This window comes from Cajanus cajan, chromosome 7 (assembly GCF_000230855.2).
Source record: "Cajanus cajan strain Asha chromosome 7, NIPB_CcT2T_4, whole genome shotgun sequence".
NCBI classification, from domain to species: Eukaryota; Viridiplantae; Streptophyta; class Magnoliopsida; order Fabales; family Fabaceae; genus Cajanus; species Cajanus cajan.
The window spans coordinates 15239488-15311576 of record NC_138523.1 but is presented as its reverse complement, the minus strand read 5'-3'; the positions used below and the strand labels follow the sequence as shown (position 1 = coordinate 15311576).

The window sequence follows — 72089 nt, the reverse complement described above, 5'->3', positions numbered from 1 at the left end:
CTGTCGGGATATGTTCTTTTGAGCCCAAGCTTCAGTGGCTCCTTGACTATCTAGTCGATGTGTGGTCAAGAGTCTCTAACCTCTGTTTGAGGACATCTCGGCCTTCCCTCTGTGAGTATTCACTATGAATTTTCCGTGTATCTTTTCAGTGTTATTTTAATGCCATAAGGGTCAAGAGAAAAGAAGGAAGGAATGTTATTATTATTATTTTTTTTTTCAAAAGGGTTATTAGAAGGGATTTTTTTCAAAAAGGGTTTTTTAGAAGAAGGGCTGGCCAAGGTAGGTTTTGGTGTTTAGGGTTACTAAAAAAAATGTATTTGTTGCAAGGAAGCTATCATTGTGTTTTAGCCTTTTTGGAAAGTGGAGTGATGACTTGGGGTCACGCTCTGATTGAATGATTCCCCTGAGTTGTCTTTCAGTTTTCAACTCAGGTTGCTGCTTTAACGTCCTAACTTTTGCCTAGGTCACTTGAGATATGTTCCCTAGCGGACATTTTTCTTTTGATGTTTTCTTTTGCCTAGGTTACCCATTTTTACTTGTGGGTTTCCTAGCAGATCTTGCCCTAACTCTTGCGCAGCCCCCTTAGTGGGTTTCCTACCGGGTCTTCATTTTTTGCAGCACTCATGAGGTATGGGATGTCTTTATTTTATCAAACCCTAGTCATGTTTGAATTCTGATTGTTCATTTGTTATCCTTTCCATGCTATTCTTGAGTAACATCTTTGTTGCAAATGCATTTTGTTTGTTAAGGGTTGATGGATGAGGCCTAGAATGGATATTTAGAGGGAGAAGAGAAACAAAAGAGTGTTATGGCATTTAAAATAGTACTTTCAATTTACACGTGCCCCTTTAACAAAGCTTGAAGGCCCGGGCATGCCCCGAGTTCGTGATTCGTACACAGAGAGATAGACAAAGGTTGCCCCCTAGAAAGTCATGGATGATTTGATAATTTCAAAAAGACTGTTCCACTTGATTGGACGTCGGTGTTTCGAATTGGGAGTGAAATCTTTATGAATTCTTGCGTTCGAAGGGAATACTCGAGCCACCTTTCGATTTTAACTCAGAGAGACATTTTTATATATCCCTAACTTTTGCATAGGACGTATCCTATCGGGATTTTAATTCTTTTTTCTTTTACCCTAATTTTTGCCTAGGACGCCCTTTACGGGTTTTCATCCTAGCGGGTTTCGTCGCGCAATGTCTTTATTTCTCAATTGGATTTTGTCTTGTGATTCCCTAGAAGCAAGGATTCGTCCATTCTTGAGCATTCCTCCTATCCCGACAATTGTCATTTCGTCATGGGAAAGTCTCGCTGTTTGAATCGTCGATTTGGGCGTGTGATGCCCCTAATTACTGATAAGTGTTTCCCGATTTGATGTATCAGGTTCGCATTTGATTACAGTAATTTCCATTATCCGGCTAACACGAACAAATTAGATTTCCCTTTTTATTCGTATTTATTATTTACAAGGAAGACATGTTATCTATATGAAACGTAAAATAGGATGCAAAGACATATGAGAAATTCAACGGATATCATTCTCATTGATTTTTGTTTAGAGAACATTCTTTGCATACTATTACATGTGTCTTCCATTTTTAATGAATGTATGCTAATGTACTATCCTAGGAGATGCATGATATTTATTTTTTGCCTAAATTTTATCATGTTTTTAACTAAGAGTTATGATGCGTGATTTTTTTGCTATATATATATATATATATATATTTTTTTTTTCAAATAAACTACCCTATATGATGCTTTAGAGTTAGGGTATACAGAAGGGAATTAAAATTTTTATCATATTTTTTTTTATTGATATCTACTTGTTTGTAATTCTTATCTATTTGAAATAAATAAACACAAATAAATGCAACACGCATATGCTCAAACAAATGTACACCCGCGAACAATCACGTTTAAATCCTTGGTCTGTGGTCCCTGCAAGAAAAGTGCATTGTATAGGACGGTTCTAATCTCACTGGTCTTAAGGCCCCCAAGGTGCCCCCATTATAGGGACCCAGTATCTCTGTCGCCGTCACCTGGCAAACTCTAAGGTCTGTCGCAGTATTTCAGGCTAGAGTAACCGGTTATCACCTTGAGTGTGATTTCCGACAAGGCTCGCAGGCTCCAAAGCCAAACTTGGGCCGGTCGTACGTCAACCACTCCCTATGTTTATTACCCTCATGCCCCCGGGTGTAGGGGGAACTGTTGTGTGCAAAGATTTGTGTACAATTTTATTCAAACAGGTGCAAAATTTAAATAAACAAACAAACAAATATTAAAGTCAAACAAATAAAACAAATAAAGTAAAGGGGAAAAATATTTAATTTATTATTTTTATTTTATTAACTTCATCAATTAAATGGGTTTGACCCTCTTTAAACGTCCCCAGTGGAGTCGCCATCTGTCGCAACCCGAAAATTTCCGATCTCGCGACTAATGGTTTAGACATCCTTTTAAAAGTCTCATTAATTAAAGAATGCCCGGATACCAGACTAATCCTTAATTAATGGTTTTGAAAATAGGTTCATGGAGTCGCCACCAATATTTTACTCAAAACATTGGAAAAAGAAAAAGGTTTTAAAGATCCAATAATGGCCTTGATAACTAGAATTGGGTTCGGGGGTCGGTTACGTGTAGGGAAGGTATTAAGCACCCCTACAGCGCCCTCAATCGGTACCCTATGATGAAGTTAATATGATAAGAATTAATAAATTAAATATTGAATCCCCTTTATTAATACTTATTTACATGCTTAAAATATAAATTAAGCGATTAACCCTAAAATATCTACATTATGACGTTTATTATAAATAAAAGATAAATATGAGAAATAAAAAATATAGAAAAAAGATTGATTGAAATACCTCTTAAACGAGCTCTATTGAATCTTCAAATATGGAGAAGGTGCTTTATGGCGACCTTTCACACTATAGTATGCCTCACAAATCTCAAGAAATACAATAGGAGGGAGAGAAAATATAGAGATGCGACACAAATCTCAAAAAATATAATAGAAGGGAGAGAGATAGAGAATTTTCGTGCTCAAAGGAGTCTTATTCGAAATTTCTCTAGCTGCCTCGAGAACTGTGCCCAAGACTTCAATTTATAGGGATCAGCAGTGGGCCAGAACGGCCTATTCCGGTTTCGGAACGGCCCGTTCTGGCCCAATTATTATGTGTAAATTTCGTACCCTGGAACGGCCCGTTCTGAAAACGGAACGGCCCGTTCCAGAGTAAAAAGTAACACAAATTTCCTTTTCCAGAACGGCCCGTTCCATATTTGCCTTGTTTGGAACGGCCCGTTCTGGAATTGGAACGGCCCGTTCCACCCAAAATATTTAGTTGATTTCAGTTACGTTGGAACGGCCCGTTCTTATATTGGAACGGCCCGTTCCGATTGTGGAATGGCCCGTTCCGATTGTGGAACGGCCCGTTCTGAGTTTTTGGAACGGCCCGTTCCAATTTTGGAACGGCCTATTCCGGGCTACTGAAACCACCTTATTTGGCCTTTAGGCCTTCTGATGTCTTGTCTTGTTGTTTGCCTACTTCGGAAGCCCCTTCCCTTCGTAATGGAGGTCCATTTCTTTGTTTGTGTGCCCCCCGGACGAAATTGGGTGTCTACAGCACTTAAAGAATCAAGTCTCAAAGGATAAATTAAGGCATCGTCTACGATCACTTAAATGCTCTCAACATGATAACATGATGAAAGAAGAAGAAGAAAAGCATGCAAAAGCAAAAGCATACGTGTTTCAGAAAAAGTACATCACTTTTCAGATAAGGACAACACTCTACAGCTACGCGACCAAAAAAGGAAAAAAAAAAAGGTTTCTAGGTCTCTGCTAAACTCAGACACAGCTGCTAACAAGGCAAAGAAGACTTCACGCAATTTCTATAACCAAGCAACATTTAATGCAAGATCTCAAGCATTAAATGAGAAGATCAAACTAGTCATGAACGACTACATCTACTTCAACAGACACTTGCAACGGGCAAAATTCTACAGGACAATATATATCACTACTTTAAACCTTGAAAGGTTGGATTTTTCATTTTTAACAAGAGTGATATACAACCCATGAAGCAACGAAACCAGAGATAAAGCGTATAGAGTCAAATGTACCATAGTGTATTCATCTCTATAAACTAAGGAGTTCCAAGTGCATCTTATGAACATGAACCTTAGTGAGTGTATTCAACTCATGTATCCTCTCTGTGAGAGTAAGCCAAACACTCAATCATTGTTAGACTAAGATTGCATATCTTAGTGAGTGTATAAACATATGTATCCTCTCTACGAGAGTAAACCAAACTAACTTAGTTATCATATGTAATGCCTGAAGAGGCTAGGGAAAGTGTAATGACCCGCCCTAGGCCGTCACATCAATAACCAATATGACAACTAAAAAAATATATAATAAAGAAAAAAGAGTAAAGGCCAGCTACACTAGAGTGTAAATATAAAATAACGTATAAATTGTTTTCATCATATAAAACATAATTTTATAAAAGAGTCATCATCAGTAGGGTTATAAAGTCATCCAAAAGATAATATATATATATACAATATCATAAAGACATCAAAATAAGACACCCTAGGTGTTGGTCAAGCTCTAAGTCTAGCCACTTCTCAAAGCAGCTACCAAAAGACTCCTTGTCATCCCAAGCCTCACACCTGATCTGCTTCCCCAACATAGTGAGATCATCACAGTCCACATCATCGAAATATAAGGGTTAGCACGTATAAATTTAATCATAGTATAATATAAATGAAATATCATCAAACTAGATATTCATTAACAATATTTATCCATACCAAAGAAATGACAATATTATTACATATCCATCTCCATGCCAATATAAACCAAATCCAAAATCCAATATATACATATCCATACTAATGCATACATAATCTATAATAATGAAGGATCCATAACCAATGTATACAATCCATACCATATGCATACATATTCCATATCCAAACAAACTTCACACTGCTATATAATCCCATGAAGTAGCCAACACATCCAAACCAAATGTTAGCCTCAACACATCCAAACTAAGTGTTGAATTTGTGAACATGTCACCTTCCCATGTCACACACCTAACCTCTCATGGAAAATATACAGTTAGATTACATCGTCATGTAACCCTGGTGATCTTGGCCACTTCATCCACCAGTATGACTCGGCCTTACCCTCATACCAATAGCAAATAGAATACTTAAAGGAGTACTTAAGAATCCACCTAACATCTGAAGTGGTTTATTATATAATCTTTGGAAAAGTTCCATATTGGAATCCTCAACATGGGACTCCCAAAATTCCATATTTTCCCAAAGATTATATCCAAATCTCACCAAGAGATCTCCCAATCCATACCATAACCTTACTCTTCTAAGTCCTATTAGCTTTCCAAACCAAACACACATAAGCACATTCCATAAGTACATGCAATCTTTTCCATAACCATGCCACATTCCATACCAAGTATAAAACATCAAAGATGACATGATTCAACATTTAAAAGTTTCATAAAAACTCAATTATAAAAGGTTTTCCTCAAATAGACCACACGCCCGGCGCAAGATTACGCCTGGTGCAAGATTACGCCCGACGCAAAACTCAAATAGAGACCTATAGAGGTCTCAATGCCCGGTGCATTATCCTACGCCCGGCGCAATTCCAGACAAAGACTCCCAATGAGTCTCCACGCTTTGCGTGCTTAGATCACGCCCGACGCCATATCAGCAACCAAAACACAAGGCCCAATTCTACTAGCACGCCCGGCGTGGTCCATCTAGAGATTTTTCACTTCAAATCGTGCCCAGCTCAACTAGCCTCGCGCCCGGCGTGATTTGACAATGGTGGTCCCTGATGAATGCATGCCCGGTGCCAAGAACTGCGCCTAGCACATGTACAACTAGAAACCCCCGAAAAACCTCAAAAATTCCTTCCCAACATGACCCCAATCCAAATTACATGAGTTCAAACCATTATAAAGCATAATCACTATCCAAAAATAACATAATAAGCGATAAAATCAAGTTTTAACCATTAATCCATGAAAATCATGGAGAAACCCAACCAAAACCCTTTCCACTCAATTCAACCTTAATCATGCATAAATCATGGAATCAATGTGATATTTCAAACATATACATACTAGATTAAGCCTTATAAGTACTACCCTTACCTTAGAAACTTCATAAATGCAAGATTTGAACAAAACCCTCAAATCCCAACTCAAACTTTAATCCCCCTTTTCAAGGCTTTAGGGGCTAAATATCTTGAAATTCTAGTTGTGAAGATTGATCCTGGCTTGATAACCTTCCCAAATGTGTCCTTAGCTTCCCTCCGGACCAGAGCTTCTCTCTCTACTTCCTTTCTCTAGAAACTGTCTCTATCTGACAAATGAAATCCTCTGATCCTAAGTCCCCATATTTAGCCATTTTTCAAAATTTCCAAATTTCACCCTTAGCACCTGTTCACCTCAAATATCTTATTCCTTGTAGTATTTCAACTTCCTAAGCTCTAAAACAACCTCAAATTCACTCAGAAAGACCAGATTTATCTTAAGTTCCTATCTTTCAATCTCCTACCAGTCCTATTCCTTTCTATACAATACTCATAACTCACCACCAAATGAAATGCAACATATATCAACACACAAACAAACATCATCTTCAGATATATATGCTTGGAATAATGATTTATATGCCATAATACTTCGCTTAACTAAGATGAGAAGGAAGGTGATCAGTCTTCTTCCCTCTTAGTACCAATTCAGTATAATGGTGTACACTGCATCATTCACCACATTCATGATACACATGCCTATATAAACACCTCAAAGCAACCATATCTCATCTCATACTACAAAATCACTTCTATGTCCAAACAACTAATCAAAATCACATAATTATACAACATGCACAAGGATAAGTACATTTCAAATCCACACTTCCAAAATCCAACCCAATCCATATAAACAACATACAGATACATACGCATATATACATATATATATATATATATATATATATATATATACACATAAAGTATATCTACCAAATAGCTCGATATTTCCATGGTGTTACAGAAAGAATACTTGTAAAGCTTGGAGAGGCTTGTCAAAGAATACTCACTGCAAGCTAGAAGTGGATGCTTAAAGAATACTAGTGCTAATGGTGAAGTTAGCGAGCCAGGAGTTGGTCGATAATACTCACTGAGAGCCAGAAGTGGCTGAGCAAAGAATACTAGCATCGACGAGTGAAGTTGACGAATCAGGAGTGGTTGAGAATACTTGGACCAGGTGATGGAATAACACTAAGGCCAAAAAGACCAAGAGGTTATATATTGAAGGAACCAAGAGGAATGGGTTAGTTTTGAAAAATCATAGGAGGAGTAAGCCTACTTTTGGGCCTTAGCTCCTAAGTTTTTATAGCATTTATTTTTGAAGAAATGCTTGAGAAGGGTACTCTAGGGTTGGCTCACTTCATGATGATGAAGGCCACTTCTAGGGTTGTTTCTCTCAAGGTGGAGATGGGAGGGAGGTGGCCGAATTAGCCAAGGGTGACTAAGGAAAGGTATAAAGGCACAAAAGGCTCTCTTTATATTCAATATCCAAAGTATTTACAAGGTGTGGTGCCTAAGGTATTTATAGGAGTGGGAGGCATCTAGGGTTGCATTTAGGGTGCCAAATGCACACCAAATGAAACCCAAATTAACCCTAGATGCAACTTGGTGGCCAAGGATGGAATCTTTGGGTTTAGTTAGGCTACATCTAGGTGCATGATAAGATCATGCAACATTTGCCCTCCACTTGGGCCTAAGCCTTTCTAAGTCCAAAAATAGGTCCAAACACCACCAAAAATGTGTCTAGCTCCCTAATTAAATACCTTAGCCCAAAATTAAAAACCTATGATCTAAAACACCCCATAATACAAGGGTAAAATGGGAAATACAAAAGAAAATAAATCCTATGACTAAGATACCCCAAAATACAAGGGTAAAATAGGAAATTAAAGACAATGGCAAAAATAGGAATAAAAATAAATGCTATAAAAACTTAGGAGCTAAGGCCCAAAAGTAGGCTTACTCCTCCTATGATTTTTCAACACTAACTCATTCCTCTTGGTTCCTTCAATATATCACCTCTTGGTCTTCTTGGCCTTAGTGTTATTCCATCACCAGGAGTGGTCATGACCTGGGTGGTCTAGAATACTCATTGCTAGCCTGAAGAGGCTAATTAAAGAATACTAGGACCAATGAGTGAAGTTGGCCGACCAGGAGTGGTCGTGACCTGGGTGGTCTGCAATACTCATTGTGAGCCTAAAGAGGCTGAATAAATAATACTTGTACTTCGTTGAACATCTAGTGGAACCCTTCATTTGAAGGAGACTAGACGTAGCTCAGTTTGAGCGAACCAGTATAAAAATACCTGCACTATTTTTATGTTTCAGATGCACTTTTATTTAGTTGATTTAATAAACTGAAAATTTCATCTAATGCTCATCGTCTATTAAAAACTATCTTTAGACGAAAACCACACTTGTTCAATGTGTTATCTTAAAGAACGGTTTTTGTTTAAGAAGCATTTTTCTTAAACAGACAATAAAATTCCAGACGCAAAAGTATTTAGTTGAATCAATCCAGGGCAGTCCCAGTTTAGCATTCACTAATATTATTTTACTGGACGAAAAAGAGCCTTCTTGCGAAGATGTTTTTAAAATTCCTTTGTTCACATACACACACATATTTAACCCCCTCTTCTATGTGTTTTTCATATAACTTCAACATCATCATCATCATTGTAATCATCACCTATAAAACCCGCATAGGACACAACAAAAACAATTGGAGAGTGAGAAATGTCTCAATCTGGCTACTTGTGTGAGATAGAGTCGAATAGCCGCACACAAACAACAACATAACATAAGTATACATATAACAGTTCAATACAATATCCATGACAATATATTATAACTTAAAGAAGTAATACAATAGCCATCAACATAGCCACAATACTCAAGATCACACAATTGTAATGGACACAAACTTCACTAGACTATATGCATGTGGTGTTAGAGAATCTCATAACACATGGCCCGAAGGCTAATACTCATGGTTCAAAGGTGAATACTCATAGCCCCAATGCAAGCACTCATGGCCTTGAAGACAAAATATCATGGCCTAAAGGTGAATATTCATGGGTCAAAGGTGATTACTCATGGTTTGAAGGCGAAATATCATTACTCATGGTCTGAAAGCAAAATTTCATGGCTCGAAGGTGAATACCTATGGCCCAAAGGCAAATTTTCATGATCATGATGCATGTTTCACATGCAAGACTCTATGCACAATCTCATCATATCATCATCACAAGTACATGTGACATAACTTTATCATAAGCTCAAGTCATTCACATAAAATATTATCATCGTTTGATTCTCATGTATACATATCATCATCATGTCAATCTCATGCATACACATCATCATTATGTTAATCTCATACCACACATTATCATCTCCTATCACATACATGGCTTAATCAAACATATAGTTCACAAGCACAAACATCTCAAACACACATAATAACCCACAACATAATAGTCTATCGCACCACATCTCAAATATATAGCTTTAGCTCTTAACACTTATCATATACATTATAATTAGTCTTTAAACTTTCATACAACAAGTCATAAGACTAAGTCCCTCTCAGTTTGCTCATGGTTTCTAATACTCATCATTATAACTTTCAAGTTGTCTATTCTTATTTAAGTTTTAGTGACATTATGGGGTCTAAATGCAATATCCAAAATTATACTTATGATATCAAGTAGATCTCTGTTAGTCAATTAGCCTCGTGTAACTTAAGAGGGGGGGGTGAATTAAGTTATCTAATTTTTCTTCTCTTTATAAGTTTTTCTAACTTCTTTCTTATAAAAGCAATATCATAAACAAATTGTATGTAATGATGCAAAAACTTCACAACAAAATTAAAAGTATAGGGAAAGAGAATTGCAAACTTGATTTTATACTGGTTCGGCCAACCTTGCCTACATCCAGTCCTCAAGTCTCCCACTTGAGATTTTTCACTATGCTTGTAACCTTTACAAGACTCAAATTCTCCAACACCTAGGAATTCCCTTTCCTCGTGTTGAGAATCACAGACCACCAAGGAGAACAACACTTTCTCCTTTACAAATCAATAGATGAGATGAATGAAGTAGAACAACTCTCTTTGAAGAGTGGATTTTAAACTTGTTGATCTAGTAGAACTCTTTAGATAATATTTGCAAATGATTTTGGCCAAGTGATTGTAAAGATAATTTTTCACAATTGAGTTCGTAACCTTTTTCTGAAAAATTATTGGTATTTATAAATGATTGTTTCATAGGTCATGATTTTTCATGAAGAGTTGTGTCTTTCTAAAATTTTTCATAAAATAGGCTCTGGTAATCGATTACAAGACTTGGTAATCGATTACAACAGTTTAATTTCAAAATGATTGGAACATTGTAAAATTTAAATTCAAATTTTGAAATTTTTATCTTTTGGTAATCGATTACAAGGATGGTAATTGATTACCAGAGCAAGTTTTAATAAAGCAAAATTTGAATATATGAGTTTCATCCTCTGGTAATCGATTACATGTAATGGTAATCGATTACCAGACTCTTAAAACAATAATTACCTCATTTAAAACTTAATATAGAAAACTTCTATTTTCAAAACCTTATTTATATATAAAAAATTATATTTGGGTTTGCTTTAAAATTCTTTATTTTAAATGGCCAAGAATCTTATGCAATATTTCTAAAGATTTCTTTTTACATATTAAGCTAGGTTGACAAGACTTATCTAAAACCCTTTGAGATTTTTGTTTCTTGATCACCTTTCTTTAACTTGACCTCTTGTTTTCTACAACTTCTTTGGCATCATCAAAATCCTTTACATACGTTCTTCCACATTCTTCCCCTTTTTGATGATGACAATATACTGTAGATGGAAAGAAACATAAAACAGTGTATATCGATCACTCCCCCTTAGTCTCCCCCTTAATAAATCGTTCTTTGATGTTAATTTTATTTTATAAAAAATTTTGAATTCAAATAGACAGTTGTAGTGATCAGATTAAATTGTTCAAATCAAAATATCCAATTTTTGATCAGGAATAAATTATCCCTTTTTCTTCTTTCCTTTCCTCTCCCCATTTGGCAACATCAAAAGGAATGAGACAATATATATAAAAAATAGAATAAGAGAAACAAACACCAGTCAGAACAAAAGTAAAATATGTCCCAATAGCAAAATAGTCAGAGTCAAGCGAGCAGAATTACCCTAGAACATTACTAATCAAAAGTTCATAAATTGACTAAAAATAACCCAAAACATAAGATAAGCTAAGAGAACAACTATCAGAAACAGAGTCAACTAGCTAGTCGGAAGGGCGACGAAGAGATTGTACTTCCTCCTCAAGACGAGTCATGCGAGTGTCAAGAGAATCAAAATGTTCACCAACATAAAACCGGAGATCTCTAATTTCATTGAGAACATCCGAGAGAAGTGCTGATGAAGGATCTTGAGGAGGTGGTGACGGAGTTCTATCATCAGTGTCAACTGCTTGAAAATCACGCTTCCTGACCCAGGTGTTTTCTAGTGTTTTCTTGTACCCAAAAGAAACAATTGAATTTGCCCCAATCTCAAAGACCCTTTTAACTGGAACCCATGTTTCATCTTCTAGAGGAACATTAAAATATTCCAAAATAGTAGTTATAAAATGTGGGTATGGAAGAGAAGCATTAACCCGCAAGGCCTTTTTCATTCGACTCCTAATCAGATGAGCCCAGCTAAATTCCCGGCCAGTGATTAGAGCCCATATCAAGATTAAGTCCTCCTCTAAAGCCTGTGCAAGGTTAGTCGTGCGGGGAAGCAGTACCCGAACAATTATATAATGCATGATGTGATAATCAAATTTAATTGATCCAGCCACTAATCATCCAGTCATGTCAGCATCATCCACACAAATCATACTTCGGGCATTGGGATGGGAATATTCTGGTTTCCATGTATCCGGAATTGTTCCCTCAAATAGAGTACCCTGTTCTGTCTCCTCTTCATGATAGAGTGGTTCAAATGAAGAGTACCTTGGGCTTAGAGAGCTCACTGGTCTTCAAGTTGTCCAACTTTTCTTGTATGCCCCTGGCCATAGCTCTAGTGACTGGGCCCTTGGCCCATAGTTTGTCATCCCCTCCCTTGTGAAAAGGATTTGTCCTCAAATCTGTAGGGTCAACCTCCTCATTATCATAAACAACCTCAAAAGGTGAGATTTTGGTAGTCTTATGAACTACCCTATTATAGGCAAATTCAATATGGGGCAAGTACTCATCCCTAGATTTGTGGTTACCCTTAAAGATTGACCTTAACATGGTAGATAGGGATCTATTAACTACTTCTGTTTGCCCACCAGTTTGAGGATGGCAAGTAGTTGAGAAAAGTAGTTTAGTTCCTAGCCTACTCCAAAGAGTTTTCCAAAAATGGCTAAGGAACTTAGTATCCCTAAGAAAATGATGTCTTATCTCAATATGCTTTGTTCTAGAATGAAGAACTGGATTTTTAGAGAGATTGATAGCACTAGTATTATCACACTTAATTGGAATATGATCTAATGATAAACCATAATCAGATAGTTGTTTCATCCATAGTATTTGTGCACAACAACTTCTAGCAGCAATATATTCTGCTTCAGCAGTAGATAAAGCAACACTATTTTGCTTTTTACTATGCCATGATACTAAAGCAGATCCAATAAAATGGCATGTTCCACTAGTACTCTTTCTATCAGTTTTACACCCAGAAAAATCAGAATCGGAGTAACCTACTAGATTGAAAGGCATGTTTTTAGGATACCATAGACCTAGATTTGTGGTTCCTAACAGATATCTCATAATTCTTTTAACAGCACTCAAATGATATTCTTTAGGGTTAGATTGGTATCTAGCACATAAACAAACATTGAACATAATATCAGGTCTACTTGCAGATAAATATAAGAGAGATCCAATCATACCTCTATATTTCTTTACATCTATGGATTTTCCCACTTCATCTTTGTCAAGGTAGCAAGTAGTGCTCATTGGTGTTGCCATTGATTTAGCATTCTCCATTCCAAACCTTTTGAGCAATTCTTTACAGTATTTGCTTTGATTAATAAAAATTCCATTTTTGGTTTGCCTTATTTGTAGTCCAAGGAAAAAATTTAGTTCTCCCATCATGGACATTTCAAATTCACTTTGCATATCATTTGAAAATTCCTTGCACAAGTAGTCATTAGTAGCTCCAAAAATAATATCATCAACATAGATTTGCACTAAAAGGATGTCATTCATTTTTCTTTTGATAAAGAGTGTAGTATCAACTTTTCCCCTTGTAAATTCTTTTTCTAAAAGAAATTTACTAAGTCTTTCATACCATGCCCTAGGAGCTTGTTTTAATCCATAAAGAGCCTTTTTCAACTTAAAGACATGGTTTGGAAATTCTGAGTTCTGAAAACCGGGGGGTTGTTCTACATAAACTTCTTCTTGAATAAAACCATTTAGAAAAGCACTTTTAAAATCCATTTGGTATAATTTGAAGTCTATTATTGATGCATAGGCAAGTAACATCCTAATGGCTTCTAGTCTTGCTACTGGTGCATATGTTTCTTCATAATCTATACCTTCTTCTTGATTATAACCTTTAGCAACTAATCTAGCTTTATTTCTTATGACTAAACCATGTTCATCAAGTTTGTTTCTAAAAATACATTTTGTTCCTATAATGGGATGATTAGTGGGTCTATTTACCAAATCCCATACTTGATTTCTCTCAAATTGATTTAATTTTTCTTGCATAGCATTAATCCAATGTTCATCATTTAAAGCTTCATCAATATTTTTAACTTCTATTTCATAAACAAAAGACATATTGTTGCATGCTTCTTTTAGAGAGTTTCTAGTAATTACCCCTTTTGTTATATCTCCAATGATATTTTCAAGAGGATGATTTCTTGAGATTCTTCACTCTCTTAGAGGATTGATGTTTGTTTGACCTTCTTGTATAGTTGAATCCTCTTTTTCTTTATCTTTGTCATCCTTGTGAATTTGCTCATTAATATGAGTATCTTCAAAGCTTTCTACAATTTCATCAATAATATCTCTTCTTGGACAAACAAGGTTAGTTTCATCAAATACAACATGTATTGATTCCTCAATAGTCATAGTTCTTTTGTTGTATATTCTAAATGATTTACTATTTAGAGAGTATCCAAGAAATATCCCCTCATCAGATTTAGCATCAAATTTTCCTAAGTTATCTTTTCCATTATTAAGTACAAAACATTTGCATCCAAAAATATGAAGATGTGAAATATTAGGTTTTCTTCTATTGAATAACTCATAAGGAGTTTTCTTAAGAATAGGTCTAATCAAGGCTCTATTCATAGTATAGCATGCAGTGTTGACAGCTTCTGCCCAAAAATATTTGGGGAGTTTTGAATCATTAAGCATTGTTCTTGCTAATTATTCTAATGATCTATTCTTTCTTTCTACTACTCCATTTTGTTGTGGAGTTCTAGGTGCAGAAAAGTTATGTTCAATTCCATTTTCTTCACAAAATAAATCAAAATCTTTATTTTCAAACTCTTTTCCATGATCACTTCTAATGGATACAATCTTAAGGTTTTTCTTATTTTGAATTAGTTTAGCAAATTTTCTAAAGACACCAAATGTATCACTTTTATTAGCAAGAAATAAGGTCCAAGTGTACCTAGAGAAATCATCTACTAAGACAAGGCCATAGTAACTTCCACCAAAGCTCATAGTTCTAGAAGGTCCAAATAAGTCCATATGCAAGAGTTCTAAGGGTCTTGTGGTTGTAACAATATTCTTTGGTTTGAAATATACTATTACTTGTTTTCCTTTTTGGCAAGCATCACATAATTTATTTTTCTCAAATTTAATTTTTGGTAATCCTATTACTAAATCTTTTGAGATTAATTTATTTAAGTGTTCCATGTTTATGTGAGCAATCCTTTTATGTCATAACCAAGATTCATCATTTTTACTCATGAGGCATTGAGAATGTTTAGGATTATTTTCTATTTTTATTTTATAAACATTGTTAATTCTAAATCCCATTATCTTAACTTTTTTATCAGTTTTGTGTTCAATTATTAGATATTTTTGTGAATCAAAGGATACTGAAAAACCTTTATCACAAAGTTGGCTAACACTTAATAGACTATGTTTAAGACCTTCTACAAGTAAAACATTTTCTATGGAGGTTGAGAAATTTGTACCAATTTTTCCAATGCCAAGTATTTTTCCTCTGTTGTTGTCTCCATAGGTTACATGTCCACTTCTTTTAGGAGTGAAGTCAATAATTTTGAAGCATCTCCTGTCATGTGCTTGGAACACCCACTATCAATGTACCAAGTTTGGTTGCTAGAATCCTTCAAGACAAAGAAAAGGTTGATTTAGGTACCCAAGTTTTCTTTGGGTCCTTAATGTTAGTATTAACAGAAGAAACTTTTGGAATCCACACCATATTCTTGAGATTGTTAAAATTCTTTCTAATATAGAAATTTGAAGAATTATGACCTTTCTTCCCACAATAAAAACATGTTATGAAAGGAAAACTAGTAACTTGAGTGGGAACAAAGAAATTTTTGTACTTCTTCTGTTGTTTTTGAGGATTATATCCTACTCCTGTCTTATCAAACACACATTTTTGCTTTCCTAATATTATATCTAAATTATTTCTTCCATTTGTAAATTTTGCAAGAGTGTTTCTTAAATTACTAATTTCTTCCTTAAATTTATTGCAAGTTGAACATGGATGATTTGTTTTATTAGTACCTAACTTAGTTTTAATTTCATGTTTTTCATTTTTAGAATTAATCATCTTAATTTCAGTTTTGAGATTATCTAATTCATTATTTAATTTTGAAATCTCGTTTTCTAATTTTGAAATTGTTTTCTTATAAGATGATACTAATTTTGCAAGTTTAAATGACTCTATGTAAATCATTGAATGCATCTTGAAGTTCATCAAATGAGATTGAGATATCATTGTTAGAAGATGTTACCTCTTCTTCACTTTCATAGTCATTGGCCATAAGTCCCAAATTTACAACTTCATTTTCAGAGTCACTTGTAAAATCTGTGTCATTTTCTTCCCAAGTGATATAGGCTTTCTTCCCCTTCTTTTCTTTGAAACTTTTCTTATTAGATTTTTCCATCCTTCTTTTATAGATTGGACATTCTAATATCAAATGTCCTGGTTGATTACATTCATAGCATTTTGGGGTTAAAGAAGAGCCTTCTCCTTTTTTCTTATTGTTGAAGTTGAATCTTTTCCGGTTTTCTTTGTTTCTAAGGAATTTGTTGAATCTCTTTATAAAGAGGCTGAAATCCTCATCATCCTCTAGATCATCTTCCTCCATATTTTCTTCTTTCTTATCTTCTTGTTGAATAGATGATGATGTTTTGAGTGCTATCCCTTTCTTTCTTTTATCACTTTCCTCATTTTGATTTAGTCTCATTAATTCCATTTCATGTTCTTGAAGTTTTCCGAACAATGAGGCAAGAGACATGGTTGTCAGATCTTTTGATTCAGCAATTGCAGTCACTTTCGGTTGCCATTCCCTACTTAAACATCTCAAAACTTTGTTAATAAGATCTTCATTAGGAAACACTTTTCCTAGAGATGCAAGATGATTAACTATATGTGTAAATCTCTTTTGCATGTCTTGTATGGTTTCATTTTGATTCATTCTAAATAATTCATATTCATGAGTGAGAGTGTTTATCCTAGATCTTTTCACATCATTAGTACCTTCATGTGTTACTTCAAGTGTATCCCACATTTCTTTAGCACTTTTACAATTTGAAATTCTAAAATATTCATCAATTCCTAAAGCAGAAGTGATTATATTTTTGGCTTTTAAGTTATATTGAACCTTTCTTCTATCATCTTCACTCCATTGATCTTTGGGCAAATTTTTTATTTCATGACCTACTACAATAGTGGGAATGAAAGGACCATTTTCAATAGCATCCCATATGTTTAAGTCTATGGCTTCTATAAAAATTTGCATCCTAGATTTCCAATAATGATACCCTTCCCCATTGAATATAGGAGGTCTATTAATAGAGTTTCCTTCAGGAAATAACAAATTTGATGAGGCCATTTCAAATCTTGAAGCTTTTAAGCCATATACAAGAAACCTGCTCTTGATACCACTTGTTAGTCAAGTAGCCTCGTGTAACTTAAGAGGGGGGGTGAATTAAGTTATCTAATTTTTCTTCTCTTTATAAGTTTTTCTAACTTCTTTCTTATAAAAGCAATATCATAAACAAATTGTATGTAATGATACAAAAACTTCACAACAAAATTAAAAGTATACGGAAAGAGAATATTGCAAACTTGATTTTATTCTGGTTCGGCCAACCTTACCTACATCCAGTCCTCAAGTCTCCCACTTGATATTTTTCACTATGCTTGTAACCTTTACAAGACTCAAATTCTCCAACACCTAGGAATTCCCTTTCCTCGTGTTGAGAATCACAGACCACCAAGGAGAACAACACTTTCTCCTTTACAAATCAATAGATGAGATGAATGAAGTAGAACAACTCTCTTTGAAGAGTGGATTTTACACTTGTTGATCTAGTAGAACTCTTTAGATAATATTTGCAAATGATTTTGGCCAAGTGATTGTAAAGATAATTTTTCACAATTGAGTTCGTAACCTTTTTCTGAAAAATTATTGGTATTTATAAATGATTGTTTCATAGGTCATGACTTTTCATGAAGAGTTGTGTCTTTCTAAAATTTTTCAGAAAATAGGCTCTGGTAATCGATTACAAGACTTGGTAATCGATTACAATGGTTTAATTTCAAAATGATTGGAACGTTGTAAAATTTAAATTCAAATTTTGAAATTTTTATCTTTTGGTAATCGATTACAGGGATGGGTAATCGATTACCAGAGCAAGTTTTAATAAAGCAAAATTTAAATATATGAGTTTCATCCTCTGGTAATCGATTACATGTAATGGTAATCGATTACCAGACTCTTAAAACAATAATTACCTCATTTAAAACTTAATATAGAAAACTTCTATTTTCAAAACCTTATTTATATATAAAAAATTATATTTGGGTTTTCTTTAAAATTCTTTATTTTAAATGGCCAAGAATCTTATGCAATATTTCTAAAGATTTCTTTTTACATATTAAGCTAGGTTGACAAGACTTATCTAAAACCCTTTGAGATTTTTGTTTCTTGATCACCTTTCTTTAACTTGACCTCTTGTTTTCTACAACTTCTTTGGCATCATCAAAATCCTTTACATACGATCTTCCACATTCTCAGCTTTATTTGAAAGATAAGACCATTATATACAACTTCTATGTTCATCTCAAGGGTTGGTTTTAACATTTAATATTTTTTAAAAATACAAAATTGTAACGTTTAAGCCTAAATATAATAATTTAACGTTTATTCACTAATTTGATCGTATTTGGAGTTTTAAACCTTGTATTAAGGTGATTTCAACTTCATTGGAAAGATAATATCTAAGGTTACAACTCTTATAAAGATCATAAAACTTAATTCTTCCATTTAAGTCTCCTTGAAAGGATTACAAGTCAAAGACGTTAATTTTCACGCATAAGACATGAAACTCATCTTCTAACTCACATAAATTGATCATTTCTTAACATTTTTATGTAATTCTTAAGTATAAAGTATATCTCACATGTATAATTTTCAACCCAACAAACAAAATGCAATTTGCTTAATCACATAAAGAGAAATTACAAAAATAATGAGATATGTTCATTCAAAAATTTCATATAACAAACACAACTCATACCAAAACTCAAAAAAAAAAACTTCAATCTAATTAATAGAAATTATGATTAATGGTTAAAAATACTTTATTATACCATTAATTATTTAAGTCAAACATAAATTTTACAAAGATTGTCGGTATAGATTTAGAAGAAAAAAAAAAGAAATAAAACAACGAAATAATCAAAAGGTCTTTATTTGTTTATTTTTTAATTTTAAATTTTATTAAATTTCATGTTTGTAAATATTATTTATATGTAAAAATAAAAATAATAAATAATTATAATTTAAAATAAATAAATGATCAAAATTTTTCTTTATGTGCAGTTTAATTTGAATTTAATATTAGAAATTGAAATTAAGATGTTTATTTACAAAACTAGTAAAATTTAAATATCAATTGAAATAAAATTAAATTTTATGATGTCTATTCATAAATAAAATAAAATTTAAGAATATTTTAAGATAAAATTAAAATTTAAAATGTCTATTTGAGAGTTAATAATCTTTCTAAAAAAATTAAGGATTAAACTCATTTAAAAACTTGTTAAAAGGCTAAATTGCTCACTTGCCGGTTGGAATACTTAAAAGGACTAAAATTAAAATGTAATGAAATCCTTATTTCGTATTTAATTACATGCTTAATCTACTATATCAAACTATCATCGATAAGTGTATTGGTACCGTTGTCTTTTGAGATTTTGCAAATCTTGATTGGATAAATATCGAATATTTTGAAGCAACTATTTTTTTAATATACTAAAAAGTATTCTAAAGTAAGAAAATTGTATTTTTTTAATTTTAGATTTTATTTTATAAAGATTTGATTTTATAACAAATTTTAATCATTGATTTTATAATCAATAATTATAAGTATATTTTATCTTTTAAAATACATATCTCACTTTCTAAGAGTCAAATCTAAAAAATAAATATGAATAGATTAAACTTAGAAAAACATTATTTTTTTCCTAAAAAAATTATAATAATTAATTCCAAAGTATAATCGTTAATATTTCAAACAAAAAGTTAAAATTTAAATAATAAATTGTGCGAGTAATTAAATTTAAGGTTTGAAAAGTTAACATAGAAGGATTTATTTATCAGTAAATAAAAGGAAGTTTTAATATAAAAATCAAATCTTAACTTTAAGGGAAAGTTTGAAAATCAACCTCTATATATTACGTGTGAATAATTATTTTGGAAAAAAAAGTTTATTTATTTATAAATTCGAATTTTAATATTTTTTAAATAAATTATTAATAATTAAAAATAATATTACATTATATTATAAATTATTTATCTTAAATAAAAATATAATTTATGTATTTAAAAATATCTATTTATACATATTTTATATATAATTTTTATATTTAAATATAGTACTTAATTACGTGTATAATTTATTATAAATTTTAATTACATATAAATATTAAACCTATCAAATACACAAGTTAAAATATTAGTAATTAACTATTTGGTAATTAATAAAAATATATAGAAATAAGTGTTGAATAATAATAAAATCATCGATCATAAAAAAATAGAACAAATTAATTGACTCCTATACATTAAATATAAATCTTTATCTTGCACTCTTTTATGATGTATGAGAAATTTTTACTCAAATAATATTATTTTTAAAAAAAATTACCTAAATAGTAACTGTGCAAATTTATTTTCCTAACTAGCACCATTTACTGTTCATGTTCAGAACGGGTCGTTCTGATTTCAGAACGGGCCGTTCCAATTTAAAAAAATAACACATGTCGAATGGATCAGAACGGGCCGTTCCGGGTTCAAAATTAGTACATAAAAAGTAGAACCAGAACGGGCCGTTCTGAATCCAAAACGGGCCGCTCTGGCCTATAAATAAATTTTTTTCTTTCTATTTTCACTTATCAAATACCAAAACTCAGAAACTAACATCAAATAATTAAATTTATTGAATATTAACATTATAAATATAACTAAATAAATTTATTAAAATTCAATACAACAATAAAGATCAATGGTGGCAGAAACTGATTATGTTGTTCTCTAATATTCATCTCTGTTTTAATCCTGCTGGACTTTGGCCGACCTGTTGGGAAACTGATTATGTTGGTAGAAACTGATTATGTTGCTCGCATAACCCGCTGGGAGATTTACAATAAGGCTAAATGAAAAGTGGTATGATTGCGGCAAGTTCCAGAAAGTTCATATCCCTTGCTTGCATGACCCGTTGGAAAATTTACAGTAAGGCTAAATGTAATGTGGTGTGATTGCAGCAAGGTATGATTGCGGTAAGTTCCAGAAAGTTCACATCCCTTGCTCGCATGACCCGTTGAGAAATTTACAGTAAGGCTAAATGTAATGTGGTGTGATTGCGGCAAGTTCCAGAAAGTTCATATCTCTTGCTTGCATGACCCGCTGGGAGATTTACAATAACGCTAAATGTAATGTGGTGTAATTGCAGCAAAGTCCAGCATGATTAAACCAGAGATGGACATTACAGAACAACATAATCAGTTTTCGCCACCATTGATCTTTATTGTTGTATTGAATTTTAATAAATTTATTTAGTTATATTTATAATGTTAATATTCAATAAATTTAATTATTTGATGTTAGTTTCTGAGTTTTGGTATTTGATAAGTGAAAATCGAAAAAAAAAATATTTATAGGCCAGAACTGCCCGTTTTGGATTCAGAATGATGTAACGACCCGACAGGTCCTACACGCACCACTGAACACCGGAAACACTAGGCAGAAAGAACAAGTATATAAATATAGGTTCTAGAATATAATTATATACAAAGTCCTACTCCGACTAGGGTTAGAGTGCCAAAATAACAGTACCAAACAAGATACAACGCCAACCGCTACACCTAGTAGCCACTACAACAAAACACCAATCAAACATAGCCAGCTCCGCCTACTAGCTGCCTACTCATCACGAACCAAACACCTATTCTTGTTCTGCTCCCGTACATAGTACGATCATAGCAGTCCAACCACAAGGAAACAGAAAAGGGTAAGCTAGTATAGAAAGAAACAACGTATAACAAAATTCAAGTAATTAGAACAACTTCAACCGCCAATACAACAACATTCTACTATCCATCAATTTATACAACCAACCAGCAATTGAATACAAATGCGTCGTCACGCATATCACCTCGGAGATCTCCTACAACAACTCAGCCGCTTTGGCCTACAACAACTCAGCCATTTAGGCCTACAACAACTCAGCCATTTAGGCCTACAACAACTCAGCCATTTAGGCCTACAACAACTCAGCCATTTAGGCCTACAACAATCCATATCAACATTCAATACAACTCAACTCTTGCTACTCAACATATCAACTTGCAACACAACACAGCTGGACAACTCAACATCAACTTTCAACACAACTCAACTGGACAACTCAACATCAACTTATCAACATACAACATAACTCAATTTCTCAACATGCAACACAGCACAACTTGTCAACATACAACACGTCTCAACATCTTGCAACACAGCTAATTATAGCTCAACATTTTCAACAACATTATCTCCTAATCATCACACCACATCCATCATTTTCAACTCAGTTCATCACAATATATTCATCTATTTCAACTCAACTAAGTATAAAACAACATCAACTAACATATAAAGATTTCTCCTCCCCGCGCCCGGCGCACTCATGGTTACGCCCAGCGCGGTACAACCAGAGAGCACCAGGGGGCTAGCACGCCCAGCGCAAGCTGCTCGCGCTCAGCGGGACTCAGCCAGAGAGCACAAGGCTCTCCCGCGCTTGGCGCAACATCCATTGCGCCCAGCGCAAGCCAGGCAGAGACTTCAAGGAGTCTCCCACGCCCGGCGTACCTAACCCAGCGCTCAGCGCGGGGGTAGGCAGAGACCACCCCTTGGTCTCGCGCCCAGCGCAATTCGGAATTGCGCCTAGCGCCCGCGAGGCTGAGACTTCCAAGGAGTCTCACGCCCAGCGCGACAAGGGTCGCACTTAACTCAGCCTCTGGAGCCCAACAACAAGATACAATGGGTATCGCGCTTAGCGCAGTCCAAGTCGCGCCCAGCGAGGGCCAACCAGAGACCCACATTCTCAAGCGCGCCCAGCGCACTCATCAAGGCGCTCAGCGAGCTTGACTAAATGAGGTCCCCTGGCGGTCACGCGCTCAGCGGGATGAACAGCGCTCAGCGCGAAGCTCATCTGCAACCCTACCCAGTTCGAAAATTTCCCCAAACACCTGTAAAAATCACTTTCAAGTACATGCAATCCAGCCAAAGTATCACATTTCCATCCAAGAGTTCGAAAACGACATTTTTTCATACATGCATCCACAAATCAAATAAAAACCAAGAATTTTCTCAAAACCCCAAAATCCTCAAAACTCAATATTTCCCCCAAATCAGCCAAGAATCCGACAATCTTTATAACAACCCAATGAGTTCTCAAACCCATTTCAACCAAAACGCAGCAAGAAAACTAACTTCCCTTACCTCTAATCGAAGATCCCAGCTTCTGGGAAGAAGAGAGGAGAAGAAGGAAGAAAAATGCTTGAATGGGGAAGAAGACAAGCTCGAGGAATTCAGCACCCGGGGAAGGAAATCAGCTACTCACCGCCCTCACCTACAGCCACCAAGATCACCCCAAAGCCAAGAGAGAAAGAAGATAAGCAAGAGTGAGTGAGAGTGTCGGGAAAGGAAAAGGAAAAGAAGAGGGGTCTCACAACCTCCCCAACAATAAGGGTTTTCGTCCCCGAAAACCGACTTACTTGGGAAAAAGAAACGGATACCGCTCCCTACACTGCTGCTCCACCTCCCAAGTAGCCTCACCTGTAGCCGCATCCCATAACACCTTCACTAGAGCAATGGACTTGCCCCTTAACTCCTTCAACTTATGGTCAACCACTGCTACTGGTAACTTCTCAAAGGTCAGATTCTCCTTCACCGGCACATCATCCAACTCCACCACATGACTCGGGTCATGAACATATTTCTGCAGCTGGGAGACATGAAACATATCGTGTAGGTTTGAAAGAGACGGTGGCAAAGCCAACCGATAAGCAACCGGACCCACACGCTGTATGATCTGATGGGGACCCACAAACCTTGGCGTCAACTTCCTTGCTCTTAGTGTTCTACCCACACCAGTAGTCGGAGTCACCTTCAGAAACACATGTTCCCCTTCGGAAAACTCCAAAGGCTTACGCCTTTTGTCAGCATATGATTTTTGCCTACTCTAAGCAGTCCTCATCTTCTCCTGAATCATTTTCACCTTTTCAGTAGTCTGTAGGATCAACTCTGGTCCTACAACCACTGACTCACCCTCTTGGTACCAGCACAGAGGAGTCCTACACCTCCTGCCATACAAGGCTTCAAACGGCGGCATCCCAATACTAGCATGAAAACTATTATTGTACGTAAATTCCACCAACGGTAGGACCTCCTCCCAACTACCCAAGTGGTCTAACACACAAGCCCTCAGCAAATCTTTCAAGGACTGAATCGTCCTCTCTGACTGACCATCCGTCTGAGGATGATAAGCAGAACTCAGCTTCAACTTCGTGCCCAAGGCTTGGTGCAGACTCTGCCAAAATCTGGAAGTGAACCTCGGATCTCTGTCTGAAATAATACTGGAAGGCACCCCGTACAACCGTACTATTTCCCTCACATATAACTGCGTCAGCTTCTCCAAGGACCACTTGATGTTGACAGGCAAGAAATGTGCACACTTGGTCAACCGGTCGACAATCACCCAGATAGCATCACTATTCCTAGCTGACCTAGGCAACCCTACAATGAAATCCGTAGTAATGCTATCCCACTTCCACTCTGGAATTTCTATCTGCTGCATCAACCCACTCGGCTTCTAATGTTCAACCTTCGCCTTCTGACAGGTCAGACAGGCCACCACATACTCAACTATCTCCCTCTTCATACCAGACCACCAGAAGGTCTTCTTGAGGTCCTGGTACATCTTAGTCATACCCGGATGTATGCTAAGCCTACTCTTGTGGCCTTCTTCCAACACAACCCTCTTCAGCTCAGTATCCTGAGGCAGGCAAATTCTGCCCTTGAACCTCAAGATTCCATCTCCTCCCAACTCAAAGCCAACCGCCTTCTCGATACCCAGCAACCCCAGAAGTTTCACCAACTCGGCATCCTGCAACTGCTTGAGTCCCACCTGCCTCAAGAATTCATTAGTTATGGTAATTGCCCCACAACTAATGTGATCCTGAGCTAACTCCACACAGAGATTTAAATCCCTGAACTTCTCCACCAACTCCAACTCCTTCACCATCATCCCAGACATGTGAATGGTTTTCCTGCTCAGTGCGTCTGCCACAACATTGGCCTTACCAGGATGATACATCAACTGGAAGTCATAGTCCTTCAGGAATTCCATCCACCTCCTCTGCCTCATGTTCAGCTCCTTCTGATCGAACAGGTATTTCAAACTCTTGTGATCACTGAAGACACTGAACTGAGCACCATACAGATAATGTCGCCATATCTTCAAGGCAAAAACAACAGCTGCCAACTCCAAGTCATGAGTGGGATAATTCCTCTCATGGTTCTTCAGTTGCCTTGAAGCATAGGCCACTACTTTCCTGTGTTGCATCAGCACACACCCAAGACCCTGGTGAGAGGCATCACAGTACACATCAAAGGGTTCACCAGAATCCGGCAACACCAACACATGAGAAGTAGTCAACCTCCTCTTCAACTCCTCAAAACTTCGCTCACAGGCATCTGTCCAAATGAACGGCTGCTCCTTCCTCGTCAACTGGGTCAGAGGCGCTACTATCCTGGAGAATCCCTCAATGAACCGCCGATAATAACCCGCCAGACCCACGAAACTCCGTATATCAGTGACAGTCCTAGGGCGCTCCCATTGCAACACCGACTCCACCTTAGCCGGATCCACAGCAATCCCCTCAGCTGAAATCACGTGGCCCAAGAACTTCACTTCATCCAACCAAAACTTACATTTAGAAAGCTTGGCATACAACTGCTTCGCCTTCAAAATCTCCAGCACCGACCTCAAGTGCTCTCCATGTTCTTCCCGGGTTCTTGAATAAATCAAGATGTCGTCAATGAATACCAACACAAATTTATCCAAGAATGGCCGGAAGATCCTGTTCATGTAATCCATGAACATTGCAGGGGCGTTGGTCACACCAAACGGCATCACGACATACTCATAGTGACCATACCTAGTCCTGAAAGCAGTCTTCGGTATGTCACCCTCCTTCACCCTAATCTGGTGATAGCCCGACCTCAAGTCAATCTTTGAAAACACCGATGCTCCCCTCAGTTGATCCATCAAGTCATCTATCCGAGGGAGTGGATATTTGTTCTTGACGGTCAACTTATTCAACTGCCGGTAATCTACACAAAGTCGACTACCTCCGTCCTTCTTCTTCACCAACAACACAGGAGCACCCCACGGCGAAACGCTCGGCCGCACCAACTGCTTCTCCAATAGGTCTTCCAACTGACCCTTCAACTCAACCAACTTAGCAAGAGCCATTCTATAGGGAGCCACCGAAACTGGCCCCGCTCCTGGAACCAAGTCAATGCTAAACTCCATCTCCCTAGTAGGAGGCAACCCAGGTACTTCATCTGGAAACACCTCAGCAAAATCCCGCACCACCTCAATTTCCCCAAACACCTGTAAAAATCACTTTCAAGTACATGCAATCCAGCCAAAGTATCACATTTCCATCCAAGAGTTCGAAAACGACATTTTTTCATACATGCATCCACAAATCAAATAAAAACCAAGAATTTTCTCAAAACCCCAAAATCCTCAAAACTTAATATTTCCCCCAAATCAGCCAAGAATCCGACAATCTTTAACATCCCAATGAGTTCTCAAACCCATTTCAACCAAAACGCAGCAAGAAAACTAACTTCCCTTACCTCTAATCGAAGATCCCAGCTTCCGGGAAGAAGAGAGGAGAAGAAGGAAGAAAAATGCTTGAATGGGGAAGAAGACAAGCTCGAGGAATTCAGCACCCGGGGAAGGAAATCAGCTACTCACCGCCCTCACCTACAGCCACCAAGATCACCCCAAAGCCAAGAGAGAAAGAAGATAAGCAAGAGTGAGTGAGAGTGTCGGGAAAGGAAAAGGAAAAGAAGAGGGGTCTCACAAATGACCCGTTCTGCTTCCACTTTTGATGTACTAATTTTGAATATGGAACTGCCCGTTCTGATCCATTCTTCATGTGTTATTTTTTAAACTGGAATGGTCCGTTTCGAAATCAGAACGGTCCGTTCTGAACGTGAATAGTAAATGGTGCTAGTTAGGGAAATAAATTTGCACAGTTGCTATTTAGGTAATTTTTTTTAAAAAAATAGTATTATTTGAGTAAAAAACTCGATGTATGATCACTAAATCCTCTAAACAAATATCTACTTTTGTGGAACAATTTTTCGTTACTTTACAATTTAAGAATTTTGGTGAACTACATATTTTATAATTTTAAATATCTTCTCTCTATATATATATATATATATATTATATATTTTGTTATATATTTTGGGTAGAGATAAAAACACTTGTGTAATTCATGAAAAATTATTAATTATAAAAATAAGAATTATTAACATTTTAAAGAGACATAATAAACAAGTTAGTGTGAAGAAAGATTTTGTTCACCCAACGACATTGTGACAAAATTAATTTTAAAAAAATATATATAATAGATTAATATTAAAAGAATAAAATTATATATAAAAATGGAATTTCAAAAATAAATCCGAAGTAATTAATATTTAAAGTCAACATTTTCTCACTTTTAAAGTATACTCATCATAAAATTGACTTTCTATCGAATAAAAAAATCAACCAACTAATTAATTTAACTTTTGAAAATATTCTTATTCACCACTAACCTTCGTTTCCACTAGAACCAAGAGCCAGGGTCATTTACTTGTGTTTAAAAATCTTTCTTGTCACGACAAATAAGGAAACGCGCTTTTCCTTTCAATAAAATCCGTGTCATGACGATATTTATTTTTTTCATTATTCTTTTTTTGTTTATTTTGGCAAGAGTAAACAATAAGATTTGTATATAAAAGTGGTAAGGGATCCTTCATTATTACCTAAACTCAAATGAATAATCTCAACTCAATTCAACTTGATGTAAACCAGGTTCAGTAAGATTAGAATTTTTAAGAAGGTTCGTGGTGTAGTTGGTGAGCTACTTTTGATAACCTTACAAAAAAAAAAATTATTATTATTATTTTTTTCTTTTTTAAGTTGAAAATTGCAACCAAACTTAAATCATGTTGGGTTGGCAGATTATATTTATTTATTTATTTAATTTTTAAAAATAATTTATATATTTATATATATAATTTATTTTAAATTTTAATTATATATAATAAATATTTAGTCTGTACATCATATAAGTGAAAATACTAATTATATTATCCAGTTAATTCATTAAAAAATTATAAATCATTTTGTTTTAATTATCATACATTTTTGTCCAAATTTTAGAATCAAATATAATTGAATAATTTTTTTTTATAAAATTAATAATGAATTTTTTCAATAAAACATGTATTTAATAAATTCACCGAAACAACAAAATAGAGTCATCAATATAATAAAAAATAAATAAATCCATAATACATTCACATATAAAATAAATACACAAATAAGTTTCGTAAAAAAATAAACTACTTATAAAGCATCATAAATCAATGTAAATAAGTAAAAGTAAAGAAAAAAATTGGTCAACAAACTAGTTAACAAGTCATTTATGTTATGCTTAAATCTTAATTACTCATCTTTAATCCACATTCAAATCAAAATCACAATTAATTGATAAAAAAAAAAAAAAAAAAAACTATTCTATGATACTTTGAAATATCATAGAACACGCGTTTCCTTGTTTTGCTAATACTATAACACGCGTTTCCAAATCCAGCAAAAATGACCGTTTTAGTTTCCTCTCTGCAATCTAAAAATCTTTCCTTGGAAGCGGTTTCCATCTTTCTGTTACCCCATCACGCGCTTCCATCTCTCACTAACTATATTACACCCCACTCCACCAAAGAAAAAAACCAAACTTTCCTTCTCTCTCTCTATTATTATAATAGTATTTTTCAAACCTCTCACTTTACCAAAATTCCATGTCCCACCTAAACGGCTCATACTACGGCCCCGCCATACCGCCGCCGCGGAAGTCGTACCGCCGCGGCGGAGGCGGCGGCGGGTGCCTGAGCTGCTGCTGCGGGTGCATCTTCGACTGCATCCTCGGCATCATCTGCAAGATCCTCACGACAATCATCGTCATCGTGGTAATCGTGGGACTCCTCTTCTGGCTCATCGTACGCCCCAACGTGCTGAAGTTCCACGTCACTGACGCCGCACTCAATCAATTCTCGTACGCCAACAACACCTTACGGTACGACCTCGCTCTCAACATCTCGGTCCGCAACCCGAACCGCAGGGTCGGGATCTACTACGACAGCGTGGAGGCGGTGGCGCTGTACCAGGATGTCCGGTTCGCGTCCCGAACCTTGGAGCCGTTCTTTCAGCACAGCAAGAACACGACTTTGTTGAGCCCCGTTTTCAAGGGACAGCGCGTGGCGCCACTCTCGGCCGAACAGGGTTCGAAGCTGGAGGAGGAGAAGGGTTCGGGGGTTTACTCGATCGACGCGAAGCTGTTCATGACGGTTCGGTTCAAGTTCTGGTGGTTCAAGATGGGGAGCGTCAAGCCCAAGATTCGGTGTGACTTGCACGTGCCGCTCAAGTCCAGTAATGGGACCCATCACGACGCTGCGTTTCGGGACACGGAGTGCGGCTGGGATTACAAACGCTGGTGGTGGTTCCATTAGGTTCTACTTTTGATTTCTTTTGCTTTTTAAGGGATTCTTGATTTTATCTTGCGTTATTCTTGATTTTTTTTTTTTTTTTTAGGTTGTGTATATTTTTCTTTATGGCATTTCACATTTGTTCCTTGATTGGACCATGACCATGGTCCTATTGGATCGATATGTTATGGATTTAACTTTTACTATATAGTATTATTATTATACTTTTGATTTGATTGCAGTTTCGTTGCGACGTATACTTTCTTTCTAATTGTTGTGAAATATGTCTCTTAAAGTAAATTTTGCTTCCGAATTTTGAAAATATTTGTGAATTATGCGCTTCTTCTGAAATACAAAGAAAAGTTATTGTTCATTGGGTTTTGCAATCCTAAAGTTTCACTTTATCGGAAATTTTGTGCCAAATAATTTTTGGCAAATTTTTGCTGCCATGATGTCGTAAATTATAACCTTTATTGAATAATATTTGATATGATTATAAATCACTGTCTTGAATTTGTACGATAAACATTGACAAATAGATTACATATATTTATATAACATGTATTTATATATATTGTTACATATATGTTTTTTATTTTTGAGAAGTTAATTGGTGTATTAATTTTTTCTTTTATTAATTTGGTATTTGTGATAACTAGGCATTGAAATTGGCTAGATTGTTCCACACTTCCACTAAAGCCTAAGCTCTACATTAGGCGAGACATTTTTTTTATTTATAAATAAGTCAACGCTTTTATTATAACTTTAGGTAAAATAATATTTCATCAACAAAAATCATCCTTTTAGATCTATTAGACTTATTTAACTAAGGATAAATATTTATTATTATTATTATTATATTAAATTTGTTAATATAATTCATAATTATAAATTTAATGTAAGTATTTTTAACTTATTTCTACTTTTAATGTTAATGCATTAATTTAATTAGTAAACTAACAAGAAAAAAGACACTCATTGTATGCATTAAAAAGATAAAGAAAAGAAATTATTTTTTTTATGAGTAGTTTATTTATAGTTATTAAAAAAGAAATCAAGGAGTTGCATAATAGAAATAGGGACAAAAAATTTCTTGTTAAAGTGAAAGTAAAATTTAGTTATTAGAAAAAAAATATCATTTTTATATAATGGTGTAAATTCATATTATATTCATATTAGTTGATGTACTTATATGCATGAATTGTATATGTATTAATATATATAATATTTGTGACATCCTCTATCTCGCATACTATGATACAAAATAAATAAATAAAGGATGCTATCATAAATGAAAATCTCAAGTGTTAACATAGAGAGTACCACACTTTTAACTTAAATGTCAATTAAAGTCCAATTGAAATTAAAAGAAAACTAACAAATGTTTTAACATAACAAAAGAAAAATAATTTATAACTAAGTTTTGATGTCACATCCTATTAGAGCATAACCTAATTGTAAGGATAAGGCATCATCGTCAACATCTTCAATATCAAGATGTAAGTCATCTACAACAACATACAAAAGAACAACACAAAATAAAGGGCATAAGAAATATCACATTCTGACTCATTACATAAAACTTACATAGATAACCAAATACAAGCAAGATACAAAGACATAATCACAACAATAGTAGAAACATGATACAATTATCTAAAATATAGTAAGGTGTAGTTCAAATTATATCACAACATGAGTTCACATAACCATAATAGGTTAATACAATAAATTCATTCACATACACTATGCAATGGACACGAGGTACAAGTAATCATGCATGTGTCGTCAGTCAAAACAATCACGTCACATATTGTCCTCAAGCAACACATAAACTAGCCTAAGAGTATATGTCAAGTCACACTCTCAACACACTCTCACTAGGAGGATATATAATTAAGATCTAGTCAGGACAACAAAGTCGTGCAAGCTCTACCTTAAGCACAAAATGGGCGAAATCAAAGTTTCGCAAACCCGACTGCCCTCGAAGACTAATCCCTAAGCTTTTACATAAGGGATCTTCCTTAACCGTGTATTCTATATCGTACCCTTCCAAAGATATTTATGTATATGATCCATGTCAAATAAGGCTTTATGCATTATCACATTGCAATAGCATTTCGTGCAATTCATCAATTGTTCTCATATCCTACAAGTCATCAACTGTTATCAATAGGGTAAGTAACAAATTCAATTGTATCAATTGGTATTCACAAGAAGTGACACAAAGATCACGTCAAAGGAGCTCAAGGAATTCAAAAAGGATGATCACAAATGCAGAATGAGGCTTAACAACACACATTTTGTGCTCATTGTCTAAGTCGTGTCTAATGTGGCTAAGCTCATACTTGGCGAAAGCACTACAAGGAAGCCCCTGGAGCTTTTACGTCTGGTGATGGTCATCTCACACCCGACATGAGCGACCTCAAGAGCAACCCTTGCTCTTGGCCTCAATGATGCCCAACGAGACTTAGGTGGTGCTTGATGTCGTGTCATAGAAGATACATCTTGCGTATATGCGAATTTCGAATTACAAGTACCAATCACCAAAATCACAATTCAATTCGTAAAAGTGTTCCACAAAGCATGTTAAACATTATAAAAAGCACATTTGACATGTACTAATCACATGCTCATTTAATATCCTTTTACAATCATAAATGCATTCATTTAGGATTCTCACAAGAATCTATGAGTAGTCTAAGATCTATAATTATTAGATCAAATATGAAATTAAGTATATGTACATGTTAATTACATCAAATAGAAAATTAAAGAGCAAGACAGGGAATACAAAGACACATAATTAGGAAATCCCTTTCACACAATACAGACAAACGAGAAGGGATTGTGGTTAATCCTATTACCTAACATATATCCCACGCCTAGGGTGAAACTATTTACCCCCTTACCTTGATGAGTGCTAGAAGATGAACGTGAATCTCTGTGGTGTTCTCCTACAAGTTTTGGCCCATGTCTAAAGCGCATAAGCATAAAGGAAAAGAAAAGGGTGTAAAATAAAAATTGATCATATAACTCCCTTTTAAAAAATACTTACCCATCTTAACTCATCAGTTAAAACATTTAACCCAAGTTACCAATTCCTTTCCTCAAAATAATAAACAAATAATTAAATCATTTAATAATAAAACTTTATAATATATCCATATAAGTATAAAAATAATTAAAACAATTATCAAAACTAACTCAAATATTTATAACAAAAAATAATAATTAATAACTAATAAAAATAAATTTTTAATAGAAAATTGAGGTATTATAATATTTCATATTTTGCTACATGTGAAATTTTATTAATATACTGAATTATATAATATCCATGAGTTATTTTACATGAATATTAGGGATAACAATATAAATTGGGTTTGACAAGTCAACTCGCTAACTGACTTTGGCTGCCAGGCTAGAGTCATTTTTTCAACCTACTTTGACTTTTCCCACCTAACTAGTTAAAAAATGGATTGAGATTGGGTTGGGATGGGTTAATCCACTAATTTTTTATTTATTTTAATTTCTTATATTTTTGTTACATGTTTAGTAGGATATATAATTTTTTTATATAAAATAGTAATATTAATTTTGATCCTTTGAACATGTGTATGGTATTATTGTATAATATATATATATATATATATATATATATATATATATATATGAGGGGGTTATAATAACATCGGTGTAATTTTTACTAAGTGTTACATCGCTCAATAACTTTATATTAATTATGAGTTTTGTAAATCCAACCGTTAGATTAAAAGTTCATATTACTTTATACGTGTATATCAAATTTTGTTAAAATTGAACAACAAATTGAAGGTAATCAAAGTATTCATATTTTAGTGTATTTTGAAATGAATATATTATGTCAATTTTATTTTATAAAAATGAAGTATCAAATCATCTAAGATTAATATAAAATTTTCTATATATGATCTAAGAGATATGAACTTTTAATCTAACAGTTGAATTTACAAAATTCATAATTAATATAAAGTTATTGAGCGGTGTAATACTTAGTAAAAGTTACATCGGTGTAATTATAACCCCATATATATATATATGCATTAACTAAAAGTGTAAATAGTTTCTAATTATTTTTATGGTTTTTTTATTTCATTTATCATGTCTAAATTAATTATTTTTCAAAAAATAAGTTAATTTATTTAATTTTAAATAAATATTAAATATAAAAATAAAGAATATTTTTTAATTATCAAGCTAATTGACTTGCCAATCCATCGATAAATGGAGTGAGTTGAGTTTTTGAACCCACTTTATTAAGTGTAACGAGATGGGTTGACTCACTTAGTATGAATTGACGATAGAGCAACAATGAGTGAATCCATTTTTACAACCTGTGATAAATATTAAATTATTAATACAAATTCAAAATAATTATTTACAATCATGTTAAGTATAGTTCAATGAACTTAGTAAAAAAGGGGAAAGTAGAATTCAATAAAGAATGATAATCCCCAACAATTTTAAAATTTGGAGAAAAAATTTGTAAATAAGTTATTTGGGGATAAAATTTATGATGAAATGAAGTTTTGGAAACATAAAATAATATATATATATATATATATATATATATATATATATATATATATATATATATATATATATGAGGAGGGATCCGTTTACTCTAGGAGTAAGTCTACCTAGACTTACTCCGTTTAATAACTCATGTTCTACATCAAATTTCAACGATCCAACCGTTGAATTTAAAGTTCTTAATGCATAGATCTGGTTTGCAAATTTTTAAAAAATTTGAAAATTCTTTGATACTTCATTTCACTAGTATAGGTCTCGATCATTCCTAATCAAGCCCTCTATCAGTTTGTAATAGTAACTACAACTCATAAGCACCCCTTTACTCAAAAAATCATGGAGGCAATGTTAATAGATAATTGGAGGAGTCTTCCACTAGAGAAATATGATGGATCATCTGATTCTGATGAACATCTAGATGCATACCTTACTCAAGTTACTTTGCTAACTCAAGAAGATGTAGTTCTACGTCGTATTTTTCCAACATACCTAAAAGGCCAAGCACTTAGTTGATTCATTAAGTTTCCTCCAGGATCTATAAATTCATTTAAAGTATTGTTGGCTTTGCTCACTGTACAATTTTCTACTAGTCAGCCATACCAACTGACATCATTGACATTGGCTAATATCAGGCAGGAGAAGAAGAAGTCTTTTCAGTCATTCATGGATCATTTTAATAAAAATGCTATGGAGACAAAAAAAAATCTAAACTATGTGGTCACAATGGATAGGTTGAACACTAATCTCAAACCATGACCTTTTGTGAATAATTTATGCAAAAAACCTCCTCTAGATATGAATGATTTAAGAAGAAAGGCAAAAAAATACATACAAATGGAGGAATTGGTGGAGTCTAAGAATCAAGCTAGAGATGAGGGAACATCGAATATAAAAAAAAAATGAGAAATAAGCATTTCAAAAAAATAGAGGGGGATAACTCTAGAAACTATCAAATTAGGGGCTTTCAGTTTACTACTTATACCCCCTAAATACGAGCAGAGCAAGAATTTTGTAACAAGTATTGGCATAAGAAATATTAACTATTCCTAACCAGGCTCATACTCCACTGAAAGCATATTAATCAATATCTTGTTCCTATCATCATAATCATGGACATTCTATAGAGGAATATGCAGTAATGAATGATAAGGTGGAAAGACAATTAAATTTTTTTGTCAAAAGATATAGGACTAGCCGAGGATAGGACTGCAAGAGTGAGAGTTATGTACCTTGAGGAAGAAACAGAGAAAGAAAGGAAAAAAGAATAGAGCATGAGCATAGTCACTCAAGAGAAGGAAGAGGGCAAGCTCAAGATAACTCAAGAGATCAGCTAAAAAGGGTGATTAATACTATTTTAGGAGGATTCACTAGAGAAGGTTCTACCTCTTCGGTGAAGAAAATACATTTGAGAGTAGTAAGGTTGATAAATATGGTGGAAGAAAGAAAAAGGACAAAGATGCCAACCATAATTTTCACTAACAAGGACTTCCAACATGTAGATCCTATTCAGGATGACCCTATGGTTATTAGTCTTGAGATTAATAATTGTATCATAAGAAAATTTGGTAGATCAAGAAAAATCAACAGATATGCTATATTGGAAAACCTTTAACCAAATGGGTATACCGGAGGAAGAACTGATGCATTATGATAAACCATTAGTAGGCTTTTTAGGAGAGCGTGTAATGACAAGGGGATGCATTGATCTTTATACATGCTTCAGATTTGACCACGAGATTAGAAAAATAATAAAGATCAGATATATTGTGATGAATGCAAACACGTCTTATAATATCATGTTGGGAAGATCGTTTATTAACTTCCTTAAAGCTACAATGTCTACACCTCATCTAGCCATTAATTCTCATCAGTTTCCCAAAAGATTATCACAGTACATGCCGATCCAAAGACGACAAGGAATGTTACATGGCAAGTCTTAGGGTAAAATTAGTTAAAGAAAAAGATAAGGGAGATGTGAACATGATAACATAAAATATAGAAGAGACATCTAGTATGATGGATTTGGATCCAAGGTTGGGTAATAAAGACTTTAGAATGAAACCTAACGAAAAGACTATAACATTTCAATTAAGAAAAAAAAACACAAACAAAACACTTATGTCGGTTCATAAATTAACATCCCCCACTATAACTAATGGAGGAAACTTTAAAAAAGAATATTGAATTATTCACGTGGATAGCTATATATGCTAGGATAAATTGAAATTATCAGTCATAGGTTGGCTTTTTGTAAAGAAGCTAAGCCAATTGCACAAGAAAAAAATGGGTGAAGAAAAATAAAAAATTGAGGAAATAGAGGTGCAACAGTTGTTGATTGCTCAGTTTATATGAGAAGTAGACTATACCACATGGTTGGCTAATGTGGTTATGGTTAAAAAATCAAATTGAAAGTGGAGAATGTGTACAGACTATACTGATCCTAAGAAAGCATGTCCTAAAGATGCCTATGCTTTATCGAATATAGATTAGTTGGTTGATGGTGCTATAGGGCACCAAGTTCTTAGTTTCTTAGATGCTTACTCAAGATATAATCAAATAAGAATATATCCAGGACACAAGGCAAACACTGCATTTATAATCGAGTCGGCCAATTATTACTATAGGGTGATGCCCTTTGGGTTAAAAAACATTGGGGCTACATATCAGAGGCTGATAAAATATTCTAGAATCAAATTAAAAGGAACATTGAAATATATGTTAATGATATGGTGGTTAAATCAAGAAGCACAAAAGAACACATAAGAGGAACAAAGAGGTATTTCAAGAGATTAAGAGGCATAAAATGAGATATAATCTAGAAAAATATGCCTTTGGGGTCTGAAAAGGTATATTTTTAGTGTTTATGTTCTTAGCTCAGGGAATACAAGTAAATATCAATAAATTCCAAGCAATAATGGAAATAAGAAATCCTAAGATGCTCAAGAAAGCACAACAATTAGTTGGAAAACTAACATTATTGCTTTCATCCCAAAAATAGTAGAGAGAGCCAAATCAATAATAAAATTACTTAGAAAAGCAAAAGAATTTCAATGGTCTAAAGAATTTGATACAACTTTTCAAGCTTTAAAACAAACATTGGCCTCGTCCCCAATATTGGTTAAACCTAACTCAAAAATGGAACTTATTATGTACTTATCGACATCAGATGAAACGATCATTGTGGTACTTGTACAAGAAATAGAAAGGAATCAATTACCTGTTTACTTTGTTAGCCAAACACTCCATAATGTTGAGATAAGATATCAATTGATAGAAAAAAAATGGTAGAGTTTGATATAGGCAATAAGAAGGCTTTGACAATACTTTCGAAGTCACACAATGATTGTGAGAACGACTGTCCTATATCTAAAGTACTAAGGAAAATAAAGCTAGTAGGGAGAATGATGGCATGGACTATTGAGTTATTAAAATTCAATATACATTTTGAGCCGAGGGGTCCCATTAAAGCCCAATGCTTAGCTGATTTCATAAATGAGTTACACCATGAAAGAGTATTTGAAGCAAGTTGGTTGATAATACATATTGATGGGTCATCACATAAGCAAGGAAATATAATATGTGTTATATTAGAAGGACCAGAAGGGATTACAATTGAACAATCCCTTCAGTTTGGATTCAAATCATCAAATAATCAAGATGAATACGTGGCCTTACTTGTAGGTCTTTGGTTGGTTGATGAGATGGGTGCACAGAAAGTGATGTGTTACATAGATTCAAAAATTGCAGTAAAAAAAAATATTAATGGGACATTCCAGATAAAGGAACCACATTCATTAAGTTATTTTCACATGTTTCAAAGAATGAAGGAAAGGTTTGAAGAGGTTCAAGTAAAACATACCCCTTAGATAAATAACAAAAAGACTGAATAGTTAGCCAGACTGGCAAACATTAAAAATTGGGACAGTTGCATACACTTATACAACAAGAATTACAAACTCCAATTATTGCGATTGAAGAATGCTTACAGGTTGAGCCATCAACCAAAGGATGGATGGATGACATTTTGGCCTACTTAACTAAAGAAATATTACTCGAAGACCCTTTAAAATCATTCAAGACTTCCCTGCCGAAAACCCCTTCGACTAAGGACGTGCATATAAAATCAATCAAACCTATTGAAGACCCTTTTGACTAAGGACATGCTTATAGAACTAATCACGACTTCCTTACCAAAGACCCATTAGGTTAAGGATGTGCCCACAAAATCAATCAAGGCTTCCTTGTTGAAGACCCATTCAGCTAAGGATGTGCCTACAAAATCAATCAAAGCTTCCCTACCAAAGATCACTTTAACTAAGGATGCATATATAGAATTAATCAAGGTTTCCCTACTGAAGACCCTTTCGACTAAGGACATGCCTATAAAATTAACCAAGGCTTTCTTGCCAAGACCCCTTCAACTAAGAATGTGCCTATGAAATTAATCAAGGCTTCCTTATTGAAGACCCATTTGACTAAGGACATGCTTATTAAAATCAACATAAATTTCCCTATTGAGGACCTCCTTAGTCAAAGAGTTCCTTTTAAAATAAAAGACTTCATCACCGAGGACCCTATTGGTCAAGGAAATACCTTTCAAAAATAAACAGAAATTTCCTTATCTAGGACTTCCTCGGTCAAGCAATACCATTTTAAATAAAAGACTTCTTTCCGAGAACCTTCTTGATCAAGGATCTACCTTTTAAGAAAAATAAAAAAATTTCTTATCGAGGACCTCCTTGGTCAAGGAATACCTTTTTAAATAAAAGACTTCCTTGTTAAGGAAAGTCGTATAATGAAATAAAATGAGGACTATGCAGTAAATATGTTTCAAATTTTAAGATAAAATGGAGACAACTTAGTTACTATGTTTCTTTTAAATTGTAGCTTAGAAAAATTAAGATGAATATTATAGTAAATAGGAAACTCAATCGAGGATAAAAGTTAAAGATAAATTTCATTTATAGAAAGAAAATGATTACATCATCAAGGTACTAATGACATTCAAAATACATGAACAATACTATGAAGTAGGAGCTTCATTGCTTTCCGTGGAGTCTTCCTCGTTGACAACATCTTTTTTTTGCCTCTTCGACTTGAGGAGAATGTTGTGGAGATGAAGTTGGGGCAACATTATCAGTAGAAGCCTTGTCCTTAGGGATGCTATCCAAGTTAAGAAATTCTCCTTTATGGAAATCCTTACCAAGATCAAATTGAAAATTAGGGAGAACTTCAAGGAAGTGCCTTGCTTGACGAACAACATGTTGGAACTCCTCATCATGCTCTTTATAAATCCTATCCTTGACCATGACTTTATAAGTCTCATAGCATTCTTAAGTCTATCATCATAATCTTTGGCAAGCTTAATTATAGCATTCTCGAATTCCGTAAGCTTATTCTTGAGATTGTCAACCAAGTCTTGAAGCCTTCAACGATCAACATCAAGCTTCTCATTCTCATATGTGAATGTATCTACAAAGGTTCCAAAAAGCCTGCATGATAGCCCAACTATTAGGATTAAGTTGAGTAGGTGCAATGTTAAGGATCCTAAGAATACTAGTTAAAAAAGGGTTGAAGGGGGTGGTGATGCCAAGGTCTCGGAATAAACAATCATACATATAAAATAATTTGTGGGAGTCTTGAAGATATTTTGAAGCAAAGTTGTAATCAAGATTAAGGGAGGCAACGGTCCTACAACATGGGCAAAAACAGTATAAGGGACCTTTTTAGGAGGAAAAGTAGAAATCATAACAAGGTTTACAAAATTCTTAAGGACTCATGGACAAAATAAAATGAGTGTTGTATGTAGCAATTTCCTTGTGAACCCACTCAAAACTAGGGACTACTTTAGATTTACTATTATATGTAGTGTCTAAACCATCAAAATGAGGTGGAGAATCAACCTTATTTTGATTTGAGTCATCGGCTAGAGCAGAAGACTCAATCCGAGGAGGGGAGGAAATATCATCAAAAGAAGTAGAAAAATAAAATAAAAAAGTAGAAGAAGAATCAAAAGAAAAGGAGCATCTTATTTTTACCTTGGAAAAAGAGGAATGAGGGAGTACTTGGTTGAGAAACAAGATCAAAAGGGTGCTCAATTAGAGAGAAATATTTGCAAGGTCTTTGATTTTATAGTAAACAAATTGGTAAAAGAATGAGCTCCTATTTATAGCAAGGTAAAAGAAGGAGAGAGAAGTCGCGACTGTTGGATCAAAAGTAAATCAATAGATGATAGCAAGAGACTTTCATATCCTCGAAAAATATAACTTTTTCATTTCAAAAGAGAAGACAAATAGTCATAACAGATTGCAAAATGATGTTAAGTAAAACAATGCAATTCCCAAGGGTAAAAAAAGAATCTCCCTCTTAGGTTTTCTTTGATATTAATTAAAAAATTAAAAATCTCAAAAGCCTAGGAGTCTATATACTAGAAGGGATTTTTGACCAAAGGGTAAAATCGAATATTGCTTTGTTGATACTAAGAACCGAATGAATCTATGAATAAACCAAAAGTATTATTAAAGGTAATTAAAGATTATTGGACTTACCATCAAGGCTCAGACCCGATAAGGTTAGTATAAATAGTGACGTATGATGAAGAATAAGGTACATTTTGCATTTATTACAGCAATAATTGCATTGACTTCTCTAAGATTGAGGATTGACTTAGCTTTAGAATGTCTTTTACAAGTATCCTCCTTTTTCCTTCTTAGATAGGTATGGTCGAAGATGACTCTTTTCACTATCAAAGGTGAGTGAAATTTATCTTGAACCCTTCGAGTAAATACAACCGAAGACTAATATAACGCTAAAGATGAAGATTGTGTCGATGAGAAGTTATGGGGCAATGACTTAAAGTGATAAAATTAGTTATGTACCCTTGTATAGGTACACTTTGTTTGGATGAAGAATTTACAAAAAAAAATTAAAATTCAAGCATTTATAAAATTCTTTAAAACAGTAGAATTTCAAATTCTCCCAAAAAATAAGAATTTGAATTTTTTCATATTTTTTATTTGTTATCTTACCTATATATATTTATTACATTTGTCTCCTATCTCTTAATTATTGAATATTTAAAAATATTTTTTAAATTATTAAGGCTAAAAACCTATTTTGGTCCCTTATAATAATTGTTTGTTTCAATTTAGTCACACTTTTATTTTTTTGTTTCAATTTGGTCCCAAATAAATTAATTGGTTTCAATTTGGGACTTCCGTCCAAATTATTTAAACGGAGTTAACTATTGGCCACGTGGATGCCACGTAGATGCATAGGTGGATGTCACGTGGTTGCCACACGGATGACAATTTTTTTTGAAAACACCTGGACCCAGAACGGCCCGTTCTGAAACCAGAACGGCCCGTTCTGGTTGCACTTTTGGTGTGTTAAATTTGCATCCGGAACGGCCCGTTCCAGATGCAAATATAACACACTAAAAGTGCAACCAGAACGAGCCGTTCTGGTTTTTGAACGGGCCGTTCTGGTTCCACACTGCTAAACATAAACGATCAATGATTATAGTTTACGGTTATGAATCATGGAAGGAAAAAGACCCAAGGTACAAAGTATTTCAAACACTGAATTTGGTAATATTGTCAATGAAAATTAATAACTTCAATTGCTAAACAGTTAGGCTATACAGTGTATTATTAAGGACAATGCCATGTATCACTAAAGACAATGGTAGCAGATTTTATTTTATTTCAAACTGGCGTGAACCACTTACTACCAAATTGACACTATACAGTAAAAGATGAAATGACATGGTATTTTTCCTTGAAGTCATTAACAATGTACCCCAATAACAACAACCTGTTCTTGAAGAGATAGAACCTGAAGTAAGGGAAAAAGATACACAGAACTAACATTTCACCACACAACCATATGCAGGGACAGATCTAAGTTAATTATAGTGGGGGCACTTGCCCCACTAAATTTTTTTTCATTCTTTTTTTATATATAAAATATTAATAATTTTATAAAATATATATTATTAATTATATTTTAATTATGTTGTTATATCTAATATAATAAATATATTAATATTTTTTTTATATTTTATTTTATTATGTTTATCCTATTAATTTTTATCATTTTATTTCTCTAATTTTAAATAAGTTGCAAAAAATTATAAAGTGACACTCAAATATTTATTCAGACAGAAAGAGAAAAAGAAAAAGTTATTACTCTACTTATAAGATAATTGTATTTTATAAAAATAAGTAATTTTAAAATTTTTACCATAAAAAAATATTTTTTAAAATTATTATATTTTTTAATAAAATTAATAAAGAATATTCTATTCTTAGTTTTGGAACGGGCCCAGAACGGCCCGTTCTGGTTCCAGATATTTTCACAAAATTTGGCGTCCACGTGATATCTACGTATGCATCTACGTGGCATCCACGTGGGCAAAAGTTAACTCCGTTTAAATAATTTGGACGGAAGTCCCAAATTGAAACCAATTAATTTATTAGGGACCAAATTGAAACCAATTAATTTATTTGGGACCAAATTGAAACCAAAAATAAAAGTGAGACTAAATTGAAACAAACAATTATTATAAGGGACCAAAATAGGATTTTAGCCAATTATTAAATATTATATAATATTAAGTTTTAAAACTATTAATTATTTAAAAATTAGCTAATATTTATTTTTATAAAATTTAATCTTAAAATTTCAATGTGTATTTTTTTTATCAATTAGAATTATAATAATGACACCAGAATTCGAACATGCAACTATGTGCATTCTACTCCAACCCCTATATACCACTAATCTCTCAATGTATGTTTATATATATATATATATATATATATATATATATATATATATATATATATATATATATATCAATTTTACTTATGGTGAAAATCAAATTACTATATTCAAACTAAGAATTTAAAATTTTAAAAAATTTGAATTAATTTATCCAAACAAAATATCTAAAAAAAATGATAAAAATTAAAATCAAAATAATTCAAATTTTAAAAATTTTAAATTTAGACTCTTTGCACTTAATTGGCAAGCCATCCCGCATATTATTTTCTTTTGTTGTGTTTGGACGAGACATCTTGATGTGCTTCCACTTGGATGCACATGGATTCTTCACTCCTTCTCGGATTCCTTAGATGATTCTTCAAGGATTTGAGACGCCTCAAAGGATCAAGGTGACCTAGGCTTGCATTCAAGCTAAGTCCTAAGAAGATAAGGTGTCCTAGCTCTACAAGGAGAAGCTCTCAAGGAGGGTAGAGGCTAGAAGCAAAGGTGACTTCGGAGAAGAGACTTCTTTGAGAGAAATGCTCATTCAATAATATCCAAAGTAGCTACATAACTCGGTCATAAGGAACTTATAGGCTAAATTAGGTTAAGGGTTTAAGTTGGGTTTACCTAGAGTTAAGTAAAACCATGGTATGGTTATCTTAACTCTAGGCGCCAAAATTTGAATTCTAAAATTCAAATTTTGGTGCCAACCGGTCACCCCCCCATGTGCACACATTTGGCATGTAATTAGGAGGCCATTTGAGTTGCATTTCGGATCACACCATGTGCATGTGTTGCACATGGCCGAAATGCACACCAAATGTGCTTCTAATTAGATGCTAATGTAATTTCACATGTAACTCTAATTAACCTAAATTCAAATGACCTTCAAATGAAACTCCTATACTACTAGGCCGAAAATACAAGGCCCAAAAGAAATACATGGCACTAAGGCCCACTCCTATACTAACCCTAATCTAATGGGCTTGATACAAAGCCCAACAAAATAAAGTGGTGGGCTTTCCTTGGGCTTGGGCCCACTCTTCATGCATCCTTCTTGCCATTGCTCTAGTAGTTGGGCCCTTAGCCCATGGGCCTCCTCCATCATCCCCTCCCTCTTGAAGAGGATTTGACCTCAAATCCAGAGCATCCTCCTCTAGGGTAGCTAGTCCTGTAAACAAAGAGAGATCAGAAACATTGAAACTAGAACTAACACCATACTCAGAAGGGAGATCTAGAACATAGGCATTGTTATTGATTTTCCTAAGGATTTGGAAGGGTCCATCTCCTCTAGGACTAAGCTTGGACTTTCTTTTGGAAGGAAATATATCCTTCCTAAGGTGTAGCCAAACCCAGTCACCTTCCTTGAAGATAACTTCCTTCCTACCCTTATTATTATATTTTTGGTATTTTTCAGTTTGGGATTGAATATGATCTCTAACCCTCTCATGTAATTTCTTAACAAATTCAGCCCTAGATGTACCTTCTTTATGGATAAAAGAAGCCACATCAGGGAGAGGTAATAAATCCAAAGGAGTAAGAGGATTAAAGTCATAGACAATCTCAAAAGGAGACATGTTGGTGGTCTTATGAACCACTCTATTATAGGCAAACTCCACATGAGGGAGGTAGTCATCCCACGACTTTTTGTTGCCCTTGAGGATTGCCCTCAACATAGTCCCTAGAGACCTATTGACTACCTCAGTCTGTCCATCAGTTTGAGGATGACATGTGGTAGAAAATAGAAGTTTAGTTCCAAGCCTTGCCCAAAGAGTTTTCCAAAAATGGCTTAAGAACTTAACATCTCTATCAGAGACTATAGTTTTGGGTAACCCATGTAGTCTCACAATCTCTTGAAAGAATAACTTAGCAATGTTACTTGCATCATCCACTTTGTGGCATGGAATAAAGTGTGCCATTTTGCTAAAACGGTCCACAACCACAAATATGGAATCCTTTCCTCTTTGGGTTCGAGGCAAACCAAGGATAAAATCCATGGAAATGTCTACCCAAGGAGAAGAGGATATAGGCAAGGGTGTGTATAGCCCATGAGGTTTAGTGGTAGACTTTGCTTGTAAACAAGCAATGCAACTACTACAAAACCGTTGGACATCTCTCTTCATATGAGGCCAAAAGAATTTCTCTCTCAAAAGTGAAAGAGTTTTGTCAATTCCAAAATGCCCCATGAGCCCACCCTCATGGCTCTCCCTAACCAAAAGTTTTCTAATAGATCCTTGGGGAATACAAAGTTTATTTTCTTTAAAAAGAAACCCCTCAGAAATATAGTAACCTTGGTAAGGTTTTTGAATACATAAAGAATAAAAGTTAGCAAAATCAAGGTCTTTCTCATACAACTCCTTGATGTCATCAAACCCTAGTATTTGAGAACCTAAGGTGTTCAATAAAACATGTCTTCTGGACAAAGCATCAGCTACGACATTAGTAGAGCCCTTTTTGTATTTGATGACATAAGGGAACTGTTCTAAATACTCAACCCATTTTGCATGCCTTTTATTTAATTTATGTTGTCCCTTCAAATATTTAAGTGATTCATGATCACTATGTATGACAAATTCCTTGGTCACAAGATAATGTTCCCAAGTTTGAAGGGCACGAACTAAAGCATATAACTCCTTGTCATAGGTAGGGTAGTTCAAGGTAGCCCCATGAAGTTTTTCACTGAAATAAGCTATTGGGTGGCCACCTTGTAACAACACAGCTCCTATGCCAAGTCCTGAAGCATCACATTCTAGCTCAAAAGTTTTAGAAAAATCAGGCAGAGCTAGAACAGGTGCTTGAGTGAGCTTATGCTTTAGATCTTGGAAAGCTAAGTTATGTTTTTCGTCCATTCAAAGACCACATCCTTCTTCACCAACTCATTGAGAGGTGAAGCTAATGTAGAGAAGTTAGGAACAAATCTCCTATAAAAGCTTGCCAATCCATGGAAGCTCCTAACTTCACTTACATTAGTAGGAATAGGCCATTCTTGGATGGCTTTGATTTTCTCGGGGTCCACATGAACCCCCTTTTTACTCACCACAAAACCTAAAAAGATAACATTATCTACACAAAAAGTGCACTTGTCTACATTGGCAAACAATTGATTGTCTCTAAGAACAAGAAATACTTGTCTTAGGTGATCCACATGATCACTTAGACTTTGGCTATAGATTAGAATATCATCAAAATAAACAACTACAAACTTACCAATGCAATCTCTAAGGGCATGATTCATCAACCTCATGAATGTGCTAGGTGCATTAGTAAGCCCAAAAGGCATTACTAACCATTCATATAATCCAAACTTAGTCTTAAAAGCGGTTTTCCACTCATCACCTTCTTTGATTCTAATTTGGTGATATCCACTCTTAAGATCTACCTTGGAAAATATGGATGACCCATGCAATTCGTCAAGCATGTCATCAAGCCTAGGAATTGGGTGCCTATATTTTATGGTGATGTTGTTGATGGCTCTACAGTCACAACACATCCTCCATTTTCCATCTTTTTTTGGCACCAAAATGACAGGTACAGCACAAGGACTTAGACTCTTTTGAATCCAGCCCTTCTCCAACAACTCTTGTACTTGCTTCTCTATCTCTTTGGTTTCTTGTGGATTAGTCCTATAAGCTGGTCTATTTGGAAGACTAGCCCCAGGCACAAGATCTATTTGATGCTCTATTCCCCTAAAAGGTGGAAGTCCAACTGGACCTTCTTTGGGAAATATATCATCAAATTCATCTAAAAGATTTTTCACCTCAAGAGGTAGAGTAGTTTCCAAAGAAGATGTGGCAGTGCAAGTTAATGTTCCTCTACACATGAGGATATGAGATGATGATTCAAGAAAGAGAGAAGTTTTGTGTAAAGGTTTTGATTGAAAACTCTCTTCTTGAACTATCTCTAGAGAGGGAACATTAATCTCTCTAGAATCCTCCTTTTCATCAATTTTTAGAAGTTTTTTTTTTTTCAACTTTTTTTTGTTTTCCTTTTTCTTGCTCACGTTTGGCCTTCATTTGTACTTGATCTTCTATCACTTGTGAAGGTGATAAAGGATGAAGCACAAACTTTTTACCCTTATGTGTGAAAGTTATTTTATTAGTTAGGCCATCATGATGAGTTTGTTTATCAAATTGCCATGGCCTACCTAATAAAATATGACAAGCCTCCATAGGAACTACATCACATTTAACTTTATCTTGATAGTTCCCTATAGAAAACTCTACTTCCACTTGTTGGTTGACCACCATATCCCCATCATCATTAAACCAATGAAGTTGATAAGGTTTTGGGTGGGGTGTGGTAGTCAAACCCAACTTTTCAACCATCCTAGTGCTACAACAATTGCACCAAGACCCACTATCCACTATGAGAGAACAAGCCTTGTTTGAAATGTTACATCTTGTATGAAAGATGTTCTCTCTTTGGGATTGTGTATCACTAGGTTGGTTATTGAGGATCCTTCTCATCATAAGAAGTTCCCCATTATAAGGGTAAGTAACCTCACATGACTCTTCTTCACTTGCTTCTTCTTCATCCTCACTTGAAGATGAAGAAGTAGTAGCTTCATCTTGGCTACTATAAATGTCTTGGCCCCTTAAAATCATAACTTTCTTAGTAGGGCATTGAGAAGCAATGTGGCCTCTCCCAAGACACTTAAAGCATTTTATGTCACTAGTCTTAGTGCTAGTGTGTGAAGTGTTTGTGTTTTTCTCTTTTGCCTTTTCTTTGCCCTTGTCTAGGTTTTTAGAGGGAAAAGTGTTTTTCTTTTCAAAATCATTTTTCTTGTCTTCCCTCTTGTAGTCAACCTTAGAATAAGATGATGAGTATGAACTTTTAAATCCTTTTCTCAAATTTTGTTGTTCAACCTTGATGCAAAGTTGAACCAAATCATTTAAATCCCTATAAGGGAGAAGCTCCACTTTATCTCTTATTTCAAAAGTTAATCCACTTAAAAACCGAGCAATGGTAATGTTTTCCTCTTCCCTAATGCCAGCCCTCATTAAGTATAACTCCATCGTTTGTCTATACTCTTCCACAGTCATATTTTTTTGATGAAGTCTTTGGAGCTTGTTGATAAGCTCCCTAGTGTAGTAAGAGGGTATATGCCGCCTCCTCAAGGCACTCCTTAATTCATTCCAATATTGAATTGGAGGATCATTATGGAGACGCCTATCTCTCACAAGAGAAGTCCACCAATACATGGCATGACCTTGAAAGCTTAAAGTGGCGAGGGAGACTTTTCTTTCTTCACTCACTTGGTGGCAAGTGAAAATTTGTTCCACCTTCATTTCCCAATCTAGGTACCCCTCAACATCATCTTTTCCATGAAAATAAGGGAGATCTACCCTAGATTCCCTTGGCTTGGGGGTCCTATGCACTCTTCTAGGAGGTGGTTGATAATGATCTCCTAAAGCAAGGCTATCATCATTCATTGACTCTCCTAGAGTAGAACTATGGTGGGAGCTATGTCTACTTCGGTGCTTGTGGTGTAATTTTTCTTCTTTCTCCTTTAATAATCGAATCTCTTCCTCTAAAGTAGCAAGTTGAGCCTCTCTTTCAAGTTTTTCTTTAAGTTTTTGCTTGGCTTCTTGCTTCTTCCAAAGCTTAAGTGATCTTAATTCATGTGTTACTTTTGACAAGTCATTGTAATCACTTGAATTACTATCACTTTGAGGAGTAGAAAACTCTTCCATTATAGGAGAAAGTGGCTTTTTGAGAAATGATTTTTGAAAATCAATTGTTTTTATGCAAGGTTAAGACTAAGTACTTAGAGGATTATGTATACAAATTGAACTTTGGAGGGAGGTGAGCTACTAGGAGCCACTTAAAAACCAAGCCTCTTCAAGTAAAAATTACTAATCCCCTTTGTAGTTAATCTCTACCAAATTCTTTTCAATGAAAATGATTTTTGATGTTTTTGTGAACTATGATAAGCTAGACGTATACAAGCAAGTAAAACAAGGATTAAGCAACAAAAATTAAACTACCTAAACGTGTCCTAAGGTGAGAGCTTGAGAGATACCAAAGATCAATCAAGGACCACTCCCACCAAGTACTAACGAAAATTGTAAACTTAAGGAGAGATGGTTGTGTACCAAAGACACTCCCAAGACACTCCTTGTAAAGGCCAAATACAAAGTATAAACAACAAAGAACAAGTGGCTGAAATGAAGTATTAAAAACAGCCACAAAGAATTAGTGATGGATTAGTGACCAAATTTTGCAACAAAATTCAAATTAGTAAGGTAAAATCGGTCACTAAAATCCGTCACTAATGCTTATACATTTTTTTTTTTAAATTCAAATACAAATGAAATTAAACTCCAAGATGCTTCACGGTTTTCCAGTCCAGCCTCCACCAAATTTCCAGCCAAGAGGTGTTTATGGTTTGTGTTTAAGGAGTCAAAATCCGCAAGCCACTTCTATCTTCCTTCCTCCTCCTTTCCTTAGGCTTCTTTTGATGACCCTTGTAGAACTAGCTTCTAAGAAGATAGGCTAGGTCAAGCTTAGGTCACTCTTTGATTAGCACAAGATAAGAACAGCAAAAGAAAATATGGAAGGAAAAGAAGACAAGAGTAGATTAAGTAATGACAAGCTTATATGACACAAATGAAGTAGTTGACTAGAACTAGAAGGAATTGACCTAGGAATAGTTCTAGAGTAGATGCACAAAACCAAACACTCAAAATAGATGAGTTGAAAAATTTTTTTTATGAATCAAATTCAACTAGCAACCGAGAAGAAACAAATTGAGAAACTAACTCCTTAAATGGCTTTTTCCTTTTCAAATTAGGTTTAGCATTTTTTTTTTTAATGTTGTTTTGAATTTCTTTTGATCTTTCTTCTAATTTTTTTTTATCAAATAGGAGTTGCCTTTTGCTGCTCACAAAAATTTGTCACAAATGATTCTCGGTCACACTTAATAGTAGCACTAAAAACCGGTTTAGAATAGTTGCCAAATACAAGTGAAATTAAGTGCAAATTCAAGTGACATGTGATATGCTTTTCATGCTTGTAGTTTAGAATAGCACATGCACGGTTTTTAGGCTCCAACTCAAATTCAAATTTGAATTTCCAAACACAAATTTCAGCACACTCCAACTTATAAAAAATCAAACCTCACGGATTCAAGAAATTTTCAAGACATTATAAAATTTTTGGAAACCTACAAATTTCTAAGAAAACTACTAATGATCTAGTAGTAGTTTATGAACTCAAACAAAAACCAAAATGATAAGCTTTTACCAAAGACAATAGATCTCGGCCAAATCCATAAAATGAATCCAAATTTACTCAAACAAAAATTCAAACGGACTACTCAAGCAAAGCTAGGAATGATGAACATCAAAGAACTACACAATCCTACTAGACATGGATTTCAAAATAAAAGACTCAACATACAATTGACCGAATAAAATTTCAATTATGACTCAACAAAAGCAAAAACGAACATAGGCAGAATTTTCCTATTAAGAACAAGAAGAAATTGGCATGATTCATGAAAGCATATAACATAGGCGCATATGAATCATTCAAGCAATACAAACTAGATCCATCAAATTTTGAAACAAAAAACTAGATCTAGGAAGGAATCAACTCAATAGTGACATGAACTCAAAAATTGAACAAGATGAACTCAAGATGAACACAAGAACAAGTTGGAACCACGGATCAAAATTCAAGAAGATGAACTTATCTCTTGAAGACCGAAGCTCTTGATACCACTTGATGTGCTTCCACTTGGATGCACATGGATTCTTCACTCCTTCTCGGATTCCTTAGATGATTCTTCAAGGATTTGAGACGCCTCAAAGGAGCAAGGTGACCTAGGCTTGCATTCAAGCTAAGTCCTAAGAAGATAAGGTGTCCTAGCTCTACAAGGAGAAGCTCTCAAGGAGGGTAGAGGCTAGAAGCAAAGGTGACTTCGGAGAAGAGACTTCTTTGAGAGAAATGCTCATTCAATAATATCCAAAGTAGCTACATAACTCGGTCATAAGGAACTTATAGGCTAAATTAGGTTAAGGGTTTAAGTTGGGTTTACCTAGAGTTAAGTAAAACCATGGTATGGTTATCTTAACTCTAGGCGCCAAAATTTGAATTCTAAAATTCAAATTTTGGTGCCAACCGGTCACCCCCCCATGTGCACACATTTGGCATGTAATTAGGAGGCCATTTGAGTTGCATTTCGGATCACACCATGTGCATGTGTTGCACATGGCCGAAATGCACACCAAATGTGCTTCTAATTAGATGCTAATGTAATTTCACATGTAACTCTAATTAACCTAAATTCAAATGACCTTCAAATGAAACTCTTATACTACTAGGTCGAAAATACAAGGCCCAAAAGAAATACATGGCACTAAGGCCCACTCCTATACTAACCCTAATCTAATGGGCTTGATACAAAGCCCAACAAAATAAAGTGGTGGGCTTTCCTTGGGCTTGGGCCCACTCTTCATGCATCCTTCTTGCCATTGCTCTAGTAGTTGGGCCCTTAGCCCATGGGCCTCCTCCATCACATCTTATAAATTTAAGAAATTTTATATTCTTGAAATATGAATTACGTTCCCTTTATTTTCTAATTATTTTCTTTAGATAGAATATTCTAATTTTTATTTTATTTCAATTACTTTGTTTGGATACAATATTTCAAATTTTATCTAAGCAAAATTTCATCTTTAAATATTTATTTTCAAAAGATAAAACTTTTAATATTAAATTTTATAAAAAAAATAAACATTAGTAATTTTTAATAACTCAAAAAAATGTTAAATAATTTTTAATAATTAAAATAATATTAATATTATGTAATTTTTAATAATTAAAAAATATATTTGACATTATTTTTAACCATTTTTTATGAATTTACAAAATATTTTTAAATTACATTTTATGTGAGCACTCACAATATATTAAACCTTCAAATCACTATTACTATTCCCAAGACGGTTAATTCATTAATCGATAATACAAGGTGGCCTCATTTTGAACTAAAAAAAAAAAATCACAATAGCAAACCTTCAACTTTGATGATAGATGACTAAAAATAACAATATCAAATACATTTCAAATTAATAACTTTAATGAGGTTCCAATTACATGTATGTCCAAATAAAGGTAACAAAACGATAGTTTTTTCGAGAGATATAGTATCATAACTTCAATTTGATTTATCCAAAAAAAAAAAATATAAGAAAAATATTCAATAGAAGCCCACTTACTCGCTGGACTTCACATGTAAGAAAAATATAAGAAAGATATAGGGCTGATGATAAACACACCTCCACTCTCGTATAAATACACTCCCTTTTTAAAAAAAATATATATAAAATATCTAAATTATCCTTTAAAAAAATGAAATTCCTAAATTTACACCTCCCTTCCCCGCACCCCACACTCCACACCCCTCTTCTTCCCAAAGTCTCTTTCCGCTCAATGTCATTAAGTAATATACTTTTACAGTCATTCTGAATAGAAAAAAAGGACTAGCCCCACCATAACCAGCATAAGAAAGGCTCTTTTACAATCATTAGCATTCCGGAAAGTACTTTTACAGTCATTAGCATTCCGGAAAGTACTTTCCAGAATAGTAAAATTATTGTTCATATAATTCCGGAAAGAACTTTCCGTAATAGTAACTTTAATATTATGGAAAGTACTTTCCGGAATTATGTAACAAAACATTTCCGGAAAATACTTTCCGGAATAAGAATTTAATATTATAGAAAGTATTTTTCGGAACATTTTTATATAATTCCGGAAAGAACTTTCCGTAACAGTAAGAAGAAGAAGAAGAGGAGTGCCAGAAAGAGAAAGAAGAGGGGTGTGCGAGGTGCGGGAAAAAAAAAAGAAGAGGAGTGCCACAAAGAGAAAGACTCTTACTTGTTCTATGGAAAGAAACACTAGTACAAAAATGACTTTTAAAATCGGAGTTTTAAAATCTGTCATAAAGTAGCCATTTTAAAAGTGACGCGGTAGCCTGTACTGCAACAGAACGGCCCCAGAACGGCCTGTTCTGCAAGCAGAACGGCCCGTACTGCTTGCAGAACGGGCCATTCTTCTTGCAGAACGGCCCGTTCTGGTGTCGTTCCAGACTAAAGTTTACATGCTTATACAGGATAAGGGGGTGCGGGGAAAGGAGGTGTAAATTTAGGAATTTCATTTTTTTTAAAGGGTAATTTAGACATTTTATATATTTTTTTTAAAAAAGAGGGTGTGTTGATACGAGAGTGGAGGTGTGTTTAACATCTGCCAAGATATAGTACACTTTGGGCCGTAAGTTGAAAGCAAAATATCTCCACCTCCTTTCTAGAAGCAAAGCCCATGCACAACAAAAGAACACCTAAACTAGCAAAACAAAAAATATAGAAATAATAAACATTAAAAAATTAATTAGATTTAAAAATGATGATGTCAAATATTGGCATATTTAGTTTGTAAAACACAAAAAACGTAAGTGCAAAAACTTCATTAGAAGTATGCAGCAATGAGGAGGGCCTTAGTATCTAATACTATTGTTTAGTTGCATTTTTTCATTACAATAATCTCAAGGGAGTTCATTGTGTTAACTTTTTAAAAGAAAAAGCGAAAAGGATACTTGTTACCATTGTTAAATTTTACCATTATCAAATCTAATATAGTTAAAACTTGTTTCTATTGCATTAACTATTCTTTTGAAAAAATTAACTCAATTAAAATAAGTATTTTTTCATTACATTTTTTTTAAAAAAAAATTATCACAACGGAAAGGCGGGGAAATTACACAGGTGAGTGAAGGATCATGATATATACACCTCCTTTTTAATAATAAGTACACCCCTTTTTTTTTTTTAAATTAAATTCTTAAAATATCCTTAATTTTTATTATTTTTAATTTTTTAATTTTACACTTCTAATAGTTAATTTAACACTTTTTTTTACATATCACTTTCCCTTATTTTCATATACACCCTCTTAATTTTTCTTCACCCCATCTATTTTGATAGGTAATTTTATATATTTTATTTTAAATTATTCTTTTTTTCCTTCTTTTTTTGGTTTTTTCACTGATTTCACTATCTGTATAATACTCTAGAATAGTGAAAATTCCTTTTTTATAACACTAAACTTAATGTTAAAATTTTTGGAGGGGTGAAAGGAAAGGAATTATTGGAAGAAAAAATGGGTGTCTAATTTAATAGAAATTGTCGATGAAGCTACACGTACCTACAATGTTGTTGCCTACCAGTTCTATGATTTTGGTGCATGTGAAAAAGTGAAAGAAGTGAGAAAATAAAAGAGTAATATAAAAATTGAGAGAACTAAAACTACCTACTAAAATAGGTGAGGAATTAGAGGGAGTCAAGATGGTACATGTGAAAACTAAAAAAGAGAAAGAGGGAAGTGTGTGAAAAGAAAAAATAGTAAATTGAAAGTTAGAGATGTAAAATTAAAAATTTTAAAAATAAAAAAAAATTATGGATATTTTAAGATTTAAAAAAAAAAGTGTACTTATAAAAAAAAAAAAAAAAAAAAAAAAAAAAAAAAAAAGAGGTGTATATATCATTAGCCGTGAGTGAATCTTACGACCCAAAGGAGAATACTTAAAGCAATTGCCCAATGAAAAGCAGTGTTTTCAAGCCCAAAAAGGGTGAGGCAGAAGCCCACTTACTGGCTGGACTGGGATAGCATTAACGATGCTTTAAAGCGAAAACAGTTGTCGCAAAAGACATAAAACAGTTTAAACTAAAAACAAAAACAAACACCAAAAGGAAAAGAAAAAGCGTACGATGCTTTTAATAAAGGGCAATGAATTGATCGAGAGAAAGAGAAAAAGCAAGAAGGACGTGACCGTTCAGTTGTGTCACCCTTTAACTCAAAATTCAGTACTACTATGATTGCGTGATTGTGGTCTTTTTATATTTTAATTACGTCAATTGGGTTTTTAACACTTTATTCATAAAAAAATTGCAAATTCATCTGTCGCAATTAAAACCATAAGAACAAAATCATGTCATACTTAGCCAAAAAAATACAACACACTCTTTTCAAATGCACCCTCATTAATTAGTTGAAAAATTTGGTGAACTCAAATCTATGTCAATAACCCATTCTCTTAATTTCATAATTTTAAATAAATTCTAACCTATAAAAACAAATATATCAAGAAGAATATGTTAAAAAAAAGTGTTACTAAGACTACGATAGATATAAAGTGAATTAAAAAAGAAGCTATACATAAATCTAAGCCAGTATTTAATTTGCAGATAGATTAATTTGGTAAGTAGCAGTAATATATAGTAAATTTTACTAACATCCACTATTTTCTCCATCTTACCAATGACTTTGAATTTGTGGAGAAACAATGAATGCAAGCAGTAACATTAATGAATTAGTGACCCCGCAATTGAAACACAGTTGAGTAATAGTGGTAAGCACTTTCCCTTCCACTTCCACTTCCATTGATCGATAATAATCCATGAATCACTCCCTCATCTAAATCTAACCCTAATCTAAACTAATCTTAACATTCTACATGTTGATACGTTTTCATTACATACGAGGTGGTTGTGTTTAACTTAACCATAACAACCAAGTGGGTGTGACAGAGACGGCGTTTAAGCGTTACCACTCACTCATCCTCCGTTGCCACCGTCGTGATCTTTACGACACTCCTCACGGCACGGCGAAGCGTGGGGTGTGTAGTACGGAGGGGAAGCACACGGCGTCGAAAACGGCGTCGTTTCGTCCACCAGCTCAACGGCGACCGTAACCTCGTCCACGCGCTGACTCAACCTCGCTCTTTTGTTACACGACTCAGCGGAGGAACCGTTACCGTTGTCGGACTCAACCTCTTCTCGTTCTTCCTCCTTGATAGTGAAGAGCACTCTGGAGGGACCGTTACTTAGGCAGTGCCACTTCAACACGTGTCGCTCGAGCTCGAGGTCCACGTCATCGGTCTCGGAGGAGGAAGAAGAAGAGGAAGTGCGGTGAAGCGAAGCCTCCTGCGGCTCCACGCGCACGCGCGGACGGAGCCTCTCACGGCGTTGCCACAGCAAGTACACGATCTCCGCGGCTAGGGCCAAAAGAGTGACGGCCGTTATCGCCGTTATCGCAGTTCCGAGCTTGTTCAGACCCATCATCGTTGCAGTTGCACCACACGAGTTGTTGCTGCTGTTGCCTTTTCTGTCGTTTACTCGCGAAACGGAAAAAACCAACGAAGGGGCCAAATGGGAAATGCTGGGTTTAACGTTTAAGCGAAAATTTGAAAAGAAAAACAAAAAAAAGAAAATTTGTGGAAAGAGAAGTTAGATAGATGGCATGCGTTGTTGGGGTTTTCTGGTTAGGTTTAAAGGTGGCAGATGGATAGTTGGACCGAAAACGATGTTTTTTTTCCTCGGAAATGTGGGTGTTATTATTGAGGTAGTGGTTTTTTTGAATTTAGTTTAATTTCAATATATACTCCTACTCAAGTGTAATAATATTTTGAAGATTTATTCGGTGTGATTTTTTATTATTATGGCAAACTAAGTTCCTTTAATGTTTATATTTAATGCTCGAGAATCTGTAAACATTGTTGCTTCTAAAAGAACATTTGGGGAGAATAAAAACAGAATATGCAAATTAAATTCAAGTATAAATTATTTAGAATAAGTTTGTAAAATGATTTTTTAATTTTGTGTAATTTGAGCAATAATTATTTGCATGAAATATTGATATAAATTATCATTTTGAAATTTTAATTTAATTAATAATATTAAAATACATTAAAAAAATGCAACATTTATCTAATACTTTAAATCTTTGTAATATACTATTTCTCTAATTAAAATTATTTTATTTTCTTATCCATAAACTAAAGTTTTGTTTTAGTTACTTGGGTATTTAAATCGATATGTCTAGATGAAACTAAGGATCACAAGCACACAAGAAATAACCCTTAAATTTTGTTGGGAAGGAAAAGCAACCATGAAAGAGATAGCATGCAGCTTAGTTTCATTGAGAGGGTGATGCTGGTTTTGCCAAAAAATGAAGTTGGTAATGGATGATAATGACCCACAACAGCATCCCTTAGTTCCCTTCCGAGTGATATGGGAGTGGGACCACGGACAACGAGCATTCCCTGTTTGAATCCCGGTGACCAATGATTCAATGCTTGTAGGTCGTTAATTAAACATGCACCTTAAAAAAAATATTTTTATACACCATGGGTGCCATATTTCTTATACTAATTTATTTACAGTACTGTGAATGTTACTAGTTCGAAAAGTTTTCGCATAAAGTTCAAATACGAAACAAAAAAAAAAGATGGTTAATAAACGACAAAGGTTAATGTTGTAAGTAGGTTTTCTTTTCAATAATTGCATACCATACAGAAAGATATCTACTTCTAATAGTTTTAGTTAATTTTGGATAAATTTTATAATAGGTATTTATATATAAGAGAATAATATTAGAAGCTTAAACTACACATTTAAATTAAAATTAATTTGTGCATTTTAACTTTTATAAATAAAAAAAGAACATGCGTAATTACCAAGCAAGTACAAGAGCATACCTTTGTGGACAAAAGTAGTTTTGTTCTCTGTAACAGGATGCAAATATGAGAAAAGAAGACAAACATAATGTTTTATGCTATAAAGGTGATTAGTTGGTAAAAGATATTTAATATTCTAATTAATACCTTAATATTCATATATTTCTTAGCCAAACTTAAAAGATGAAAAAAAGGTACATTTGTATTACTATCTTAAGCTTACTTATAAATACCAGTGATATAGAGATCAAGATAAAAGCTTTTTATTGTCAATTCTCTTGCTTGATTTGAGCTTTATTTTGTTCTTTTATTTTACTAAGAAATAATTAGGAAACTTTACCATTAATCTTTTCTTAATAAAAAAAACAGTGGAAGTTTGGAGATGTTTATGTTTAAAGCATATTTGTTTAGTTGCTTAGAGAAGCTAGTCCAATAATACTTATGGTGGAGCCTAAAAATGTTTGGATCAAAGAATACTTGTAACAATATATTTGTGTGGTGGAAAGCATAGTTAACGGTGTGTCAAGGGTTAACTAAACACAGTCTTTGTTTTATACAAATAGGTATAAATAAAACACAAAGGGGAGGAAGGATCTTTTAGCTTTACACAAATGAAACCTCATCAAATTCTTTACCTATTTGAAAGGATGATCTTTCTTAATAGTCTAAAGAATGAAAAAGCCTTTTCAACCGACTTTTTTACAAACCTTTCTAGAAAGGTTAAACGCCATGTTATTTATTTATTTTTAATTTATTTCATATTTTGAGGACTTCCCTCATCCAAAATTCTTGACATTTGTTCAATTCAATTCAATAAATCTATTTGACAACATATACCTCCAAAATCTTTCCTACCAAAATATTAAAGGTACACTTAGCATGATTGAGCATCATACATATTTCCTCAACTAATTGAAAGTTTTTGCTAAATCATAGATGAGTCCTTCTTATGTTGAGCTTTTTTTAGTCATGCCCTCCACGTAAACTTTCAAGTTTCTTTCTATTTGATCTTCAAATATCTTATTCATCATCCTTTGATATATCTGCTTCAACATATTTTAACCCATAGGAAATGACTTTATAACAATAATTGACTTTTTTTATCACGAGCATGTTTTTTCTCTCTTGATCTTCTAAGTGTAATGGAAATTATATCTAGAATAAGCATTAATGAATGTCAAGTTGATGTCCTAATAAACCATGAAATAAATTATACTAATGTCTAAAATGGATGAGTTTTTTGGGGAAATTCTTAAGGTTGGTGCAATCAATTCACATTTTTTACATTTTTCACTTCTTTTTTTTACTAATAAAACATTGGCAAGCCATGTTGTATACTTGACTTCTCTTCTAAATTTTGCCTTAAAATATTCATCAACTCGCCTCTCGAGTTCTTGTGATAGCTTTAAAGCCAACTTCATCCTCATCTAGAGTATTAGTTTTATTGAGGAATCTAATCCTGGCTTGTTTATCGGTTCCCATGCAAAAAGATCAACATTTTCTTTGAGAAGGTTGACTAGATCTTCCTTCATTTTCCTTCTAATTTCTTTCCCTAACTCCACAAGTTGTTCTTCCATCTTTTCTATCTAAATTGGATTACATTCCCCACTTGGTTTTGGTCTTGCTATGTTCATCCTTTCTTCAATCATCTTGACAACTAGGCTTATTGAATTGTATTTCCAAGATTCATTGATTCCCTTCATATTTCAACTTCATAGGGGGAACCACCTTTAAAGATTCTTTGTAACATTCTTTAGCTTTTTTTCCTAATCTTCTCATAACATCACCACATGCATATCACCACTTAGAAATTTCACAGTTAGGTGAGACATAGAAATAATGGCTCATAATCCTATCAATGTTGATCCCTTGGTATTATATGAAGAAGTAGAGTCCACTATATAAAATGGATAATTTCAATTTTAGTGGTGGGAGCCTTTTTGATTTATCATATCCTATAGGCGTGACATGGTGTCTTGGAAACCTTATCAAGTCTCTATGATGAGCCATAAATTATTATATAGGAATTTTCAACTTCTTAAACAAGTCATAAAACATAGTATCAGTTGAATTCTTGACCCCCATGAACAACCTCAATTTGTACCCCCTTATTTACAATGAGAGCTTATGCCAAAAATTGATCATCCTGATTCAACAATATCAAGCGTAAGTCATAGTCATCAAATCACTATTGATAGCCAATTTTGTTTGAGACATTCAAGCAAAACAAGGGACCACTAAAACAAGACAAAAGGTCCTTGAAGGCACAATATGACATTAGAATGGACCAGAATAGCATTAGAAGGCCTAGAATCTCAAAAAGGCCAAATTAAGAGCCCGAAACAGATCGTTCCCAATTTGGAACAGATCGTTCCAAACCACCAAAAAGGCATAAAATTCCTAGGTCAAAACAGGCCATTCCCAATCTGGAATGCGTCGTTTTGACCCTGGTTGTTATGAACAAAATAGTAATTTGGAATGGGTCATTTCGATTTTGAAACGGGTCATTCCAAATTCAAATTTTGGCCCTAACAAACCAATTCAGAATGACTTGTTCCACTGACCAAAATGACCGTTCCAGTTGGGATTAGATGTCTATAAATAGGAGTCTTGTGCACAGTGCAAAAGGTCTAAGTTGGGGACAAAAAAAATTTCCATCTTTGACCCATTTTCTATAGTCTTAGCTCAAAAATCTCTTTCCCTCTATCTTTTGTATTTTTTGATGCCACATTTAAAGGAAGAATTCAAAAAAAGCTTGCTTTAGAGGTATTTTCAGTAATTCCCATCTCTCTCTTTTATTTAAATTGCTTTATATACATGACTTTGCCATAACTAATCAGTAATCATGTAGACATACCATTTTCAAATGTGTGGGGCCTAAATCCCTTTTTTTATATAAGTAATCGTAAATTAAAATAACATGTAAATAATCACTAAAAAGGGGAATAAATATTCAAACTATTATTCTTTCTTATGCTAACTTCATCATAAGGTACTAATTTATAGCGTTATAGGGTACCTAATACCTTCTCTACACGTAATCTAACCCCAACCCAATTTTGGCTATGTAGGCCATTATGGTCATTTTAAAAATCTTTTCTTTTTTCGATGTTTTGAGTAAAATATCGGTGGCAACTCATTCGAACTATTTTCTAAAACTATTGATTAGGGATTAGTCTGGTTTCTGGACATTTTCTAATCGATGAAATTTTCAAAATGGAAGTTAAAATCATCTATGGGAAAGATCAAAATTTTTTGGGTTTCGACAGATAACGACTCCACTAGAAAAGCTTAAAGAGGGTCAGGTCCAATAAATGATGAAATTAGTAATATAAAAATAATAGTTCAAATATATTTTCCCCTTTACCTTGCTTGTTTTACATGTAAATACTTATTTGTTTGGCTTTGATATCTATATGTTTGTTTAAATTTCAAATTTGTTTGAAATAAACAATTGTATACAAACCTTTGCCCACAACAGTTCCCCCTACACCCGAGGGCATGAGCGTATAAACTATAGGGAGTGGTTGACATATGGTCGACCCAAGAATGGCCTTAAGCCTCCAAGTCTTGTCAAAAATCACACTCAAGGTGATAACCAGTTATTCTAGAGACCCCAACCTATGGATTATAACCTTCCTATACAACACACTTTCTTTGATAGAGACCCCGACCTATGGATTAAAATGTGGCTGTTCGTGAGTGTATATGTTGCTTGAGCATTTGTTTGTTGCATTTGTTTGTACACATGGTTTGTCTCAACAAGGAGTGGATTGGAATTTTAAAACAAGCAAACGAATAATAAAGAAAGAACAAAAATAATAAATAAAGAAGTTAATGCCCTTTTATACATTCTTAGATCATCATCTCATTAAGCATCATATAGGTAGTTTTTTTAGTTAATAAGAAATAGTTATCTTAGTAAAAAATATATTCATGCCTTTATCATGCATAATCTTTCCTTAGATAATAAGAACATGATAAAGTATAAGCAAAAAAAATGTCATGCATTCTTAAGTTAGCTCATTACTCCGTCATGCATTTATTTTCTGTAGGTTATGGAAGGATTAGTTAGCAACATGTATAAAAAGTTAAGAAAAGTAAATGTTGTAATATACAACAGTATCTGCGCTCTAAAGAAAGGCCCAAATCAATTTTGAAAGTACTACGATTGGACCCTTACTTTGATATGTCTGTTGAAACAAACCTTCTTAGAATCTAATATGCATTGTTTGTGAAAAGCTCACTATGAAAAAAAAATGTCTTATAAATAAAAATTTCTAGAGAAAATTATGAGTCTACTAAGATGAAAGTCTTGAACAAAAAAACAAACAATGCAAATTTAGGCATTAATAAGGCGTGTTTCACACAGACATCAACCACATTAAAATTTCTTTAGATTCTCGCTCAATACTATCAAAATCTATTTAAGCATTTCACTGATAAAAAAATCAATGAGATTGATATTTATCAATTTTTAACTCTCTCTGCATGACATTCTTCTAGAACATTATTCCTTCCTTGTAAATAAATAAATAAGAATAAAAGGGAAATTGACCTATGCACGTTAATTATGGAAAGTAAGACGTTGATAATCAAGCTCGCACTTTGGAGTGAGGCATGTTTAAAAGGTTAAACTAGTTACAATCCAAGTGGATAACGGGAAAGGAATGCCAAAATAGTTAACTATCAAGACATCAAGCCTTTCCCCATATTACAAGGATAAAGCTATGTTACGGGTCTGCAAAATCAAGGCGTCATCAATCAAAGACCCATTCGACATCACCAAGATAAAAGGAATAACTAGGAGTGGATGGATCCACACTCCTAGTAAGTTACAAGATAAAATCTCCAAAGACAATGAGAAGTCCAAAAAAGAAAGAAAAAGAAACTAAGGACGAGGATGAAACGCGGGAGGTGGAGTGAATAGATCTTTCTAAAGATAAGTCTAAGATGGGGAAGAAGAATTATAATTAGAGACATTGCTAAAAGTCCAATAGAATAAAAATCCGCAAAGAGCGTTCTAGGCAAAAATTAGGATAATAAGAAGAAAAAAAAAAGGCCAAAAATTCGGATAGGATACATCATATGCAAAAGTTAGGGATAAAAGATAATATAAAAAAACAAAAGAGAGAAAAAAAAAAAAAAAGCAATGTCTTCTCGAGTGGAAAACCGAAAGGAAGCTCAGGTATCCCTTTTAAGAAGCAAGACTCCATGGAAGTTCTACTCCAAGCTCCACTATCATTCTATAGTTACCTCCTAGGAAAAGGTTGTGAATACATCAAGTGTAAGCTGTACTCTCCTCGTCAAGCTCGTGGCAGATGGCAAGCCGACAGTAGATTCAAGCTAAGGAAGAACTACTCATCAACAAGTCATTCACCATCTTTAATTTACATGAATATAGCGAAGGAAACCCTAGGGATCGCTCACATTAATAGGGTCTCCATCAATGAAAGCTTAGTGGCACAAAAAGTGTACTAGTCAAGACAAGGGTTGGGTAGAGATGTTCAAGGAATAACCAAGCTACTAGACTTCTGAGACAACCCCAAGTGATAGGGTTCAGGATACGAGTCAACCGCATCTTTAAGGGAGGAAAAGCTGATCGACATCTCCCTTTGCATGAAAAGTTTTCAAAGCTTTGGTATAAAAATATCAGAAAAAGGCTCAAGTGCACCGAAACTCTCTAAGGGGCATCCTCCCTCTTTTCTCTATGTACGAATCACGAACTCAGGACATGCCCGAGCCCTCAAGCTACATTAAAAGGGCACATGCATGTAAATCAAAATATTACTTTTAATGGCATATACTTTCTCTATCTCATTTATTTTCTCTCTCTTTAAACATTTACTCTAAGCCTCACTCATTAACTTGCAATAAACAAAGCGTATTCAGAATAGGAACGACACTTGAATGATAGCCTAACATGCACTAAAGTTGGAACGATAAAAGAATGATCCCACAATTTAAACATGACTAAGGTTAATTAAATCAAATTAAGAGCATTTCACATGCCAAACGAATGCTGCAAAAACAAAAGTCTAACAAGAAATCCCCTAAGGGGTTGCGCAAAAATTAGGGTATGGTTTGTTGCCCTAATTTTTTTCCCAACAGATTTGTATCCATTAAAAATTATTCGTTGGTAAAATCTGTCAGAAATATAAATTTTTTGACAGATTTGTATCCGTAGAAAATTATCAGTCGATAATATAACTTTTCCTACGAACTTATTTTTCATCTATAAAATCTATCAAAAATATAAATTTTCTGACGAATTTATATCCGTTAAAAATTATCCATTGGTAATTTGCATTTTTCTTGTAGTGTTTGCATCTTTGTAAATAGGTTGACCTATCATGTTTGACAAGTTTTTTTTTATAAAGCTAAGTCCAATATTTTTAAATGAATAGACTTTTTAAAAATTTAAATCTATTTTTTTAGTAAATAGGTTAGGTTAGATCAAATTTTAAAGATTAAATCATAAACTCTTATTTAAAGTTTGACATACTCTCATTTCTAATCATAATAAATAAATAACTAAAAGAAAAATCAAGTATTTTCCACGGTTAATGCTAATTTTGTGATGTTAAGTGAAATTAATCCTTCAAATGAATTTTCCAGTGATTTTGATGATGGTGATCACGAACTTAAAGTTTTGTAAGGGAATTGAAACGTGTTATTATGAGACAATTTTTTTTAAAGCGTGTTATTATGAGATAAAAGATTTTTTTTTTTTCTAAGGAAATTTGATTCATAACTATAATATATCCAAGTTCTAATATAAAAAGAATTTAAGAGCTTTTTCTTGACTTTTTCCATGTGAACAAACAATTTGAAATACCTCAAAGAGAACCCAATGGTGGCATTTGAATGGATTTTGATGGTAGTATCAACTTCAGATATTTGTAAAATTAAGGAAAAGTTACATACCATTATTGTAAAGGAACCCTGTCATACAGAAGTTTTGGTGAGAAAATTAGTAACATTTATTAGGAACCCTCTTACACAGAATATTTGGTTAGAAAATTAGTAACATTTATTACATTCTATTATTCTACATGGAATGTCCAATGGTTAAAAAAATGAATCAGGTGCCAAATATCTTAGTTTTGCCAAGTCATTTTAATATATTACTTAGTTCAATTAATTTTGAGCTTATCTTTAAAAATGTCAGGTTATGTATATCTACAATGAATAGATCGGTTATCGTTAAGGTGATCGTAACACACACAAACAACTTCTAAAAATGTATTTGAATGAAATTTAATATAATATTTAACTATTTTTTATAAGTTATCATCTTAAAAATTAGGATAATAATTATTAAATTTTATATTATAAAATTATAAAAATATATATGTGTTTAATTGTTTTTATTTTTTTTAATACGCTGTCCTTTTTTCTACCAAAAAATATAATTCAGTTAAAATTAAATTTTAATAATATTATTTTAAAACAAAAATATTTTTCTTTGTAGGTTCAAATTCTTACCAACTTTTGACACGCCATTCCTGTGTTATATATCGAAGATGAACACTCTGCAATTGTAAGTGTGTGGGTAAAAGACTTGAAAGAAGAGCTTCAAATTAATTATCAATAGTAACAAAATTGAAAGAAAAAAAAGCTAAAAAGAAATTTCATGTAGATTAGTAAAGATAAAAATAAATTATAAATTAGTTAAAATAACTTATGAAAAAAAAGTATCGAACTATACATTGAAATAAACTTATATACCAAATTAGCTTATAAAATAATTAAACTACTTCATCTCGACTAAAACACAAGTAAAAAAATCAGGAGAGGTGGACTTAGATATAAATAAATATTTATTAATAATTTTATCCTATTTAATATTATCATTTTTAAAATACCTTTCATCAAATTGCAATTTTATTTATAATTAATTTTTTTATTTTTAATATTAAGTTGCAACGAAAAGTAATATAAAAATAAATTATTTTTAATTAAATTAATAAATTAAATGATATTACCTAACATATATTCTTCATTAATATTTGGAACACAATTTTAATTATAATTGAGTTTAAAACCTAATTATGACCAACAAAAATGTGTTACGAAACACAATTTTGAAGAAAAATGGCACAAACAAAATGCAACCCCGTAACCTTTTTCTTTCAATACAGGGACACCAGAGGAGAGGTGATCCATGGAATTGCACTGAAAACTACCCAAAAAGCCCATATTAGCTAGGAAATCCCTTTACGTTTTCTACAGCCGGCAATACCAGTCAAATTAAGAAATTACGTAGCATTTTCCAATTATCAAATGTTATTATTTAGTTAAAGTTAGGGAGAAAGTGATTATCATTATTTAATGAACCATTGACCACCATTACGAGGTATTAATTGATATAGACTAGGCTAGGAAAATGCATAAGTTGATTGAAAGTTAAAGTAATTCTTACAAGGGGTATATAATACCAAATTAAAATTCATTTATCACACATGGAAATCAATACTATATAATCGAAGGTATAGCAATTTTTCTAGCTCTAATAAATTTTAAAACTATATAAACAAATGAAACCAACAAACTACTTCTAAAGCTATCGCTAAACTCAGGTACTGAGCATTAATTTTTACAACATTGTGGATCTCAATGTAATTGGATTTTGCCAGCTCTTAACTTGATGAAACATGTCACACCCTTCAGAACAAAAATAAAAGGTATTATTAGAAAGAGATGATAAATTGTTCGACTTAACTCTTAAGTAAATGATCTAGAATTGTTCGATAGGGTGATGACGATATGGTACCATACATGGAGGGATGGTGGACATTGAGTTATATAGCATAATTAAACAGTGTAATTAAAGTGAATGAGTGGTAGATGATATTTTACGTACAATGTCATTCAGATCATTTGTCAATTAAGTCACTTTTCTACCACTCAACCTGAAAATTCTAAGGAAATAATTTAATAAAAATACCATGAGTTATTAATATTTCCAAAACCACCATCCTGCCACTCTCTTCATATATATATATATATATATGAGACCATACTGTTAGATTCTTAATCTAACATACTTTATATGTAAAAATAATTATATATTAAGAATACATAAGGTCAAGTTAAAGTGACTTAATAACGTATAAATTATTTTGGCAGTTATGTATCTTAAAGATTACGAGACCTTTAATGTATGGTAATTAAAGGGTAATTTTATTTTGTGATGAGTAAAAATAGAAATACCAAAAAGTCATATGATTGTTTATAAATAGGTTAGATCTCCAGATCACATGACGTTCTTTTTTCTTTATTAACATCCCATTATCAGAGAGAGACAGAGAGATAACTAAAGGGTTCTCTCAAGAGACTACATGTTGATCTAGAAAGCCAAACCGCACAACTCTCTTATCATTATGAGTTCAGGTACACTTTTGCTTATTGTTTCTAGTGATTAACATGATAGATTTTGTATTTTATATAGATGATAGTTTTCATCAAAGGCTTAAATTTGGTTTTAACAAACACGAGTGAAAATACTTGTTAATATGAGAAAATGAGAACAACTAATAGCAATCCTTATATTAAAATAAATGACTTAGATTAAAAGATGTTATTATGTATCGTCATTATCGTAATTAATTCTCTTCATTATTGTTGTTCTTATCCTCTTTCTTGGAACCTTCACCACTATCACCTCCACCACACTTCTACTACATTACCATCGTTGTTGTTGCCATCCCCACTACCACTACCTCACCACCATTAATTGTCACCACAATCATTACCACCATTGTTGCCACCATTGTTGCCACCACTGCCACCACCACCATACCTACCCACTACTAGAAAATTGCAAAATAGCGACCTAAATTAGTGACCGAAATTTATCAGTCTCTATTTAGCGACTGAGACCGATTATGAAAAATCAAAATAGCGACCGATTTAGCGACCAAAATAAGTCATCGCTAGAAAATCGGTCGCTATTTCTGTCGCTAAATAAGAAATTTTGATTTTTTAGCGACAGAATTAAATTCAGTCGCTATTTCGGTCGCTAAATTATAAATTTAATTTTTTTTAGCGACGAAATTGATTTCGTCGCTATTTCGGTCGCTAAATTATAAATTTTGTTTTTTTTAGCGACGGAATTTAATTCGGTCGCTAGATAGTAGTTAAGTTTAGCGACCGAATTGAATTCGGTCGCTAAGTATTAGCGACGAAATTGAATTCACTAAATTAGAAATTTTGATTTTTTTAGCGACGGAATTGAATTCGGTTGCTAAAATATTAGTTAAAATTAGCGACGAAATTGAATTTGGTCGCTAAATTGTAGTTAAATTTAGCGATAGAATTGAATTCGGTCACTATTTCGGTCGCTAAATTATAAATTTTGATTTTCTTTAGCGACGGAATTTAATTCAGTCGCTAAATAGTAGTTAAAATTAGCGACGGAATTGAATTTGATTGCTAAATAGTAGTTAAATTTAGCGACAGAATTGAATTCGGTCGCTAAGTATTAGTTAAAATTAGCGACGAAAATGAATTCGGTCGCTATTTTAGTCACTAAATTAGAAATTTTGATTTTTTTTAGCGACGAAATTGAATTTGGTCGCTAAAATATTAGTTAACATTAGCGACGGAATTGAATTCGATCGCTAAATATAACTAATATTTAGCGGCAGAATTTAATTCGGTCGCTAAATCAGAAATTTTGATTTTTTAGTGACAGAATTAAATTCGGTCGCTAAATATTAGTTAAAATTAGTGAGGGAACTGAATTCGGTCTCTAAATCAGAAATTTTAATTTTTTTAGCGACAGAATTAAATTCGATCGCTAAATATTAGTTATAATTAACGATGTAATTCTATTCGGTTGCTAAATATTAGTTAAAATTAGCAACAGAATTCTATTCGGTCGCTAAATATTAGTTAAAATTAACGATAAAATTCTATTCGGTCACTAAATAAAACTAAAAAAAATTATAAATTGCTTAAAAGTGATGATAATATTTTTGCTGAGTATCAATCCCATTTTCTTCTTTTTGTAAGAGCAAGACATTAATTTATATTAAAAAAATATTTATATGCACTCCTACATAATTAATACCAATAGTTATTTATGTGAAAAAATATTTAGAGATTTTTTTTTACGATTGGATTTTTAGGCAGTTTTTTAATTAGAGTATATGAATTTTAAAATTTCTTATTTATTTTGATCCATATTTATAATATATATTTCTAACTTATGATAACTTTATTTTTAAATGAATTTTTATATTTAAATTTTAAATTAGTATTTTATTAATGGTTGATAATTAGAAAATAAAACAAGGATAAATACATTTTTTGGATTTTATATATTAAATTTAAGATGAATAAATATATTAAGTTAATTAATAATTTATTTAAAATGTTAAAATTTAATTTATAAAAATAATATTTTAAAAGAGAAGGGTTATAATAATATCGGTGTAACTTTTACTAAGTATTACATCGCTCAATAACTTTATATTAAATGTGAATTTTATAAATTCAACCATTAGATTAAAAGTTTTTTACTCTTAGATCATATATACAGAATCTTATATGAATTCAAGATGATTTGATACTTCATTCTTGTAAAACAAAATTGACGTAATATATACATTTCAAATAAAATATGAGAACTTTGATTACTTTTAAGTTGTTATTTAATTTTAACAAAAAATGAAATAAACATATAAAGTGATATGAACTTTCAATTTATCGGTTGGATTTACAAAATTCACATTTAATATAAATTTATTGAGTGGTGTAATACTTAGTAAAAGTTATACCAGTGTTATTATAACCCTTCTCATTTTAAAATATATAAATTATTACTTAAACTTTTAAATTTATAATAAATAATTTAACTTGTATCATAAAATTAATTTTAAATAGAAATAAGTAGATTGTTAATTATAAAAGTAAGTATATATATAAATAAAGATTAATTAAATATAATATAATTATTATTATTAGTAATATAATTATTATATATATTATTATATATTTATAACGGTCCGGATATACCAAAATGATAAGGATCCAAGAATAATATAAGTATGAGATTGGTTAGTTGAGGATGACTTAAATGAATTAATTTGTACTACTTATATTAATAACATGCATTTGCTTTTCGGTAGCTTATCTCATAAGAACTTCACAGTTAAGCGTGTTTGACTTGGAGTAATATAGGGATGGGTGACCTTCTGGGAAGTTTCCAAAAATTGTATAATTAAGGACAAAACAGGCTAAAAACTTAAGGATTGTCAAATAAAATCCTTAAGAGGCCAAATATGAGTGGTTCATAGAGACCAAATTTGCGACGTCTATAAAATTTAATAAAATAAAAAATAAATATTTAGCGACCGATTTATTCGGTCACTAATTTGGTCTCATACACTTCAGCGACCAAAATCATTTCAACCATTTAGCGACCGAATTAGCGACCAAAAATTTTTCAGTCGCTAAATAGCTTAGTGACCAGGGTTTTAGCGACTGATTAAATTCGGTCGCTAATTCGGTCGCTAAGGTAAATAGCAACCGATTTTTGTAATTTAGCGACCGATTTTTGCTATTTAGCGACCGATTTTGGTGGTCGCTAAATTACATATTTTTTGTAGTGACCATCACCACCGTTGTTGTCACCATTGTCACCACCACCACCACCATCACAATTGTCACAACTTCCACTACCATAGTTGCCATCATCACCATTGTTGGCATCGATGGTGGTGATAGCGATGGTGGTGGTGGAAGCAGTGGCGACGATGGTGGTGGTGATGACAATGGTGGCAATGCCAGCGATAATGGTTGTGACAACGACAGTGGTGGAGTTGGTGACAACATCGGTGGTGATATAACACAGGTGAGATGATAGTGGTGGTGATGACGGTTTCAATAATGAGGATAAGGATAATCATGATAGAGACAACAATGATAATGACAATACATAATAAAATATTTTAATTTAAGTTGTTTATTTTGATCTAAAGGTTGTTATTAATTGTTCTCATCATGTTAAAATGTGTTTTCACTTGAGTCTCCCTTATATATATGTGTGTATGTGTGTGTGTGTGTATATATATATATAGATATATATATATATATATATATATATATATATATAGATAGATAGATAGATAGAGAGAGAGAGAGAGAGAGAGAGAAAGGGAGAGAGAAAGAGAATTCACTTACTTCAAGAGTAAGTTTATTTAGACTTATTTTACTCGATAACTCATCTTCTACACAATCAAATCATTAAATTAAAAGTTCTTAATGCATAAAATCAAGCTTGTAATGTTTTAAAAAATTTTAAAAAAAATTGATATTGTATTATTTTAAATTCAAATTGGTGGATAATCATAAAAATAATTTATATGTTGATTTGAATTAATAAAACGGAACATCAAATAGTTTTTAATTTTTTTCAAAACTTTGCACAATTGATCTATGCATCAAAAACTTTTAATTTGATAGTTAAGTCGTTGAAATTTAATGTAGAACATGAATTATTAAGTAAAATAAGTTTAGGTAAACATACTTTGAGTAAGTGAATCTCCCCTTATATAAATAATATGTAATAGTGAAGATAATACACACAGTTCTTTTGCCATAATGTGTTGATTGTGTTGTATATATGGTTGTAATTTATTTAGTCTCTAATTCCAAATTATATTTTACAGAATGGATTTTAAAACTATAGATGAATAATGTGTTAACAATGATTTAAAGGAATCTTTTACACCAATCCCGTAAGAGATTAAAAAAAAGGGTAATGATGTTGATAGATAAAGTAAGAGGCCCAGGGTAACTACTTAAGAATTAAAGAATGGTAAAGAAAAGGATAAATGAAATGCAAGTGGTTCAAAGTATGTTATTGGTGGTACAAAAATAGGGATTTCAACAATGTTGCGTCATTTGCCAAAAAATTAAAAGACAATGATATGAGAAAAATAATAATTGATCATGCTAGGAAATTAAGGTATAGGGAAATTGACCAAAAAGTTGTAGATGACATGATTTCAATGGCTATTATTTAACTTGAGCTTCCATATATAATTTTGTTGAATATAAGTGAATTAGAGAATTGTTTGTATATTTAAATCAGACATAAAAGTTCCAAGTAAGAATACAATTGTGTCTAATATTTCAAAGAAATTTCATGAATAAAAAGTGAGGATGAAACTTGCAATGCATAAATGTCATAGTCAAATTTTTTTGACATCTGATTATTAGACTTCTATAATTCAAATAGGGTATATTTATTTAACTGCTCATTTTGTTGATGTTAGTTTGATGTTGAATAGCAAGATTTTTGCCTTTTGTAAAATTAATGGAACCTTCACTTACTAATCATGATTTGGCACAAAACTTTTTTGCCTTGCTACTTGATTGGGAAATAGATAGGAAGATTTTTTTTCGCATTAGATAATGCTAAAGCCAATGAGGTGTTGCAAAAAAAAAAAAAAGAAATAGAGTCAGCAATTCAAATTG

At 33.3% G+C, this 72089-nt stretch overlaps 2 protein-coding genes across 2 annotated transcripts; one reads left to right on the top strand and one right to left on the bottom strand.

The window, feature by feature from the left end:
• Window positions 1–28870: 28870 nt before the first annotated feature.
• LOC109787849 (NDR1/HIN1-like protein 10) lies at window positions 28871–29981 on the top strand. The gene has a single exon (XM_083061178.1). The coding sequence runs from the start codon at window positions 29057–29059 to the stop codon at window positions 29762–29764; it is 708 nt and encodes a 235-aa protein (XP_082917304.1). The 5' UTR covers window positions 28871–29056; the 3' UTR covers window positions 29765–29981.
• Window positions 29982–54578: 24597 nt separating this feature from the next.
• On the bottom strand, window positions 54579–56477 carry LOC109795196 (uncharacterized). Its single transcript, XM_020354632.3, has one exon. The coding sequence runs from the start codon at window positions 56203–56205 to the stop codon at window positions 55699–55701; it is 507 nt and encodes a 168-aa protein (XP_020210221.1). The 5' UTR covers window positions 56206–56477; the 3' UTR covers window positions 54579–55698.
• Between the last annotated feature and the right edge of the window lie 15612 nt (window positions 56478–72089).

Excerpts from the sequence above, each read along its gene's own strand:
- LOC109795196 (XM_020354632.3), bottom strand. The coding sequence starts at position 56,205 with ATGATGGGTCTGAACAAGCTCGGAACTGCGATAACGGCGATAACGGCC.
- LOC109787849 (XM_083061178.1), top strand. The coding sequence starts at position 29,057 with ATGTCCCACCTAAACGGCTCATACTACGGCCCCGCCATACCGCCGCCG.